General features: G+C 39.3%; 2 protein-coding genes across 2 annotated transcripts in view; both read left to right on the top strand.

The window, feature by feature from the left end:
* Positions 1-15,312, top strand: part of gabra5 (gamma-aminobutyric acid type A receptor subunit alpha5) — a 23,195-nt gene extending 7,883 nt beyond the window's left edge. The window contains exons 6-9 of the mRNA XM_054603365.1: positions 6,776-6,919; positions 10,300-10,452; positions 13,566-13,777; positions 15,022-15,312. Coding sequence (XP_054459340.1) covers positions 6,776-6,919; positions 10,300-10,452; positions 13,566-13,777; positions 15,022-15,312 — 800 coding nt within the window. The remainder of the gene's footprint in view (positions 1-6,775; positions 6,920-10,299; positions 10,453-13,565; positions 13,778-15,021) is intronic.
* An 11,455-nt stretch (positions 15,313-26,767) lies between these two features.
* LOC129094383 (gamma-aminobutyric acid receptor subunit gamma-3) lies at positions 26,768-66,800 on the top strand. Its single transcript, XM_054602534.1, has 8 exons — positions 26,768-26,915; positions 38,016-38,083; positions 53,260-53,480; positions 58,293-58,375; positions 61,167-61,304; positions 62,250-62,402; positions 65,222-65,421; positions 66,240-66,800. Exons 1-8 carry the CDS (start codon positions 26,822-26,824, stop codon positions 66,510-66,512), a joined length of 1,230 nt encoding a protein of 409 aa, XP_054458509.1. The 5' UTR covers positions 26,768-26,821; the 3' UTR covers positions 66,513-66,800.
* Positions 66,801-72,089: the final 5,289 nt, after the last annotated feature.

Genomic DNA, 72,089 nt, shown 5'->3' with positions numbered 1-72,089 from the left:
GTTTAAATACAGAGGTCTTTACCTGCTGTCCTGGAGATGCTCTGAGGTTACAGGTGGGTCAGGAGGCGTTCAAATAGGCCCTGGACCAAACAACCTGCAAAGGGGCGGTCTTACTGGTTTAACACCAATCAAACCAGTCACAGGAAGAAAACCATTCATGTGCATTTCATTGGTTAAAACTAGTGAAAACTGGTGAACTAGTTACTATCTGCACATTTCCTACCATTGGATTTGATGAATTAAATGTTTGTCAGACCACAAATGAGACAATCATTAGCTGGCTTACATTTCCTGTAAGTGTAGCATGAAAGCATGGTGGAAATAGCAAGCTAGCAAGCTAACAAAAGAGTGAAATGTAACAACTGAATGCTTCATCCACACGCAGCGTAGGAAGAATTAGAGTTTGTCTGAGGAGCCGACTGTTTGATTAAATCATTAAAAGACATTTCCACCACATGACTTTTGTTTACATACTCTGAACCTTTATGAAGGCGAACCGGACCAGTGGGACAACTGGAGCAATGAATCATCCTCACACTGGTTTCATTCAGGAGAGGAGAGTTAGGTGTGAACTTCACAACTTAAATTCAGTTCCCTTCATTTATTCCTTCAAGAGCAACTGTATGCAGCAGATGAAGACATAACACACAAAACATGTATTTTTGATCTGAGCATAAAAGACGGCAAAAAAATCCAAATATTTTAAAACTGTTTTGACATGAAGTGAAAAGGTTGATGTATTGACAAAAGCAAAATCTGGCAAAGAGCAACGATTACGGAACTTTCTGGATAAATGATAAATCATGATCATCATTGATCATTACGGATGGAAACGAGCATGAATTCACATTTTATTTAGTCAATTTTCTGGACGTTTAGTTAAAGTTTATGCTACATTTAGACGGAAACCTGAAAACAGTTAATCACAAAAAATATCAAAGGCTGTAACAAGCTCCAAACTATACATGTGATTGGTGATAGAGACATAAAATAAAAAAATGGACAAACAAAAGTACTGTTATGAGGTTTATTTTTCTATCATTATTATATATTATATACATATTAGAGAGGAATGTGCTGTGTTTTCATCTGAAGTTGTTCAGAGTATTATCTCTTAACTGCTCCGTAATCAAACTGAAACTAAAGGACACTCTATCAAGAATAAGAAATACAACTAAAAAGCTGTTTAACCCTCTGTCTCAGTAGAAATACATGAGTTCATAAGCTGTGTGTGCAGTAGATTCTGTATTCTCCATTAACCCTCTCTAATCCTCTGACCTAATGGAAGCACTCACCATGAGCTCCAGGCTCTCAGCTGCAGCAGACCCGTCCTCCTGTTAATCACCTCTCATGGTCTGAACCATCTCGTCCTCGTCCTCCTTCTACTTTATGAACGTCTCTACGTCGTCCAGCTCAACATCCTCTTAATGAGAGACCTTTCAAAGGGTTTATGTTCTCAGCAATGTTTTATTTCCCTCAGTCAAATGTGTATTGTCTGTTTCTCGGGTCAATATGTTGAAATCATATTCCATCAACTTTACAGACGGTGTTCTTGACTTTAGACAATGATTTCTCCAGATATTTAACATTCAATCTGCATCTGCCAGGACGGCCCTCATCAATCATATATAACATTTATATCCAGAGACACATGTTCTCAAAAAGTTTGGAAAAACTCAAAATAGAAGAACAGCAACGAGGAGAAAAAGCAATTCTCATTATAAGTCTGATAAAAATAGTTTTCTCTCCTGTGTTGATGATTTAAGAACCAAAGGTGAGGTGGGACGAAACAAACGTTTTGGCAGGTGATTTTTCTGTCAGGACAATTTTTTAAGTGTCTGTTGTAAAACTAATTTTGACAAGAAATGACTGAAGTTCACGACTAACTCATGTTCTAAATAGAATTAAAAGTATAAATTGCTTTATTTACATAACGTGCATGTTTATAGTTCATGGAGAAGTTAGAACTCACCTGAAACATGAGTGCTTTTCATCAGGTTTAGTAGTAACGTGAGGTAGTGCTGCACTTTAGTCTCTTGTGGCCATAATGAAGATTAAAAGAACAAACACTTGTTCTGTTGGTGTATTTGAGGACTTGTCAGCCTTTCTGTCACCGTTCAGGACTAAATTATAATCGGGTCATTTCATAGTAGAATGTTAATGTTGTTGTTTTGTTATGTTAGCTCTCTCCTTCATAGCTGAAATAATAGCTGTCATCTCACACAAACAGAGCAGAAACCTGTAAAGTACCTGAACTACAAATAGAAAACGATTTAAAACAGAGAATTGTTTCATTTCCAGACAATTTGTTGCCTCAATATGTTTAATAGCTTATTTCTTCTTTTAGATCTCCTCCTGGTGCTTATTAAAGTGCTGACGTGATGCAGATAAACCACTGTTTATGAGGACATGTTTGTAGTCCATGTGTCTGTTGGCACTTCAGGAAACAAAACAACTACAAAAGGACTCAAATCAACTACAAAGACACACAACTACTACAAAGACACAAAACCCACTATGAAGAGACAAAAGACACAAAACAACCACAAAAAGACAAAAAACCCACAAAGAGACATACAACTACCAGAAAGAGATACAAACAACTACAAAGTGTTAAAAAACACCACAAAGACACAAATCAACTATAAATAGACACAAAACAAAGAGTGCGTCCTGCTCCTCTGCAGTCGAGGCCGTTAAATGTCCGTCCTCAGACCTCCATTGTCTCATAAAGCGCCATGCGTCTGCCTTCATAAACTAAAGGTCACGTATGACTGCTGAATGCTTTGCGTTATAATTGCTGTATTTAACCACAGCTGAGGACTGGGAGGCGTCTGGAATAAGAGTCGCTAAATGTCAACGACTGAACATTATAGGAACAGAACACAGAATTCCCAGAGTTCAGAACATTTGCAACAAATGACCTTAACAAGCAGATCACAACGTTACGTAAAGTTCTTGTTTATAACTTTGAAGTCACCTCATTTGGTGTAAAACGATGATGTTATCAGGTCAAACTGCTGAAACGTATACTTAAGGACGACCTAACGTGTGCAAATATGAAAGAGCAGCGTGTGAGACTGAAGACGGAGACAAGCTGCATCCAATATCAAGGCAAGCTCTGGTTCTGCTGAGTGAAGCCAAAGCTCCATGTGTTAAAGCTGCATTCTCTCTACTGTCCATCAGGGGGCGACTCCTCTGGTTGTATAGAATTTTAGGGGAAAATGACTATTAACCAGAATAGGTACGGATGAAATACAAATACAATTTCACTGCTGCTCAAAGACACCAAACATTTGTGTCGCTCCTTTTTTAATTTCACTAAATTTAAACTACAATTCTACTGGACGGTAGAATTGTAGCCGGTCACCAGCTTTTCAAATGTACAAAATCCAATTATCAATTTGCTTTGCTGTATCCTACAGTCTTAGAGATTGAGACCATAAACTCATGTTTACAATGTTTACTGAGGGAATAAATCAAGAGAGAAGTAGAGTCATTTTCTCATAGACTTCTATACAACCAGAGGAGTCGCCCCCTGGTGGACAGTAGAGAGAATGCAGCTTTAACACAGGAAGCTTTGACTTCACTTTTTAGAACAGGATGTTTAATCCTGATATGAACAAATTGTTTCTTCTCTGGACTGTTCAAATGTGGACAAAAACATTCAGAAAATAAACAGATAATAATAAGAAGAAAAAGAGATTCACTGCTCACGTAACGCAGTTCTACAAAGACCTATTTGAGACAATGCAGAGAGTATTTGAGACGATAATCCACGGTCTGGTTGACAGTTGATCTAAATTGCTGCCTTCTAACACCACGGTTGCTGGATTAATGCAGTACTGTTAGATTGGACACTGAACTGCAGATTTAGAGCGTCTACAGTATGTGTGCGGTTTGAACTAGAACAAGAGAGCGAGTGTATTTGCATTTTAACTTTGCACTTTGACTTGTTTTAAAGATGATCTTCTGTATGAATGACATGATTTGTGTGTTTAAAATCAGTAAATCAAAGAGGGAAACAGAATCAGAAGCTTCACAAACATCTGTAAACAAGCAGCTACAATAGTGATAATAAAGCTCAAAGGTCAAACTACAACATGTGCCAACAGTCACACTTAACATCAGTAACATCTGCGTATACTGAAACACTCAAAGTGATTACATCAGATCCAAACACCAGCTCTTAACAGTGACCGAGTTAATCTCTGTGTGATGAAGCAAAGTAGGTGAAAGGTCAGGAGTTGGATCACAGCCACAACACTTTTCTTAGCTAGTGGCGTCTTAGGTTTAAGTTATCTCTGATGGTTCTAGGACGCATTAACGTAGGTCTCCAAAACCTTCCTCCTCCGTGGGAGACCTGCTGGCTGAGTCTTTATGGAAACACACGTCCTGATTCTGCTGATTCTTCGTAACAAAAGCGTTTAAATAACAAAAAATACAAATACAAATTTTAGGAATATGTGTTCCTCCACAGGTTAGCAGAGTTTTGTAAGCTGCTACTCTTCAATAAATGAGTTACTTATTCTGCTGAGAGGAAGAGGAAGCAGCAGAAATAACGAGGGACTTTTAGTGTGAAACGTTTACCGGAAATTAAATGTGTTTATCCATCGACTTGCCGGGTAATAAAAGGTGTTTTATAAAGTGTGAGTCACTGCACCCACCAGAGGTCCTTGAGTATGCAGACATGACGGGACAAACTAAATATTGTGCAGTTTGCTTCAGCAGAATGAGAGATTAGCCGTGGACAGACATAGAGATGCACACTCACTTACTCAAGCACACATGCATGGGAACGATCGCATGATCCTCCTGGTGGAGATAACAATAAATGAATCCCGTTACAAAGGTTTGTCGAATGTTCCTACCAAAGAACACCAAAACCTTGTATTCATCAAACTACACAAAGAAAACATAAACAGAAAGAGATGTGACCCAATGTTGATCATCATGGTGACATGTTTGATCTCTGTATCAGCGCAGCGTGTGATCATTTTTCTAGTTTGACGAGTCGAGAGGAATAAAGTGACATGTTAGTGTCAAAGACTGCAGAATGTCAAAGTCACAATATGTGATGAGTGGATGTGAGTTTTTCTTCTTAACGACGAGTTGACATTATGATTGATATGATACGATCGTCCACCGGAGCAGCAGGCGAATATGACAAAGAACCTAAAAACATAACTCTTACATAATCGTATTCACGTAACACGTCATTCATCAAACTCATCTTTGCTTGAGAGGAAGTAACAACAAAAGCTGAGAGAGAACATGGATGTAATAAACTAAAGATGCACCTGTTCAGCTTCAGCCGCTGTGTGTGTGTGTGTGTGTGTGTGTGTGTGTGTGTGTGTGTGTGTGTGTGTGTGTGTGTGTGCGTGCGTGCGTGCGTGTGTGTGTGTGCGTGCGTGTGTGTGTGTGTGTGTGTGTGTGTGTGTGCGTGTGTGTGTGTGTGTGTGTGCGTGTGTGCGTGTGTGTTTGTGTGTGTGTGTGAATGTTTTGTTTTGATCCACCACATGACGTGACATTAAATTCAATTGGCAGAAGCTTTTATCCAAAGTGAATTTTGGCCTCCACACATCAGGAGCTATTTGTGGATCATATCTCGTTCTTTCAGAATCAAATCTCTTTGGTTTAGAAAAAGATTGTGATTTATGTCTTTTCTATATTTGATGCACCATTTAGTCATCTTCTGATCTGATCAGACAACACTGGATCAGAATCTGAATAACCTTAATAATTAAACAGATCAGGTATCTGCAGCGTCAGTTTATAAACCTGCTAGAAGAATGTACTTCATAATAACATTAGCTGTAAATATTATTATAAATGTGTTCTTACTCTGATGGTCATGAAGTTTTCAACATTGTGATACAGTTCAACGCTTAAAACATTATAAATCCTCGAACAATTGAATAAGTTGTTTGAACGTATTTAACAATTTAGTCGTTTTATATTAAATCTACTTTTTTAATGAATATATTAAGTTATGACGTCTGACAGATTCACCAATTGATACATAATAGGATCTTTTTTTTTAATTATTTACTATAAAAGTTTTAGAGCCCCAAACTTTTTTGTTTGTTTGTTATTTTGGTTAAATACATTTAGTTTATGGTGCTGTTAGATTGCTGCTCGACCGCCCACTTAATACAGGTGCATGCCTCAGTTTGTATGTAACAAGCTGGCGAGCAAACAGGTTCGCGTGAAAAACTGAACACCAACAATTATGGATTTAAGCAGAATGTTTTACTGGATAAAAACAGGCTTTGAAGTTTGAAAAATCTATTTTTTTCCAATAAATGGTGTTTTTTTGGACATAACTACGCTCTAGAGTTATGGAAATCTTTGGATAACACAAGTATGAAACAACGTCCCATGTTGGGAACCACTGCTATAGATCTACAAGGAATCAATTAGTTAAATTAATTTGATTATATGAATATCTTTACACACAGTGATACTGACACAGTTACACACAGTGATATGGACTCATTTAAACAAACATTAAAGGTATCTAAAAAGTTTAAAATAAAAATAATTTCTTGATTTATTGTCTTGAATTTAATAGTAAAAAAATATATGTTCAATTTACCATCATCTACTCAAATCAATCCCTAAGCTTTGAGGTGCAGGAGCTAGTGTTTATCAACCCAGCTCTAGTAACTGAATAAAATCATTGAACCAAAGTTTGTTTTTTCTACTGCTCATCAAGAATGTATTATTTACGACGGATGCTAAATGAAGTCCTGTGTCTGTGCTGTTTCCTTAGATGCGTATCCGGTCTCGGAGGTGGTCTACACCTGGACTCAGGGAGCAGCAAAGTCAGTGGTGGTGGCTGAGGAAGGCTCCCGACTCAACCAATACCACCTGATCGGTCAGACTGCTGGGACAGAAGACATCTACACCAGCAGAGGTGTGGTGAAGGAACCTGACAACTGATGACCATTATTACTATTCTACCAAACACACAAGCACCTATAGTTTACTGACCATGTCATCATTACGAAGATATGCTAATAGGCTAAACTATTAGAGATAAAGAGAAATGTTGCATTTAGACTAAACTATAAGAGATAAAGAGAAATGTTGCATTTAGACTAAACTATAAGAGATAAAGAGAAATGTTGCATTTAGACTAAACTATAGAGATAAAGAGAGCATAAACTAAAGAGAAATGTTGCATTTAGACTAAACTATTAGAGATAAAGAGAAATGTTGCATTTAGACTAAACTATAAGAGATAAAGAGAAATGTTCCGCTTCTGGTCATATTCTCTTTAACCAGTGTAGCATCAAGGCATGGTGGAATTAGCGCTAACGTTACAGTAACAGTGGGCCTGTGGTTAGTAGCATCGCTAGCTCTACAGCCCCTCTGCTTAACTAGCGCTATGAGACTACTTCACAGGAAGGAGCGCTTGGGGAACCAGAGACTAGCTAGCTCCTCGCCAGCCCTCCAGATGGACGTCTCCCGCCTGCTCTCCTCCCAGGAAAAGCAGTCTGCTGGCAGCTTAGCGTTCAGCTAATATGGTCCAGTTGGTTAACGTTAACTTTCACAAGTGAGTGATTGAATAAATTAAGAGACATTTTTATTTTCTTCAGTTATAATAGAAATAACAAACAAGTCAACAGAACTTGCTAGCCAGCATTAACTAAGGTGTTAATTGAGAATGATTCTGCCTCCTCCCACTCTCCATCTCTAAAACTACATCATCATAGTTACTAACATAGTTTACCCAGAATTCATAGCTGCATTCTTCCGTTGCTTCACTCAGTGTGTTCCTTCACAATTTAATGCCACTATTTTCACACGATTTATGTTTAAAAGGGAATCTTTTTGCAGCGTTTTAACTGAAAAAGCGTAGCTATTGACGCCGTTTAAAAGCAGTCAATAACACCTATTTTCACTGTGGGTTTTTTTCGTGGTAATGAACTTCTCCTTCTGTTTTGCAAGTTACCAATCTGTCAAGAGTCAAACCAGACCAGAAGCAATGCAAGCGCTGCAAGTGTCTGCCATTGTTAGGACGTAGATCTGTGATGACTGTTAATTGCACATTATTCAGAGGATTAAATATAAATATACCAGATAATATAATCATCTTGCCTGCCTTGTTCTGTCTTGTAGAATAACCTCTTTTATTCTTTGTAGTGTAAATGTAACTATCGGGTTCTGTCTCTACAAGAGGTGGACACTCAGGCTGTGTAATGGTCTTTATTCACAGATGATTGGGATTTGTACTGTCCTCCCTCACAGCATCATCATCAAACAGTAGCTTCAGCATGTTAAGCCCCGGCCTCAACCCCCATTATTCAGCCCTGTGTTATTACAGCGTTCGCCATCCCAAAAGATGTTGTGAGAAGAACATTTTTTTTTTCAAATCAAGCAGGATAGAGACAATGAATGAATCACAAGGATTTGAGAGTGTGCCTCCCACACATCGCCAGCTGTCTCTGAGGCCAAGAGAAGAGAGGAAAATAAAAAAATCACTTATCCGCGGTCTGAGCCACCGGGTCTGACGGGTTAATCCGCACGCAGGCCCATCAGTTGTGCTTTTACCGAGTGACGTCACAGCGCAGGGATTGGCTGAGACACGTCGGGGGGTTGATGTGGGGGGTTGATGTGGGGGGGGAGCGGCATCTGCTTAACTCTGTTATGTAAAGAAGTATGATAATAGATGTGTGCTGCCTGTTGCTGGTGCGTTCATGTGTCGCTGTGCTTCATTGGTTTACCGGATAACGTTTGACAGCTAAGCGTGGTGCGTTCAGTGTGCCACGCTGCTGCTGGAGAGCCAGACTCACTTCAGATTAACACACAGGTTGCCATATCCCCCCCAGCATGCACTGCTCAGTCACACAGAGCCAGCATGGCCTTAATTAGCATTGCTAATCTGAGGTTCAAAACCCTCTTTAACAAACCCAGAATAGCTCAGCAAAGCGCTCACAGTGGGCCGGGGTGACCTTTGACCTCACAGGTTAAGCCCAAGAGGATGAATGTATAGACACAGGAATTTGATGTTGCTGATGGGCGAAAAAACCCTGGTCATGTCATGTACATCACACACACATCAGCGCCCTGAGGCCAGAAGAAGCTCAACAGATGGTTTATCTGCACTCACCAGTCCACCAGCATCGCCGCGTTGTTCTCCGCTATGAACGGCAGCTCTCCGCGGACGCTCCAGAAGCCAAACAGTAAAATCCACCACAACCACATTTTTTTTTGTGTCACGCCTCTGAGATTCCCATCCAGTTCCAGCAGGAGGTCAGATCAGAGCGGGTCGGCCCAGTCGAGCCCCCACAGAGCCGGGCTGCAGGCCGGTGGTCCTCGGAGCGAAGGCAGCACAGGTGTCTCCTTCTTTAAGGACATGATGCTCGTCGACGCATCGCACAGACCCTCCAAAACTTTATCTCCCCCCCACCGCCTCTCAACCCCCCTCTGCCTCGGTCATCTGTGCACCTGCTTGTAATCAAAGCTGATCCAAGGTCTGTTTTAGTGTCGAAGTTCTAGGATGTATATGTCCCCCAATCAAGAGTGTCCTGAACTGGATGGACTGTCTGTCCTCTCATCCTCATAGAAAGAGAGAGAGAGAGAGAGAGAGAGAGGGAGGGCGAGAGAGAGAGAGAGAGATACAGGATGCAGATTGTGACAAGGGATTAGTGGGACAGAAAAATCCGATTTTGCCAGGAGAAAGCAGCAGTCATCTGTGGATTTTCTATAGTTTATCAGACTCTGTGGCTCGACGAAGAGAAATCCTTCAAATGCAATCTTCAGTTGATTAACAGGATGTGATGTTTCCTCACAAAACCTGTTTATCAACGATTTAGTTCACCGCTTCTATATTTAGTCTGAGTTAAACTGCTACACAACTCCCACTGATTAAAGAAAATGAACACAACACACCTCGATTTCACATGACAGCAAGCTCTAAATAAAAAAATAAATAAAAAAATAAATAATATATACTAAATATATATATAACACAGCAACATGTTCACTGTTTAATAACCCCGTTTTCTGAATGTAACACAACAGAAGACAAACAGAGAGGCAGACGTCCAATGATAATGAGAAAAGAGTCTATCTCCTGACTTTAGCAGGGTTTCCTGCGTAAGAAAAATTGCATATACGTGTCAATTTTGGAGGAAAATGGTTAATGTACAAAAAGGTTTTCTTCTGTTGATTTATTACCAAATTATAAACTCCACCACCTTCTACATCCCATATATTTTCCTTCAGTATCTTTGTTATCCAGAGTAGAGATTACATCTCCTCCTCCTTTGTCCCGTTGTTTCCCTTCAGGTCAATACACCGTGATGATGGCTCACTTCTACCTGAAGAGGAAGATCGGATACTTTGTCATCCAGACCTACATGCCTTGCTTCATGACTGTCATCCTGTCGCAGGTTTCCTTTTGGCTCAACCGGGAGTCTGTGCCGGCACGGACCGTCTTTGGTGAGTCAGCCAGTAGAGACACACTGCTAATTAAACATTTTACAATCTATTAGTACAGTCAGAAGTGAAGCCGATGTAGAAGTGACTTCAAACTTGCAATATCTCTTCTGTCCATCAGGGGGCGACTCCTCTGGTTGTATAGAAGTCTATGAGAAAATGACTCTACTTCTCTCTTGATTTATTCAATTCAATTCAATTCAGTTTATTTTGTATAGCCCAGAATCACAAATTACAAATTTGCCTCAGAGGGCTTTACAACCTGTGCACATGTGACATCCTCTGTCCTTACACCCTCACATCCTCTGTCCTTAGACCCTCACATCCTCTGTCCTTCCCTCACATCCTCTGTCCTTCCCTCACATCGGCACAGGAAAAACTCCCCTAAAAACCCCTTTAACAGGGAGAAAAAAGGAAGAAACCTCTGGGAGAGACAGAGGAGGGATCCTTCTCCAGGATGGACAGAATGCAATAGATGTCATGTGTACAGAATGAACAGCATAACAGAGATACAACACATTCAATGTATATGACACAAATGATTCATATAATAAGACTACTTATAACAACAGCAGCAATTATTACAGTAGAATTATAGTTATGAAAATAGGGATAGTAATGTGATTAATAATAATGGAGGTAGCAGTGGGTGTCAGTCGGCTCACAGCAGGAGGCACGACTACGGTCCAGGTACCACAACGATTCATGGAAACCTGCAGAGCGAGAAAGCAAAAGGGCTTCAGGGTGGAAGTAAAGCTAAAATGCTTAATGGTACAGGTAATAGTAATAGTAATGTGACTAGTAATAATAATGGTGGTAGCAGTCGGTGTCAGCAGGGCCGTAGCAGGATGCACGACCACGGTCCAGGTACAGCCACGATTTATAGAAGCCTGCGAAGCGAGAAAGCACAAAGACTCCAGGGTAGAAGCAAGTCAATAAGCGTAATAGTACAGGCAATAATAATAGTAATGTGACTAATAATGATAGTGGTAGTAGTAGTGGGTGTCAGCAGGGCCTCAGTAGGTGGCACGATGACAGTCCAAATATAACCCCGATTCCTGGGAACCTGCGAGGCGAGAAAGCACAAGAACTCCGGGGAAGAAGCAAAATCAGTAATGTGCATAAATAGGAGATTAATACATAAAGATGGAGGGAGAGAAGAGGAGAGAGGAGCTCAGTGTATCCTAGGTAGTCCCCCGGCTGTCTAGGCATATAGCAGCATATCTAGGGGCTGGACCAAGGAGAACCTGAACCAGCCCTAACTATAAACCTGAACCAGTCCTAACTATAGACCTGAACCAGTCCTAACTATAAACCTGAACCAGCCCTAACTATAAACCTGAACCAGCCCTAACTATAAACCTGAACCAGCCCTAACTATAAACCTGAACCAGCCCTAGTGACTGCCCCCGGACTGAAACTGGAACCTGGTTCCACAGAAGAGGAGCCTGATAACTGAAGGCTCTGGCTCCCATCCTACTTTTATATACTCTAGGAACCACAAGTAACCCTGCATTGATGGAGCGCAGCTCTCTAGTTGGGTAATATGGAACTATAAGTTCCTTAAGATAAGATGGTGCCTGGCCAGTTAGAGCTTTGTAGGTAAGTAAAATAATTTTAAATTCTATTCTTGATTTAACAGGGAGCCAGTGCAGAGAAGCTAATACTGGAGTAATATGATCTCTTTTCTTAGTTTTTGTTAGAACACGTGCTGCAGCATTCTGGATCAACTGTAAAGATCTAAGAGACCTATTAGAGCAGCCTGATAATAAGGAGTTACAGTAATCTAGTCTAGAGGGAACAAATGCATGAACTAGTTTTTCTGCATCACTTTGAGACAGGATTTGCCTGATTTTCGCAATGTTACGTAAATGAAAAAAGGCTGTCCTTGAGATCTGTTTTATATAAGAGTTAAAAGACAGATCCTGGTCAAAGATAACTCCAAGGTTCTTAACGGTAGTGCTGGATGCTAGAGCAATGCCATCTAGAGAAACTATATCGTTAGATAATTGATTTCGAAGGTGATCTGGGCCTAGTAGGATAACTTCTGTTTTTTCAGAGTTTAACATTAAGAAGTTACAGGTCATCCAGGTTTTTATGTCCGTAAGACATGCTTGAAGTTTAGAGAACTGGTTAGTTTCGTCTGGCTTAATTGATAGATATAACTATAAATCGAAAATCCTCAAATAAACTATTGTTATGCATAAAGTCACAGAGCTGATTTGCTACTGCTTTCTCAAGGATCTTAGAGAGGAACAGAAGGTTAGATATAGGTCTATAGTTAGCCAACACCTCTGGAGAAGAGTAGGTTTCTTAAGAAGAGGTTTAATTACAGCTAGTTTGAAGGCCTGTGCTACATGGCCCGTTAGTAAAGACAGATTGATCATTTCTAATAAAGAATTGCTAATTAAAGGTAAAACTTCCTTAAGCAGCCTAGTCAGAATCGGGTCTAAGAGACAGGTGGAAGGTTTAGACTTAGAAATAGTTCAAGTCAATTGTTGAAGGTCGATGGGAGAAAAGCCATCTAAATATATTTTACAGCTGTGGATTGGTACTGGTTGAGGGCAGTAGATTATACATTTTTTCTCTAATAGTTAGAATCTTATCATTAAAGAAGTTCATGAAGTCACTACTACTGAGGTTTATAGGAATATTCCCTCAGTAAACATTGTAAACATGAGTTTATGGTCTCAATCTCTAGTTTCAAGTCTTCTTCAATACAGCATGATGTTCATTTAGTAAATGATGCTCCATTTAGAGTCAAACAGACCATAAAGCAGGGGATGCTTTAGGGCGGGGCTACACACTGATTGACAGGTCCACACCAGAGACGTATACGGCGTCTCTACGTCACTCCTCCTCAGTCCTAATATATATATATATATATATATATATATTCATATATATATTCTGTGATTCTGTATGAAAATACATCACTCAATCTGAAGTATTTATTTAGTGCTGAATACATGAAACAAAGTCAGGAATGTATAACCTGGTGTTGTTTCTGCAGGATTTGTCTGTGACCTCCTTTTACTACGACTTAATCTATCTGATTAAAAAAAGAGAACAGTGCGCCTGGTTAGTAAAAGTGACCCAGTTTTCTGCTCCACCAGGTGTGACCACCGTGCTCACCATGACCACTCTAAGCATCAGTGCTCGTAACTCGCTGCCTAAAGTGGCCTACGCCACCGCCATGGACTGGTTCATCGCCGTCTGCTACGCCTTCGTCTTCTCCGCGCTCATCGAGTTCGCCACGGTCAACTACTTCACCAAGAGGAGCTGGGCCTGGGATGGGAAGAAGGCGATGGAGGCCCAACAGCCCAAGGTGTGTACTGTGTGTTAAACACCCAGACCTGTCTGACTGGCGTTGTGGGGACCAAACAGTTTAACAGTTTATTTATATGGACTTGGAGTCTCCAGAATTATAATGTTAAATATGTCTCTTTGTGTGAATGTTTGGCTGTAATTTCTCACGACAGCTCAGATGATGGTGGCTCTCATATTGTTGTATTTTTCTATTTAGCAGTCTCAGTAATGTCCCTTGGTTGTTAATCTGAAAAAAGGATAAACTTGCAAAGTACTGTCTGCGGTTGTTTGTAGTATTTCATTTTTGGAGAAGAAGCTGCCACTTGTAATTTTAAAATAATTAAAGTAAATTCAATTAAAGTAAATTCAATCAAATCTATTTAGTTGGAAAATATGGATAGAAATTTAAATAGTATTTCAGACCCATATCAGACAAAAACAATGTCACCTCATACGAGCACATGAGGAAATCTTTTGGGGTTTCATTTTGACACTTAGTTCAGAATTCTACAAAAAGCCATACGTCGCACACACATTTTACATATGATGGTGGTGTAAAGTTGATATAGCTAACATTAAAATGTAGATTTTTAAGACTTCCTGTTTCTAAAGCATCTAAAAACCAACTGGACTATTTTTGTAGAATCCTTAGTCATGTAAATAAAGTTACAAAAATTCAGAGGTGCACTGAAAGCATTGCAACTACTTGTGGAGTCTACGCGCCCCCCTCGCTGGCCGTGATTACGTCATTATCTGGTGCACAGGCCTCATGCCAGCTTTACTACAGCAAGTATAGACTAAGCTTAATAAAGACAGAACTTGCGAACTCAGTCACACAGGCTTCTACAATCAGCCATGATCACACACACAACAGCAAATAGAATGTTTCTCCTGAAATCTGCTGTTTTCTAACTTCCATTACAAGTTAACGTCCCAACGGTTTTAAAACACTTCTGTGGGTTCAGGTCTTTATTTTCTTCTCGACTCTATTCATTCTCTCTTCTCTGTGGAAAGTGAGTAAAGGAGTCACACATGATAATAAAGTAAGAGATGAATACTGTAGGTGGATCAATGAATTCAGAGTTCATTCAGTTCATTACTGCCCGAAGACATCGATCCACACTTTCAACCCTCAGTTGTCATCTTTCATTCTTCTCTTTATGTTTTTGTGTATGTGCTGTTAACTACCTGTGTCATTATGTCCAATGAATGTGCAGCAGAATTGTGTGTTTGCTCAATCAATGCGTTTCTTTCTCCCCACAGAAGAAGGACCCTTTGGCTCTTTCTAAAAAGCCGAACAACACCTGTCCGTCCGGCGTGAATTACACGACCAACCTCACGAAGGACGCGTCCATCTCCACCATTTCCAACAGCACGGCGGTTCAGCTCAAACCCTCTGAAACCAAGGCCCCGGACCCCAAAAAGACTTACAACAGTGTGAGCAAGATCGACAAGATGTCCAGAATCGTGTTCCCGGTGCTGTTTGGGACCTTCAACCTGGTGTACTGGGCCACGTATCTCAATAGGGAACCAGTGATCAAAGGAGCTGTTTAAGCTCCTCGATCCGGATCCGTCGTCCTCCTGACAACCACTTCAGGATTTCATAACTGGAACGCAAACAAAGTCAACGCCATTGTATCATAGACCCCCTTTACATCTGGCATTAAAATGTGATTTTGATGATCGGATTGCAATCGGATAGACCTTGACCAGTTCAAAGTTCAGGTGTAAATGAACCCAACACGCATTGAGGACGGATTGTGATCTTATCGACCACCTATCTAACCGCAGTGAACACGTGTTAATACAATTACGTTTTCAATCCACATACAAAGTTTATGTGGGCGGAAATACGTAATCTTGCACGACTGCTCCAAACCATGTGGCAATCCCTGGTTCTGAAAAGTGAAGTCACTGCTTCATGTGTTAAAGCTGCATTCTCTCTGCTGTCCACCAGGGGGCGACTCCTCTGGTTGTATAGAAGTCTATGAGAAAATGACTCTACTTCTCTCTTGATTTATTCCCTCAGTAAACATTGTAAACATGAGTTTATGGTCTCAATCTCTAGTTTCAAGTCTTCTTCAATACAGCATGATGTTCATTTAGTAAATGATGCTCCATTTAGAGTCAAACAGACCATAAAGCAGGGGATGCTTTAGGGCGGGGCTACACACTGATTGACAGGTCCACACCAGAGACGTATACGGCGTCTCTACGTCACTCCTCCTCAGTCCATATATGGTAACCTTCATTTAATGGTTGCAAAAAACAACAACATAGTGACGGCCGTAATCCAAGATGACAATCTTGGACAAATTGGAGACTTCAAATGTTCAGTCCACAAACCAATGAGTGACGTCACGAAGAATAAGTCCACTTCTTATATACAGTCTTTGTTCCAAACAACGAAGAAGCAACCCTTGGCAATTAGCGAGCTAAGCTACTAGCAAGAAAGCTTGTCAAAAGGGATATTCAAGTGGATGGAGTCAAGAAGAGACCAAGTTTCTGCTTTTTATTTGGTCTGACAAAAATATACAAGTGAAACTTGGCAATTCACATAACTGAGCCAATTATGAAGCGATGGTAAAGTCAGGCGGTGGAAAACGTTTCTAGCTACAATGCAAAGAGAAGGAGGAAGTGACGTTCGGTTGTTTTAGGTAAACAGACTGATCGAAGTGTAAGAGATGAATCACATCTAGATACAATCTGGATATGAGACACATGTTAATGCCAGATGTGAAGAGTTCAATAAAAGTGTTTTGTAGGTCATTGGATAACATTGCATGTCTGTCAGCTTGAGTTACGACTTTTCCTTAAAGACTGTTTCATCTTAATTTAGAACTCCAGTCACTAGTTTCTGCCAAATTCTAATATTTTACAATTTTTAGCATTTGGCATTCATATTTTCTCCTTGAGTCTCCAGTACATGATAGTACAGCCAGGCCAAATGCTATGCAAAACTACATTTCTTATCGTGTCACCACTCTAGAGCAGCTCTCACTTTGTACAGATGGGCTGGAGGTCCGGGTGTTCGATGCCCGGCCCAGGGGAAGATTGGGGACTTTGCGTCCTTGTTAAAGCAGATGAATAGCCATGTAAATGGGTTGCCTTCAGAGTGTGATAACTACCAAGAATGCACTGAAATCTCCTGCAGTTACTTTTACCAGAAGCCACATTTAACTTTCATTGACTACGTTTACATGCACATTCATATTACACTATTATTCTGAATTTGACAATTTTGGATATTCTGTTTGGATATTCTGAATTAGTTCTTATTCTGAATGGATCATCTTCAGACGAAAACCTGTGTGATATGTTGATATTGTTCAGGTTTTAGGATCATGCTTTGGACATGTGTACAGTGACCTCAGATCATTCTTTGGACATGTGTACAGACATGTGTACAGTGACCTCAGATCATTCTTTGGACATGTGTACAGTGACCTCAGAATATGTGTCTCAATAGAGGTTTTTATGTCTCCTTCCTGTTTACCAGCAGCTCTGTGCGTTGAACACAAACCAACTAGCCAACAGTTTGTAAAGCTGGAGTAGAGATGCATGTCCAAACGAAAAGAAGGAGAAACACAAGATGAGGCATGGAGTCGTTTTACGTTAATCTTAATACAAACGGCTGAAAGTAAACAGGAATATTCAATTTTATCAGCCATGTTAACACATATTGTCTTTTTCAGAATAAGGGCAAGCATATCTGGTGCATGTAAATGTAGTCACTGAATCATGGTCTGTTTTTGTTATTTATTTTGCTACTTTCTCTCGACTTTGAATGGCCAGTTATTCATGATTATCATTTTCAAAAGGGACAGATTCTCAGCTACAGTGATGGTGACAGCTTCTGTTTCCAGGTCACCACGTTGAGAATCCTGTTTGTACGTATGTCTGGTCGTAGTTTAGGAAACATGTATATATGCCCTGCTTTTAGAAAAGCACCACTAAGCAGTACGGTTAGCTTCTATGTTATACGCATACACAGCAGCACAGTGTTCTCTAGTCTAGTGCTTCATTGGACGGATGTTCAGAAATGATCAGAATAGCTTGAGCTTTAGCAATTTCAACAAAATATACAAGGCTTTTTTTAAAATGTTATTTTTTTTTGGATCAGTTTGTTGTTTCTATGAGCTTTGATGATAACTCGCATATATTCATGATAAATATTTGGATGCTTTGAGCAGGATCACTTGTTTGTTATCATTCAGAGCAACGGCTGTAGTTAAGACACTGAAAGTCACGATGATTATTGCATTTTGATCATTATCGTTTTTAAACCATAGTTTGTTATTTTTAAGCAAAATCTATGAGGTCAAGAATGGAAACAAGTTTCATTAAATGTGTCTTTTCTTAAAGGAATACTCTGACATTTTGGAAAATTTGCTTATTTGCTTTCTTCCCAAGAATGAGATGTTCAGATTGATACAACTCTCATGTATGTGCAGTAAATATGAAGCTACCGCCAGCAACCGGTTAGCTTAGCTTATAGCATACAGACTGAAAACATTGAAGGAAAAGTCGGCTTTTTTCCCACTCATTTGCTTCTTAAATGAGTCTGTTCAATAAATATGAAGCTACAGCCAGACTAACAGTTAGCTTATCTTAGCATAAAGACATGAGCAGGTTATTACATTAAAGGAATACTTGGGCTTTTATTTTGCTTCTTAAAAGAGTCTGCATTAAAAAAAATAACAGATTGTTTTTATATTAAAAAAATGACACAAAAATGAATCATCAATCAAGTTTTATTGATATAGTAACTTTCAAACAAATCAAATTCAATGCGAAGTGCTTTACAAATGATTGACAAGATGAAAAAAATACAAGAAAATGGAGGGAAGGTGAATAAACAAATGCACAACATATTAAGTAAAAATGTAATTAATAAAATTGTAAACTTAATAAATTGGTCATGGTAAAACAGTATAAAAATTAAAGTTAGATTAGAGCAAAATGAAATAAGAAATAAAAGAAGCTTTAAAAGAAGGGTTAGTGTTAGTTGTTATTTAGTGAGCTGTAGAAATGCTGAAAGAAAGATTTTTCTACAGTGCCAGGCTAGCTGTTTCCCTCTGTTCCCAGTCTTTATGCTAAGCTAAGCTAACATCTGCTGGTTGTAGCTTCATATCTAGCGTACAGACATGAGAGTAGTATTGATCTTTTCATCTAACTCTCAGCCAGACAGTGAATACAAGTATGTAATGAAATAAAAGTTATTTATATAATGATGCTGCAGAAGCTGCATGACCCCCCCCCCTTCATCAGAGCACGGTTTACAGTCCTCACCGTTCTCCCAGAAACAAACCGGTTCTCTGTTTGGATTTAAATCTGAATGTGATCATGTGACTTCATGCCTTCTGTGTGACACACACACACACACACACACACACACACACACACACACACACACACACACACACACACACACACACACACACACACACACACAGTTGTTTTGTATTTTAGGTGCAGGCTGCTCTTTAAATGCAAATATCTGAAGCAATAAATAATGCTCATATATAAATAATGACTTCTGTTTATGGTAATAAATGTGACTTTCATTTTGTTGATGGCTTTTTATCAACATTTGATCCTTTTTGGCAATAGTCTTTTTCTATATATTGCTCTGATTCTCTTAAGCTCCGCCCCTCCGTCTCTGGAAGCACAGTGCTCTCTGACCGTGTCTCATTTATTCATTTATTTTTGTAAAATACTTGCAGATTGAAAGGTCTGGGCCACGATGAAAACCTGAACTTGTGTTTCTTTATTACTTGTTATGCTTAACTGATTCCCAATAAAGCTTCTCTGACTCCATCAGCCTCTGTTATTGGTCAAAAAGCCTGTTATTGTTATTTCTCTCCTGTTGGACTCCAGAGAGATGCAGCATGACGCCGTAGACTGATAAATAAATGTACAGTTCATATTGAGATACATTTATGTGGTGGACGTGATAAAACGCTGCCTTAATCTTTCCTGATGGAACAACGCTCTGCTCGTGCCTCCTCTCCGTTGATTATACGCAGGCATCCAGATCAGGCAGCCTCTGCGATGGTGGGCTGATAAACCCATCTTGGGGGTCTCAACATCTGGCTCACATCTGTTTGTGGAGGATTTAGCTCCATTTAAGTTGCTTTTTCCATTCAGCCGGCCTCGTGCGCTCCACCACAATTAAGCTGCAACTGATGACATCAATCACAGCGAGAAGATGGAGACGCAGAGACGGACCGTCCTCTCCATCCACCCAGACACAACACACACTCCATCAATACTCCATCAATACTCCATCAATACTCCATCAACACATACTCCATCAATACTCCATCAATACTCCATCAATACTCCATCAACACTCCATCAATACTCCATCAACACATACTCCATCAACACATACTCCATCAATACTCCATCAATACTCCATCAATACTCCATCAACACTCCATCAATACTCCATCAACACATACTCCATCAATACTCCATCAACACATACTCCATCAATACTCCATCAACACATACTCCATCAATACTCCATCAATACTCCATCAACACATACTCCATCAACACACACTCCATCAACACTCCATCAATACTCCATCAATACTCCATCAATACTCCATCAATACTCCATCAACACATACTCCATCAACACATACTCCATCAACACACACTCCATCAATACTCCATCAATACTCCATCAACACTCCATCAACACATACTCCATCAATCAACACATATACTCCATCAACATACTCCATACATCACTCCATACTCCATCAATACTCCATCAATACTCCATCAATACTCCATCAACACATACTCCATCAATACTCCATCAACACATACTCCATCAACATATACTCCATCAATACTCCATCAATACTCCATCAACACATACTCCATCAATACTCCATCAATACTCCATCAACACATACTCCATCAATACTCCATCACATACTCCATCAATACTCCATCAACACATACTCCATCAATACTCCATCAATACTCAATCAACATATACTCCATCCACACAGACACAACACACAGCACATTCTCCATCAACACTTCCTCCATCGAAATTATAATAATAATAATAATATAATAATAATAATAATAATAACTTTATTTATATAGCACCTTTAAAAACTGAGTTTACAAAGTGCTTTGACAGACAAAGCAGCAACAGCAAGGCAATAAAACAAAAGAAAACTCAACAATGGAACAAACTAAGGTAAGACTTAAATCCTGATAAAACAGTACAATAGATCAAACAATAAAAACAATCCATAGGATAAAAAAAAAAATCTAAATTGTAAAACACTTCTGTTCAGAATGCAAAGCCTTCTCACACGCTATATAACTCATTTTGACTGATTCAAATCAGTTCCATTAAAATGTTTATATAAAGACTCACAAACACAGTGAACGATAAAGTTATGTGTACACATTTGTTCCTGTTTCCAGTCTTTATGCTAAGCTAAGCTAACCAGCTGCTGGCTTTATCAATCTTCTTCCTCTCTCTTCATGTTGAGACAGATGTTTGTGGAGCCAAAAGAACAGATATCAGTTTACAGGCTGCAGCTCAGAGAGTTTTAGGTTTATCTATAATTGTAATATAAAGCAGTTTTATTATTTATTACACGTCTGAACCACAGCTCGGTCGGTCTGGATGAGAGGACTCTCTCGTTCTGCAGCTCCTTTATCAGCACATTGAACATCTGTAGCTCTCGGAAGTCATGTGACCTGTGGGTCTCTCTGTTACTGTGTGAATATACGACACACAGCTGGATAAACGTCATATGAACCCTTTAAAACACACCAGGACCAAACATTACATCACTGTGTGGACTTTAGGACACGTCCAATCACAGCTCTCTATGAGAGCCGTTTACAAGGAAAGTGTACAAAATATTACACAGGTGGATTAGGATTTATCTTTCTAAATCATTAGTTCACCTTGACGCTGTTAATAACGTTTTAATGTGATATTGCACTTTTATAGCACAGTTTTAAGAAAACATGATGAAGGGTAAAAACACTCATTTGGCAGCAAAGTAATAAAACAGGAGGTAAATTTAGAAATATTAAAATAAAGGAATGCATCATAAAGAGAGGACAAAACAAAACAAGATGATAAAAAAGTTAAAGACGTAATTTAAAAGTTAAAGCAAATCATTTCTTGTGTTTAATGCACAAAACTAAAAAACTCACGAAAGAAAAAAGGACATTTATGTTCAGTTGTTTAATCTCCGTTTTTGCAACAGCTTTAGTTTGCAAAACTATCTGCATCAAACATCATCAATCAGAGCATCACATCTGTACTGTTTATTACGTCATTTCATTTTATTAATATTAAACTGATCATTTACACTGAATGCAGCATTTGAAATGATTTGAGGAGTGATAATGACTCCAGTCAGCCTTCATTGTATTCATCAAACATGCTTAATCAGTGAAAGTGTAGAGAATTCAAACGTGAAAACTAAGAGCCAATCAGCTCTTTGATTGGGCCACAGCCAGGCGCTTCCCATCATGCCCTGCAAGATGACAGATCCAGTTGGGATCAAGTCGTGCGGTGATCGCTGGTGATCGACTCATCAGCAATCGTCTCTTTACACAGCAGCCATGTTGGATAAACACAGGTGTAATTATTAACATGAATTATGGCTCTCATATTGTGTTTGCTGACTCACTGGAATGACTGTGACACACTAAATAAAATGAGAACATTATAGACATTTATGTAGTATTTCTGCTCACATGAATGAACAGTTCCTGTTAAAACTCTCTCTCTGTATTCTGAGGAATGAACGTGAACGTGATGGACTGTTACATTCTGCATCAGGTCACATTCTCCTCCATTCTTAGACCTGGAACTCATCTTTTCAATTCTTCCTTTAACCTCTAAACATTTAACTTGTTTATTTCTGTGATTTCATTCTCTACCCGTCCACCAGGTGTCCTCAGACCGTCCTCCTGCTCCAGTCACATGACTCCCTCGTCCACATGCTCACCTGTCTCCACTTTACCTCGTCAGCCCTGCAGTATTTAACCCTTTCATTTCCTCTCATTCTCTGTCAGACCATTGAAGGTGTCATGTGCTTTTTACCTTTTCAGGAGTTTCTGGTGAACCTTCATGATCTCATCTGGTTTCTCCAGAATCCGACCCGGTGGCTCCGATGACGAGCTTTAAGAATAACTTTATAGAAACAGACGATCTTCTCTCTGATGGTCTGTTTACTGATGGAGGTCTATAGAGGATCAGGACTACACTGAGACTGGTTCAGGATCATATAGAGGATCAGGACTAAACTGAGACTGGTTCAGGATCATATAGAGGATCAGGACTAAACTGAGACTGGTTCAGGATCATATAGAGGATCAGGACTAAACAGGACTAAACTGAGACTGGTTCAGGATCATATAGAGGATCAGGACTAAACTGAGACTGGTTCAGGATCATATAGAGGATCAGGACTAAACTGAGACTGGTTCAGGATCATATAGAGGATCAGGACTAAACTGAGACTGGTTCAGGATCATATAGAGGATCAGGACTAAACTGAGACTGGTTCAGGATCATATAGAGGATCAGGACTAAACTGAGACTGGTTCAGGATCATATAGAGGATCAGGACTAAACTGAGACTGGTTCAGGATCATATAGAGGATCAGGACTAAATAGAGGATCAGGACTAAACTGAGACTGGTTCAGGATCATATAGAGGATCAGGACTAAACTGAGACTGGTTCAGGCTCATATAGAGGATCAGGACTAAACTGAGACTGGTTCAGGATCATATAGAGGATCAGGACTAAACTGAGACTGGTTCAGGACCAGATAAAGGTTCCTCACTGTAACTTTAAGGAAACTATGTGAATAAGCTCTGTTCTCTCTCCAGAGAACCAGCAGAGGGCGACATCATGCAGCTTCAGCAGCAGAGAACCAAACTGATGAACTCTGAGTCCTTGTTCTCACCAGAGTCTCACTTTAATGATGTGAACACACCATTCTCTGTTCCATACCATCAAGAACAAAGCAAACTACATGTATCATAAAGGGATTATTATCTCAGCTGTTCATTTCTAACATTCAAGAATCTTTAGTTCTGCAGGAAGAACTCCAGACAGACAGACAGACAGACAGACAGACGGTTGTTTTAAAGGTTGAGCTTCACTGAAGCTCATTAAATGTTAAATGTGTGTCGAGATGTAAAAAAAGAGCAAACTGAACTCTGATTATACTGCAGGAGCATCAACAAAATACATATTCATATTTTTAACATTTTTGTAAAAACAAGAAGAAGAAAAGTAGGACTAGATTCTTATTCTACCTTATTACATTAAAAAGACAAAATTGTAACAAATTTGAGAGAGAAAGTATAAATAGAATATATATATATATATATATATATATATATATATATATATATATATATATATATATTGATGGTTCTATTGATTATTGATGGATCTATTGATGGTTCTATTGATGGTTCTATTGATGGTTCTATTGATGGATATATTGATGGATATATTGATGGTTCTATTGATGGATATATTGATGGTTCTACTGATGGTTCTATTGATTATTGATGGTTCTATTGATGGTTCTATTGATGGATCTATTGATGGTTCTATTGATTATTGATGGTTATATTGATGGTTCTATTGATTATTGATGGTTCTATTGATGATGGTTGATTATTGATGGTTATATTGATGGATCTATTGATGGGATGGTTCTATTGATGGTTCTATTGATGGTTCTGTTGATGGTTCTATTGAGAGAGAGAGAGAGAGAGAGAGAGAGAGATTGATATTATTTATTGTCTTGTTTACTTTTCATTGTCTTTATTAATAAAATATTTCTCCAAAGTCAGAAAACAAATGTTCTGTTTCCATGTTGACACATTAATGAGGTGACATGCTGCTGTGTCGCAGGGTGCGTGTGGGTGGAGGAGAGGATGGAGGAGTGGGTGGAGGAGTGGGTGGAGGTGGGAGGGTGGAGGAGTGCCCGACCCCCGTGGAGGTTCTCCGGCGGGTTGGGGATCCAGTCAGAACGGCTCCTGCGTGAGAGCAGCCGCGTCCGCAGCCTCCAGGAGGAACACCGCCTCCAGGAGGAACACCGCCTCCAGGAGGAACACCGCCTCCAGGAGGAGCAGGAGGATGAGGAGACGTCTGAGGGACTGCGAACCACGAGGAGCTCCTCTGATCCGCACCGAGACCGAGACCCGAGACCCGAGCCCACCATGTCCCCCGGAGTCCTGGCTCCCGTCCTGCTGCTGTCGGTCCTCCTCACCTGGTGAGCCGGGCTGTGTGTTCAGGCTGCTGTGTTCAGGCTGCTGTGTTCAGACTGCTGGATGTTGTGTTTGTGTTTGCTGTGTTCAGGCTGTAGAAAGGCTGTGTGTTCTGACATGTTCCTCATGGTGTGTGTTCATGGTGCTGTTCATGATGCTGCATGATGTTCAGACTCCTCAGGCTGTGTGATGTCCTCATGTGTTCCTCTGATGTCCTCATGATGTCTGTGTGTCCTCATGGCTGTTCAGGCTCTGTCCTCATGATGTGTCCTCACTGGTGTTCATGGCTGTCCTCATGATGTCCTCATGTCCTCATGGTGTCTGTGTGTTCATGATGTCCTCATGTGTCCTCATGATGTGTGTCCTCATGTCCTCATGGTGTCCTCATGATGTCCTCATGATGTCCTCATGCTGTCCTCATGGTGTCCTCATGATGTCCTCATGATGTCTGTCCTCATGGTGTCCTCATGATGTCTGTCCTCATGATGTCCTCATGGTGTCCTCATGATGTCTGTCCTCATGATGTCCTCATGATGTCTGTCCTCATGGTGTCCTCATGATGTCCTCATGATGTCCTCATGATGTCCTCATGGTGTCCTCATGATGTCCTCATGGTGTCCTCATGATGTCCTCATGGTGTCCTCATGGTGTCCTCATGATGTCCTCATGGTGTCCTCATGATGTCCTCATGATGTCCTCATGGTGTCCTCATGATGTCTGTCCTCATGGTGTCCTCATGATGTCCTCATGATGTCCTCATGATGTCTGTCCTCATGATGTCCTCATGGTGTCCTCATGGTGTCCTCATGATGTCCTCATGATGTCCTCATGATGTCCTCATGGTGTCCTCATGATGTCTGTCCTCATGATGTCTGTCCTCATGATGTCCTCATGATGTCTGTCCTCATGATGTCCTCATGATGTCCTCATGATGTGTCCTCATGGTGTCCTCATGATGTCCTCATGATGTCCTCATGGTGTCCTCATGATGTCCTCATGATGTCTGTCCTCATGATGTCCTCATGGTGTCATGATGTCCTCATGGTGTCCTCATGATGTCTGTCCTCATGGTGTCTGTCCTCATGATGTCCTCATGGTGTCCTCATGGTGTCCTCATGATGTCCTCATGATGTCCTCATGATGTCCTCATGGTGTCCTCATGATGTCTCATGGTGTCCTCATGGTGTCATGGTGTCCTCATGATGTCCTCATGGTGTCCTCATGATGTCTGTCCTCATGGTGTCCTCATGATGTCCTCATGATGTCTGTCCTCATGATGTCCTCATGGTGTCCTCATGATGTCTGATGTCCTCATGTCCTCATGATGTCCTCATGATGTCCTCATGATGTCATGTCCTCATGATGTCCTCATGATGATGTCCTCATGATGTCCTCATGATGTCCTCATGGTGTCCTCATGATGTCCTCATGATGTCCTCATGGTGTCCTCATGATGTCCTCATGATGTCCTCATGATGTCTGTCCTCATGGTGTCCTCATGATGTCCTCATGATGTCCTCATGATGTCCTCATGGTGTCCTCATGATGTCCTCATGGTGTCCTCATGATGTCCTCATGATGTCCTCATGGTGTGTCCTCATGGTGTCCTCATGGTGATGTCCTCATGGTGTCCTCATGATGTCCTCATGGTGTCATGATGTCCTCATGGTGTCCTCATGATGTCTGTCCTCATGGTGTCTGTCCTCCACAGCTGTCTGCCTCTGGAGGACGAGGAGGGAGACGAGGACGTCACCGTCCGCCAGATGCTCGCTCCCAGAGCGCACGACCCCGACGCCACAAGCATCCTGAACAACCTGCTGGAGGACTACGACAAGAAGCTGAGACCCGACATAGGAGGTAACGAGCTCCACTGTGGTTCTACTGTGGTTCTACTGTGGTTCTACTGTGGTTCTACTGATTATTGATGGTTCTACTAATGGTTCTATTGATGGTTCTGTTGATGGATCTATTGATGGTTCTATTGATGGTTCTATTGATGGTTCTATTGATTATTGATGGTTATATTGATGGATCTATTGATGGTTCTACTGATGGTTCTACTGATGGTTCTATTGATTATTGATGGTTATATTGATGGATCTATTGATGGTTCTACTGATGGTTCTATTGATGGTTCTGTTGATGGATCTATTGATGGATATATTGATGGTTCTATTGATGGTTCTATTGATGGTTCTATTGATTATTGATGGATCTGTTGATGGTTCTATTGATGGATCTATTGATGGTTCTATTGATGGTTCTATTGATGGTTCTATTGATGGTTCTATTGATCACAGCTAAACACACTATGATTCTGTGATAATGAGCATGATGTGTGTGATTAGAGGAGAACAAACATCTAACCACTAAAAACACCAGATATATATATTAACATGAGTCATACATGTCATCATATGTTGACCTGTGGAGGTCATGAGGTGGTGACGTCATCAACGTGCACTTTATCAACACGTGTTTGTTGGTGATTAATGTAAACAATCTTCATCATTCTGAACATGTGTTTAAAAACAAAAGCTAACGTCTAATTAAAATCAAACATCACAACATTTAGGACCAAATATCTAAATATTAATATTTGCATGGTGACATTTTTTGTACTTTTCATAATATTTACATAGTGAGACTTTTGATAAACAATGATCAGAGACGTTTATATAATGACTAGTAGGTAAAGTCAGAAAATGACATCATGACTGTCATGTGACCTTTAAAACTAGGAAGACGACACTCATACAATATTAATATATCCATAATCTAAGAGGAAATCTAGCCTCACGTCTCGATATCTATATAATATCATTATATTGCCCAGCATTAGCTAAAAAACTACTAAGTTATGTTTTCAATAGCTCCTCATCCACAGAAACGTTACAGATAATTAAAGCTTCTATATTTAATATTCAGAGCATTAATGTCTCTCAAATATCATCTAAAGATCTAGAGGAGTAAAGAATCTGTGTGCCTTTTAGTAGTGCATGTTAGTGCATGCTCACGTGCCTTTTTAATACATGTAAGTGCATGTGAGTGTGCCATGTGCCATGTTAGTGCATGTGATTTTAGTGCATGTTAGTGCATGTGAGCATGCCATATTAGTGCATGTGAGCTTGGCTTTTTAGTGCATTTTAGTGCATGTGAGTATGCCATGTTAGTGCATGTGAGCTTGCCTTTTAGTGCATGTAAGTGCATGTGAGTGTGCCATGTTAGTGCATGTGAGCTTGCCTTTTAGTGCACGTGAGCTTGCCTTTTTAGTGCATGTAAGTGCACGTGAGCGTGCCCCACTGCTCTTCAGTCGGACCTGCGTCGCTGGTTGAGGCAGATGTTTAGTTGAGGTCAGACGTTGACCTCCAGTAGTGAAGGTCATGACCCCTCATTGGTCAGAGGTTAGCAGAACCTCAGAGAGCACAGGCCTCGTAGCCAATCCTACACCTTCAATGTTAAACATTACATTACATTACATTACAGTCATGTAGCAGACGCTTTTATCCAAAGCGACTTACAGGAAGTGTATTCAACATAGGTATTCAAGAGAACTACTAGTCACCAGAAGTCATCAGTGCATCTCCTTTCTTAAACAAGCATCTTAAAGCATAAACCAGAGCAAAAGTATAGTGCAGAGGCAAATTACTACGAAAACAATAATTGCAACAGACTAATCCGAATATAATAAGTGCTACAAACTACTACGAATAGGATAAGTGCAGTAAACAAATACGAATTCAATAAGTGCAGCGAACTAATACGAATGCAATAAGTGCTACGAGGAAGGCTCAGGGTAGTACTTCTTGAAGAGGTGAGTCCCACCAAGAAGAGCAGTGGGGTTCAACATAAGGCTTCACGGGTCAGCTCGTTTCCTCTGTCCTGTTAGTCACAAACCTCACTAACGTAACCTGAACACTGGTCTCCTGGGTTACAGTCTGGTCGTCTGACCCTCCCTGTGTTTGTTTCTTTGGTCTTTATCTTCCGTCTTCACTTTCCTGCTGTTTGTGGAGGAAATAGATATGATCTGAATTTCAAATAGATAACTATAAAGTGACAGCGGATTCTTTCATATAATTATCATCGTCTTCATAATTAAATGTGTTAAATGGTAAATTACCTTGCTGTGTAATTATAATAGTATTTAACCATTCATACTATCTAAGCATCAATTTGATGTAAAGTACAATAATACAAAAACTTTATTTACATTTTCTAAAAGAGGTTATTAAAGTCTGTTTGTTTCCATCGAGGAGAAAACCTGCATGTTTGCTTCTAACTGACCTGCAGCAACAAAGATGTAACTCATCTGCATATCCTCACGAATATAAATGAGCTTTAGAGGTGGAAACTTTGAGAGCAGGAGAGGGATTTATAATTCAGACTCTCATGTTTCATAGAATATGAGAATATGAGAGGATGTGTTGTGTTCTGGTCATGAAGAGGTGAATGTGTGCTGAGTAATGAGAGAATAATGGAGACGGCTGCATGTGAGAGGTTTATGTGACTTGGTTTCCTGTTGAGGTATTAGTGAAGAGATTAATGTAGAAACATAACAAGGTGGTGACGTTTTCTAACCAGCGAGCTGATGAAGCACAAATTGGTTACAGACTGGTTTGATCCACCTGAGAATCTGAATCATGTCCAGCTGATTGTTGTTCTGTAGAGTCCTGACAGAATGAATCCAATGCTTCAAAGCTGCATTCTCTCTCCTGTCCACCAGGGGGCGACTCCTCTGGTTGTATAGAAGTCTATGAGAAAATGACTCTACTTCTCTCTTGATTTATTCCCTCAGTAAACATTGTAAACATGAGTTTATGGTCTCAATCTCTAGTTTCAAGTCTTCTTCAATACAGCATGATGTTCATTTAGTAAATGATGCTCCATTTAGAGTCAAACAGACCATAAAGCAGGGGATGCTTTAGGGCGGGGCTACACACTGATTGACAGCTCTCTCGTGTAGAGTCGCTCCCGTTAATGTCGTCTTAACAAACAGTCTTTAGCATCTGGACTCTTCAGGCAGCTGTTGCAGCTGTTGCTATGGATACGGAGCTCTGTTGTTGTGGCCCTACAGAGAGGAACACATGTGATGGAACACAGGATGTCACTAAGAGGTGGAGAAAAGAGCTTTTGACGGCGTCCTGAGAGGGTTGACCTCCTCTGTGTGACTCCAGTAAATAGCTCCGTCCTCTCTCATGTAACACATCTGGAGGGTTTGTGTTCCCCGGAGCCTGTGGACACTTTATGAGGCTTTTACTGACCTCACTGTCTCTGGTAGACACAAACATGGCTCAGTGTTTATCAGCTAAACATTTGACAACAGCATGAAGTGACTTCTGGACAGAGAACCACCGAAAATGATAGAAATGAAGTGTTTGTCTGCTATGACCTAAAATAACAGAGTGACAGGAAGTAAGGTTACTTTAAAATAAACTGTTCATGTTGTTAAAAGTTTCCCGTTTCTCTCCTGGACTTTATTCTTCATTATTTTACTCATGAAAACGAGTGAGAAAGGACCACAGTGAGTATTCATTTCTGACAGGAAGAGAATAATATAATAGACAGAATCAATTCTATGTCATTTCTAAAAGCTTTGTAGAGTCTAAACTGTCTGTAGTTTTTAAACAGGTGGTCTAAAGGTTTATTTAGCTTTCATTCACATCTCATGATCTTCATCAGCAGATGGACTTTGTAATAGTAGAAAAAAAAATTCTGAGCACTTTAAACCTTCAATAACTTTAGTTTATCGACAGCATTTGAAACAGGCTGACAATACGAGCTTCCTTGTGATTGACAGGTCTCGACCACGGATTTAACTCTTTCTCAGCGTGTTTTTACTTAATGAGAGTTAATTGTAATGTTTAAGTCGCCTGAAAAATGTATTATTCAGCGTTCAGTTGAAATAAGCTCCACCCTCTCGTGTCACCTCTGGTTGCAAAAAAACAAAGATGGCTACGGCCAAAAATACAAAGAAGAAGCCTTTAAACCACAAACCAAGGAGTAAGTTAAAGGTGACGGCGTCTCTTCTTATGAACAGTCGAGGATTAGATGAAGACTTGTTTTGTTTCTGGTTCACATCTTCTTCTTCTTCTTCTCCCTTTACTGGAATGTCACAGATCACAGCAAATCACGCCTTCAGCACAAACTTATGAACAAAATACTTTTTGCACAGCCAAGTTTTTATGTATTTATTTATCGCTACATTCCAAAAGTTTGATTGAAATTGTCTTGACATTCGAAAGGAAACGTGAGTAGTGTTCAGCTGTAAAGCAACTAAATGTAATAAACACAGCGACCTTTACACAAAGCTACTAAAGCTTCTCTAGGGACCACACACACACACACACACACACACACACACACACACACACACACACACACACACACACACACACACACACACACACACACACACACACACACACACCTACACACACACTGACACACGCACACACACACACACAGACACACACACACACACACACACACACACACACACACACACACACACACACACACACACACACACACACACACACACACACACACACACACACTGACACACACACACACACACACACACACACACACACACACACTGACACACACACACACACACACAGACACAGACACACACACACACACACACACACACACTGACACACACACACACACACACACACACACACACACACACACACACACACACACACACACACACACACACACACACACACACACACACACACACACACACACACACAGTATTTGACTGCTCTGCTGTGTATCACGGTTGTGTCTGACTAGATTAACGGGATCATTTCAGAGGCGATGATGAATAGGATGTTGACAATTAGCTTTCCTTTTTTTTTATTATTCCCTGAACACAACCCTGGGATAAGTGAATGATGAGGCTTGTTGTGGTGCTGCTCCTCTGATGGCAGACGTTGCTCTGAAGTCACTTCACTTTTTAAAACGTGTGCTGGATAAACAACATTTCCTCCACTGTTTATTCACTGAGGTGAAGATGTTACATTATGATGCCTTCAGGCTCATCATGATGTGTTCACATGTAATCTGTAAAATGTAGTGTTGGTGCTAAACTAGAATAAATCCAGTAGTTTGAAGGAGATGTTTTCACATTAATATAAAATAGATATTAGAGATGAATTATGATGTTTAACTTCCTAACACTAGCTCTAAGCAGATTATAATACATCATTAACACTAATAATGACGTTTTTATCAATAAAAATATAATATATTATCTTATATAATGTTTTTTCATTCAAATATACTATAAATTACTATAACAAAGTAAAAGTATAACGTTTAGTATTTTCGATGGTTTACTGACTTCAGAGCGATGAAATGATATTCTGGATCCTTGTAGACCAGCTGCTATAATCAAACATCAAAGTGATCTGTATCTGACACCATGGATCATTAATGATCAATAATTTGTATCAGCGGCAAAAAAAACTTGATCAGGGATCTAAAAGTTATATTTGCGTCTTTTGTGCTGATCCGATCTGTGTCTGTGATCCGTGAGTTTATGATCCGTTGCATCACTTTAGGTCGGCAGGAGAACCTACAACAACCTGACACCATCGCATTTCCAAGAAGAAAACACATCTGCACACGTTCCGTCAACATAAAGTTCGATACCTCCAAAAAGGAGGTTTTATTTAATCTGTTTGTACAGTCATTACAGTTTGTTTCACTTTCTTTGACATTGAGAGGTCGGGCCTTTGTGCTGCATCTAAGTGGTTTCCAAATAATTTGAAAAATGAGTTCCCCAACAACTCAAAAACAGCCACTGTGTTGTTTAAGCCTTCTTTGCCACGTATGGTCACCTGAATGCACCATCCTCTGCACGCATTCTAGTTTTCTTATAAATTGCTTCTAGATTGTTTCCGTGTCGGTGTGTTTGTGTCTAGTACAGCATCTTCAGCTTTTTAATCCGTGTTTGCTGCCTTTACAGTTTTAGCTGTTTAGTCTTCTGCTGCAGATGTCTGATTCCAGTGCTGCAGGTGAAATGAGAATAAATCCAGAGAACAATATGAAGCGATGATGTTTGTTGTAGCAGAACCGACAAGATCTTCAGTTTACTTTCACCCCATTTTTCTTTACTTATTTATTTACCAACTCCAGACTTTGTTTTTGGTGCCTCATGTTTTTTTATTTAACGGTTGATTCGGAAGATATTCCAACATTTGGTGAAGTTTGGTCATGATCAAAGAAACAATTCATTTATGACCAAATAATCTTCACTTTAAGATCCATTTGAATCACATAGGATTTTTATGTGTCAACAGATCTACTATATAACTAGATCTAATAACAACATGTCAAACGATCTACAATTCAATTCAATTTATTCATAGCACATATACAAATCATTTGATGGACTCGTCTTGGCCTGAGGAATAATGAAGAAATATTTATTGATATATTTTAACACTTTCACTGTAGAAAAAACAACACACCACCTTCCTCTCTTTGTGATTTGTAGATGAGGAATTATTGAAAATCAAAGATGGATTATGTTCCTGTCAGAGGAGACGTTCTGTAGAGGAAGTGGTGGGAAGATCTGAGATGTAAACCCACTCAGGACCACGGTCAGAAACACTGAGGTCAGAAGAATTGACCAGTGATGAGTCATGAGAGGATTCAGTGAACAGTTACCTTCAGAGAGGACGCACTCTCTTTAGTTAAACTCTCACACAGACAACTCAATTTATGTCATTTATAATTATTTACTATTTATGTTTCCCTTTTCTTTTCCTCCTGTTTGTCTCTCTATAACGATGACGGACTAATGTGTTCTGACAAGGATTCATTTTTACAATCACCCAAAAAGACATAAATATCCAGAACAGAGAGACAGCTCCGTTCATCCGTTCATTCTGAGAGAGATTAGCTAACGTCTCTGGGGACATCTTCATCATCTTCATCATCCTCATCCACCAGAGTGACACCTAAATCTCTCCAGAGGTCACGACCTCTGTCCTCCTCCTGACTGGACGCTTTATAAACGTCTGCTGAGAGACTGGACTCTCTGTGACCCTCTTCAGATGTTTCTGACCATCAGAAATATTTCACTGATGATTCATGATAATATATAAATGTTTCTCTGATAACTCAACATATTTTAAAAAAAAAGGTCAGTTAGTTTTTAGAAGCTTTAGAAAGAGGAGGTCTTAAAAATCTAAATTTGAATAACCATTTTGCAGCCAAATGAAACAGTTAACAGGATATTCAACCTTTGTTTCTTTATAAAACATTTAATACTTGACTTCTTTCTCTACAGTTCTTGTATAAAGACAATAAAGTAGTCCATGAATACGAGATATGAGTTTATAGATGATTATAATCCCTCCTCTCTATAGTGAGGGTGGTTTATGGCGTTTTCTCGGTTGCACTCGTTGTCTTTTTGATTCTTCATAGTTCATTTTGTTTGTAGTTTTGTAGTTTCAGAGAATAATGAACAAACGTCGTCGTTGATGCTCTGAGATCAGACTACGATGCCATTCGTGAGTATGAGCGAGGCTTAATGAAGAGAGATGTGATGAACCTTCATCGCCTAAAGGGACAAATTAGTGAACAAACAAGTGAACTACTTTTATGTTTAGTCCTTTATTTTTGGTCCATCTCTTCTTCATTATTTCACATTGAGGCACAACAACATGACTTCATACTTTCTGTTGCTATACTAAACTTTTTCACACATGCAGTTTACAGTAGTAACATATTCAAATGAATATTTAAATGATGGATCCTTGATGTCAAACAGAGACAAAAGAAGCTTTTCATCCTAAAGCTGACAGTTACTTTTTTGGCTGAAATATAATCTCTCATCAGCTCCGTTACTAGACTAATAGCATCTTTGTTTGGCCTCCACATTCTGACTTTTCATTGAGTGTGAACGTCACATTATGAATTACTCTTGTTAATTAATAGTGTAATTCATAGGAAACAGGGTTACGCAGCCGTCCACCTTCATATAATGAAGAACTGGAGATCACTTTTATAATCTGAATTAGATTAAACCTCTTCTGTTGATGGTGATTTTCTCTTTTAGAAACAGTGTAATGAAGCAGTTTATCTGTTTAATAAGATCATAAAAACACAGCTTTATTATTCTTCTTTGTCTATTTTTCTGATCATATTATTACTTTCAGAGAATTCTGTGTCTACTTTTAGGAGTGACCTGATGAAACCTTTGAGATTGTGGTTTTTATTCAACTTTTAATTTGAAGTTTGAATTCAGATTAAATGTGGATGGAGTCTGATGAGGAGAGGAGTTGTAGGAACTTCTTAGTAATAATTAATATTATATGATTACCTGAGCTGAATCCTCAGAAAAGCAGTTTTGGGGGATTTCTTGTCTTCTGTCACATTTCTCTCTCTGTGTTCTTGATTTTCTCTTCAGTATAAAGTGCTGCTCCTCTAAGGAAACAGAACAATGATGACTAGAAGTAGAGAGAACTCAAACATGTCTTTAGTGCAGAATAACACAGTTATGATGACATCAATCATAAAAAAGAAAGAAAGAGTTGAATTTCTTTGATAATTTATTTTAGGAAAAAAGGAAAACAATGGAATATATATCCAACATTTTTTTCAAGTGTCCACAAGTGTTACCAATGTTGGAAAGAATGGAGGCTCTACGTTATATATTTTTATTGAACTATTCATATTTCTACATCCTCTTCTTCCAGCCTCTCCTCTCCTCTTCTCTCCTCTCTCCTCTCTCCTCCTCTCCTCTCCTCCTCTCCTCTCTCCTCTCTCCTCTCCTCTCCTCCTCCTCTCCTCTCCTCTCCTCTCCTCTCTCCTCTCTCTCTCTCTCTCCAGCCTCTCCTCTTCTCCTGTTCAGCAGACTGAAGTTCAGTCAAAGTTTCACAGATTTGTTGTCACATGACTGTTGGTCTCAGATGAATCAATCATGTCTTCATAGTTTCACTGAGGAGCTCAGAATTTAATGTTTTTTACAGAATCTGGTTAAAACAAACGGTTTATTTGTGTTGAGATTTTAAATGAGACATGTAGAATAAAATGTTTTTGATGAAATATCATACTTTTAAGCTTTGTTTTGGCTGCTTTTTCTGACAGAAGCGTTCTTTGCACATGATGTGTTGAAGGACCGTAGGAAAGATGAAAATATAATAATTATGATGGTTTTTACAGCTTCTGGCTGTGATAGACGGTGTAGTTTTGGCGATTGTTTAAATAAAACATGCTTTCCAATCCTGTCAGAGGGTTTTGGGTTTCAGAGGGTTAAACCACCTGTAAGAGGATATTTGAAGTGTTTGAAGCCGCGTCCCATTCCTAAGGTTATATGATTATTCTGGGATTTACAGAAATGTAAAAATGAGAACAAATGCAAAAAGGCCTTGGAGTTTACTCAAACATCATGAGCAGATCTTTTTTATTTGTAGAGCTTTGTGCTGTGGCTCTCTGCAGTCTGCAGGTGTGCTCATGAATAGAGCTTTAGAGAGGTGATCTCTAGTGGGCCATCTGTTAGCACCAGAACACAACGCTGCTGACGGAGAGAATCTCACGAGGACTTAATTGGCTTTGAGGTGAAGACTCTGACGACAGGTAATGTGGACTGATGTGTAAAGGAGAGTACATCACAGCTGACTCTTTAAACATTCAGACTTTAGATGACAGTTTCACTCTGAAAGCATGAAATCATTGAGAGCAGCAGAGTTATGGGGAGACCGGGGGAGGTCCAGGGGGGAGGAGTCTGAGGGAGACTAATATGGTTTTGTTTTAAAGCAAGTTTCAGCAGTGTTTTAGAATGTTTGATGATGAAGGACACAACCTCCACCTTTGTCTACTCTGTTTACTGTTAGATAACAGACGTAAAGTGAAGCCTATAGAACCAACTTCTGATCAAACTCAGCTGTAGCAGAGTTTATTTGCTCCAAACCAGTTGATGGAAACGCGCCTAATTTGCAATTCTTTTTTGTTCTATGTTTAAAAAGTTATTTTCAAAAATTGAGAAATTAGCAAATAAAGGACAGGACTGCCAAACAGGAGAGTGACACACTTTTTTAATGATCTTGTATCATCTGTTTGACTCTAAATGGAGCATCATTTACTAAATGAACATCATGCTGTATTGAAGAAGACTTGAAACTAGAGATTGAGACCATAAACTCATGTTTACAATGTTTACTGAGGGAATAAATCAAGAGAGAAGTAGAGTCATTTTCTCATAGACTTCTATACAACCAGAGGAGTCGCCCCCTGGTGGACAGGAGAGAGAATGCAGCTTTAACACATGAAGCTTTGACTTCTTTTTTCAGAACTGGATGAAGAAGCCTGGATGTGAACTGATGGTTATCTATAGGTTCCACTCTGTCACCACACACTGCTTATAAAACAATGATTCTGACACTTTGTCCATCCTGGCTTCTCCGCTCTGCTGCTGAAGAGCTTTTGACTTTTTTAATTTGTGGAATTATCTTCTTCCTTCAGGTTGGATAGAAAATAAGATTTGGGACGGACCACCACAGCGCTTCATCTCTGTCCAATCAGAGATAGAAGCTCCGGCGGTTATCAGTTAATTGCATCCATCCGGCTCCCCAGGTGTGATTCAGGTCTTAATGAGTGGGCTGGAATGAGAACCAGCAGGGATTAGTGGGATTGAGGACCAGTGGACCACCGTGCACCTCTCTGGTATTCTAGTCCAACAGCGTGAGGCTTTGTGTGGCCTGTTGCTCAGATAATTAGTGTTTTATGATGGTAGTTAATGCGATGAAGACTCCCGTTTGATCCTCCCTAAAGACGGCTTCACGCTCAGCGGTTCACTCTTCAAAGGACTCAGAACAACAAAGTGTCATCGATCCAACTTCACTCTGCCGCTCTTTGATTTCCTAAAGAGGCAGGTGTTCCAAAAAACAACAGCTTGGATCAATAAAAGTGTTTTTCTTTATTCCTCCACAGTTAAACCGACTGTTATAGACGTGGGCATATTCGTGAACAGCATCGGACCGGTGTCCTCTATAAATATGGTAAGTCATCATGTTCACACTGTTTACACAGCGCTGTCTGTCTTCATGGAGCCATGAGGCCTGGTTTAAACTCAACTATGTGATTGGTATTTTGAATGGTGCGTTGTCCATAGTTTGATTAGAGGAGTCAGAACAGAGTGAGTCTGTGCTTTTAAAGATGATGTTATGTGAGAATAGACGTCTGTTTGAAGGACAGCATCACTGACTGTAATGAGCTGAGCTTCTTAATAATATCTGTCACACACATCTGCCTTCAGATGGTAGAACAGCTTTTCACTTCAGTTGATGAAATGCTTTTAACTATCTGAATGTTATATCTTCAACTATTAACAATCTGAACTCCAAGCAGTTTTGGGTTATTTCTCTCTCTGTGTTCTTGTTTTTCCTTCAGTATAAAGTGCTGCTCCTCTATGGAAACAGAACAATGATGACTAGAAGTAGAGAGAACTCAAACATGTCTTTAGTTCAGATTAACTAAAGTTATAATAATTACATAAATCGTAAAAAAGAAATACCCAAGTGGATTTCTTTGATTTTTTTACAAAAAATTTAAAACAATAGAATCTATATATCCAACATGCTTCCAAGTGTCTGCAAGTGTTACCAATGTTGGAAAAAATGGAGCTTCCACATGTTTTATACATTGAACTTCCAGCATCTCCTCTCCTCTCTGCTCTGTGTTCAGCCTGAAGTTCAGTCAAAGTTTCACAGATTTGTTGTCACATGACTGTTGGTCTCAGATGAATCAGTCATGACTTCATAGTTTCACTGAGGAGCTCAGAATTTAATGTTTTTTACAGAATTGGGTTAAAGTAAATGGTTTATTTGTGGCGAGATTTTAAATGAGACATGTAGAAAAAATGTTTTTAATGAAATATCACTATTTTAAGCTTAGTTTGGCTGCTTTTTCTGACGGAGGAAAGTAAGATGAATAATTGGAGATAATGAGATCCTGTTTTTACATCTTCTGGCTTTGATAAACGCTGTTGTTTTGGCGACTGTTTAAAGAAAACATGCTTTTCCATCCTGCTGGCGCGTTTTGGGTTTAACAGCTTTTCCCTTCAATTAATGAAATACCTTTACCCGTCTCAAGGCAACTTTGTTTAAATCTTCATCTTAAATACTATTGAAATTACCTCCTAAATCATATACATCAAAACCAGTCAATAACTCAACATGACCTTCTTTTTACTGGATTTTGAACCTCACACAACCCTTTTGTACAAAGTGAGCTATGATAAGAGTTAACTTATCTACTTAAACCTGCAATGACGGGTTTTCTTTGGCCACTTGGGGGCAGCAGAAACAAGTAATGAGCACAACATTTACATATCGTCACCTTTTAAATCCATAAGGAGAGGTGAAGTCCCGTCCATTCAGGTGTCCCCGATGTGTCCTTATATCATGAAAAAACATGTTCAGTAGTACTCAGTGAGCAACAAATAATGATTTGATTGGGTCTGAATTGTGCCATGAATTACACGTAGGATGTTTGTACTTTTAAAAGATAATTCTGAACGTCAAGAAAGAATCATTTTATCATAAAAATGTTGGAGTAAAGGACTTGTATTTCTCAGGTCTACTCAGCATAATGAGGTGAAAACACAGGTGTTCATGTACTTTGGGTGTTTGGGTTCCTAACCTGGTCGTCATCGTTGCTCCAGAGTGGTTTTGTGTCTGCAGTTGACAAATGTTCAGACTCTTCAGGGACTTTATTTTAGAACAGAATAAAGCAGACATCAGCATTATTTTCCCTGAATGCAGCTCTGCAGCTCTCAGAACACCTGATGGTTGTGCATTCGGTTTAGATTATCTGAAGAGGGAACAAACTTTTCCTCCGCAGAGCTTTGTGACCAACAAACAAACAATAAGGCCCCATTGTTTGCTCTACAATTAACTTTTATTGTCATAAAATATGACACTTTGAGCCAAATGCTTTACCTCTAATGACACCAGATCATCGTTTGTAAATGCTTTCTTACTTGTGGTTTGGACAAACAACACTTCCTCTGTAATGTTAATCCTGTCATATATATGGAAACCATTATTAAGGATAATCATTTTTTATTTTATTTAAATTTATTTTAAATTTTATTTATTTTATTTATTAAAAATTAAAATTAAAATTAAAATTAAAAAATAAAATAAATAAAATAAATAAAATAAATATGGCATAATAAGCCATACAAAATCAGGATGTCATACTCAAACAGAGCAGGAAAATGGATCATTCTTTCAGAGGTTATAGAAAAGCATTAATGTCAGTGATAGCATTAAGTAATAAAGTCATAAGACATAATTATAGAAATGTCATAATGGACATGCACAACTGATCCTATTATAAAAATACATTATGATATGGATCGAATATTAACAGGTAGATTTATTCCAACCAGACAGAGTTTTAAACATGAAGGTGTTCTTGTCTTTTGACTTAGAGACTACAGAAACAGAAATAAAGCTTTTTAGTTTGTGCTTGTAAATGTCTCAACTTTTCTGCATCAGTCTGATTTAAGAAATGCCTCTGCTTTATATTGGTATTCCTGAAATACTCAAATGACATTCATTAAAGTGATGTATTTAAATTTTAATGAGTACAACATTTTTTAAGTACGTACTGGGAGCCAGCACAGCCAACGCTCAACACCCCCGCTGTATGACGAGCTCATTTTAATCCCCTTTGTTAGAGAAGTATTCATACACGGTATCAGATGTCATACTTGTATTGTTTCTAATTACAATGCGCTGTATAATTCTGGGTGTCATGACTTTGCCAGGAGACAGACGGTGATTAATCCGCCACTTTAGGAATGAACTCAGAAGAAATGAGGTAATTTTCACATCAAATAGAAAATCAAAGAGAAAAGTATTCTGTGTGGGGACATTTCAATTTAAAAAATTCTAAAGAAATGGGATTATTAGTGTCCATTAGCTCACTAACATATTGTCCCAGGTCTTTAGTCATAAGTTGGACTGCCCACATTCTGAAAGCTTTGAGTTGAGACGTTGCTGGAGTCCATCAGTCTTCTGATCTCTGAGATTTGTTCTGTTCAGAAAGCTGCAGCTTTCGCTCAGAGGTCCCTGCAGCCGATCCACCCGGTCACAGCTTCTTCCTGTCCTGACCCCTCAGTGGAGGAATGAACTCCCCAGTGGAGGAATGAACTCCCCACTGACCTCAGGACAGCAGAGTCACTGCCCATCTTTAACCTCACCTCTACTACCTGATAAAGAAGTACTACCCTGAGCCTTCCTCGTAGCACTTACTGTATTCGTATCAGTTCGCTGCACTTACTGAATTCGTATTCGTTTACTGCACTTATCCTATTCGTAGTAGTTTGTAGCACTTATTATATTCGTATTAGTCTGTTGCAATTATTGTTTTCGTAGTAATCTGCCTCTGCACTATACTTTTGCTCTGGTTTCTGCTTTAAGATGCTTGTTTAAGAAAGGAGATGCACTTATGACTTCTGGTGACTAGTAGTTCTCTTGAATACCTATGTTGAACACACTTCCTGTAAGTCGCTTTGGATAAAAGCGTCTGCTACATGACTGTAATGTAATGTAATGTAATGTAATGTAATGTTCTTTAACAAATGGTGACATCAACTGATACCTGAATGGATAACACAGCAAGTGAGCTACCAACACATCCACCCATCCATCATTTCATCCATCAATCATCCATCCATTGTCTATCAATCATCCATCCATCTATCATCCACCCACCCTAATATCCATCCATCCATCCATCCATCCATCCATCCATCCATCATCTATCATCCATCCATCTATCTATCTATCTATCTATCTATCTATCTATCTATCTATCTATCTATCTATCTATCTATCTATCTATCTATCTATCTATCTATCTATCTATCTATCTATCTATCTTCCTTCCATCCATCCTTGAAACACTATAACAGACACTATATCTCGTGTGATAAAAAGCAAAGTGAGGATAAGAGCTCTCATTGACTCATTTCTTCACTACATGTAAGCAAGTATCTCTCTTCCAAAAGTTCATCCTGTTCAGAATCACTTCATTGTTTGACCCGTTTCATTACTTAACTTTTAAAAGCAGACTCCTCTTTTTCTTCTTCTGACTGGCTGTTGGTGCATTAAGAAACACAGAGAGGATGTTAAACATTTGAAAAACATATTCAGTCTTCAGAGTTTTGAAGGTTATTTTTAACGGTTTGTACTTTTAGAACTTTAAGAAAAAACTATTTTCAGTATATGTATGGAATGAAGACTGATGAAGTAGAATTACATAATGATTAAAGTCTTATTTCTGTAGTTATTTAACTGACTATTCTGTAGGGTCTTATGTATTCAAGACCAAATGGATTTCCAAAGGTGCTGAGTCCCGAATCAAAGAACACAGCATGAAATTAATCAAAAGCTGGATGTGAAGGCCGAACCTCCTCCCAAAGAGAGACACCACAGGTTCTACACTGCTCTTCATCACCTTTATTAGGTCAAACATCTCCAGTGTATCACCAGGAAGTTTCCCCTGAAACACCCAAAAAAGCATGAATACATATATTTTAAGTTTTGATATAAAACATGGTGGACAACTAATGAATAGTGTACCAGGTTAACATAGGTAAAATATTCATAAAACTCTGATTATTCTAAGAAAAGCCTTTGATTAATAGATCATGCCTGCAGGAAGACAAGGTAAATAATGAAATTGTAGTTTTAGAACACCAGAGGGAAAAGCTTCTGTCTGCACAGCCTCGATGACGCCACCACACCTGTGTGTAAATGAATTAGCCGCCATCATTTGCATGGATTTTCAATTTATTTAATGGCTGGATGTTACACAACACAACCTAGGAGCACAGAACAAATTAGATTAAAGATGAGGTGACCCAAAAAAGGTGGAAGTTTTCCTCAAGAAGAATAAAGAAAGTAACAAACTGCCTAGACGGGTAGAAAACAAACCAAAATCACCGATTTGTTTACATCAACATGAAAAGTTGCTAATGTTAACTTAAACTGTACAAATCACAAAAGTAATGGGTGGAAAATGTTAATTATCTTATGGCCGGTTAGCACTGAATTAGCTATTAGCTTCATATGAGGGTAGAGTACTTGAAGGGGGACAGTTCTGCAAAGAACTCGGTGATGTGGAGTTCTACTATTGGTTTATGTAAATTCTTCAGTCTGGTAATCAGGTATATTTTGTGTAAACAGCAGGATTTATGTGCTCTTAATTTGAGCAGCAGGTTTTATTTTTAATTGCTAACGTTGTTTTTTCAATGCAAACGTTACTTTTTTTACCGCTAAAATTGCTTTTTTAAGGCTGACCATACTTTTTATCGCAAACATTACTTTTTTTATATGAACATCAATTTCTTTAAATGCTAACATTACCTTATTAATAGTAGCATTACTTTTGTAAGCTAACATTAATATATTTTAGGTTAACAGTACTTTTTAATGCAAATGTTGCTTTTTTATGCTAACGTTACTTTTTATTGCTACAATTACTTTTTCATGCTAACGTTACTTTTTATGCTAACTATACTTTTACATTTTTTTATTCTAATGTTACTTTTTAATATTAACAATACTTTTTAATGCAAACATTACTTTTTAAGTCATCACTTTTTTTAATGCCAACAACACACACAACTTTACTTTTTAATGCTTGTTTTATTTTGTTGATTTTAACTTTACTATTTTATGCTAACATTTCTTTACTTTTATGCCAACATTACTTTCTTGATAGACAAAGCTTCTGTGCTGCTAGTTGATGTTTTCATTTCTCATCACCTGTGGAGCTAACTGTGTATTCTGCCTGTTTCTCACTCAAATTCCATGTGTCAACAGGCTAAGACGGATATACTGTATGTTAAGGTTTTACAAAAATGCTGCATATAAATTTACCTTTTTAAACTATTATTTTTTTGTTTCAAGCCAGTTGCTTCTTTTCTAAATTCTGAAATTGTCCGTAGTTAAGCTCCCACGTTGTTTTTTCTACCTCCTGCTGCTCACACATCCTGGATTGTTTGCAAATGGGAAACCTGTCTATTCTTAATGTTCTCTTCAGGCATGGTGAAGCACCACGAATGACCCATTTAGATGAAAACAATAAGCTGAGCTATGTTTTAATAAGCAATGAACAATATGTTAAGTCGGAGAGAGGCATCCTCCGTGTCATTATGAAGAACCTATTTTTACACTCCTGGGTCATGTAGTGTCCAAGGCAACCTGGTAATCCAGGAATCCCTGCCAAACCAGAGGCCGGAGCCGGTGGGGCCCCCGATGCTATTCTCACCCTGTGGAGAGCTCACACACTGGGAACCCAGAGAAATACAATATTCATGCCAGTTCATTTCCCCACTGCGTTAGCGAGCTGCTGGCAGGATGACTGCAACATCTTGGTTTTTCTTCAGCTCGCAGCACAATATCCATTTGTAATAGTCCTGAAATGAACAGCTGACTGGAGGCTAATTGTTTGGCTCGTACCTGCTGTGGTAGAAAACCGCCTTGACATTTTATTGTTCACTCCATAATAAATGTTTCCTCACTAGTGGGTCAGCTGGTTCAACTTAGTAACAAGATGGCTGAGAGGCAGAAAAAAACAAGTGTGTTTTCCCTTAATAAGCCTCATTTTACTGGCTGGAAGATTCATGTAATGAATTCATCAGCATGAGGATCTTAATGAGGCTCTAATGACATAAACAGAACAGATCTCAGTGGAAGCAGCATGATTTCATTACATGCTAACACTACTTTACCTATTTTATTAGAAACATTACTTTTCCACGCAAACATTACTTTTTTTATGTAAACACAACTTATTTTATGCTAATGTTACTTTCTTATGCTAACGTTGTTTTTTAATGGTAACGTTATTTTTCATACTGAAGTAACTTTTTTTTATTGCTAGTGTCACTAATTTATGCTAACGTAACTTTTTTTAATGCTGACGGCACATTTTATGCTTTTTTTTTTAAATGCTTAACTTTTTTTGTTAATTCTAACTTTACTATTTATTCTTGTAATGCTGCTGAAATGAACAGCTGACTGGAGGCTAATTGTTTGGCTCATGCCTGCTGTGGTAGACAACATGTTCTTTATTCACTTCATAATAAATGTTGATTCATTAGGTGGGTCAGCTGGTTCAACGTAGTCACAGAATGGCTCAGATACAAAAAAGTATGTTTTCACCTCATAAGCCTCCTTATTTTACTGGCTGTAAGATTTGTGTAATGAATTCATCAGCATGAGGATCATAATGAGGCTCTGACGCTATAAACAGAACAGATCTCAGTTGAATATTAATATGCTGCTGTTGTGGTTCAATCAGCATGTAATGAACTTACAAATATATCTTTCCTGTTCTACCAGTGTTCATGTTTATGGTCCCGTTGTGTCCAGAGTACCGAGCATCCTCAGTCTGTTTCCCTGTTGTAGACAGACATTAACGGAGCCGAAGAAGCATGTTTAACGTTTTAACTGTTGGTCTTTTGATTTTTCACCAAGAGGATGTGGAGATCATGAGCTGTTGGAAGGAGAGTCGTGGACTGTGACTTCACTGAGGAGCAGGCATTGGGATTGTTTATAAGATCATACATTTCCTGCTTTTTCCCTGATGGTCTAAATAAGGACTCATTTTGTTGCTGGTTGCTCTTTAGAAAAGTGGCAACGCTGCATAAAGCAGATTCTGTGTTTGATATTTGCCAAAAAGGAATTATTCAGGGTGGAGTTTGATGGCGCTTGATGAGAATCAGAAACGGAAGTCAAAGCTTCATGTGTGTTAAACATGTGCATTCTCTCTGCTGTCCACCAGGGGGCGACTCCTCTGGTTGTATAGAAGTCTATGAGAAAATGACTCTACTTCTCTCTTGATTTATTCCCTCAGTAAACATTGTAAACATGAGTTTATGGTCTCAATCTCTAGTTTCAAGTCTTCTTCAATACAGCATGATGTTCATTTAGTAAATGATGCTCCATTTAGAGTCAAACAGACCATAAAGCAGGGGATGCTTTAGGGCGGGGCTACACACTGATTGACAGGTCCACACCAGAGACGTATACGGCGTCTCTATGTCACTCCTCCTCAGTCCATATATGGTCACTTCCTGTTCACTGGTTGCAGGGCAAAAAACATGGCGTAGGCTGTAATCCAAGATGGCGACGGCGAACTCGAGGCTTCAAAACATCAGTCCATAAACCAATGAGAGACTTTACTTTCCTTTTATTATTTACGGGTCAAAACGAAACGCTGCGCTACCAGAATGCACTGCACGGCTGCTAGAATTCACAATGAATGTGCCAAGTGGAAATATTATATATAATTATTATTATTTAAAAAGGTTTGGACCCGTTAAGTATTTCACACAGTAGAGTAGATGAAAGTTGTTTCAAAATAAAGTGAGGAACAGCACAGTGACGTCCTGTTCGTGTTCACACAGCAGCTCACACCAGGTGGACGATGAAAGTTTGTCTCCTCGTCTCCGACGACCTTTAGCTAATGAGGACACAAGGAGAGACCTGGAGCCAACGAAGGGACATGACAAGACGTCTCAGGGCCCGGGACAGAAACAGTCTGTACTGGAGGCCTTCTGCTGCATAATCATAAAGTGCCAGCCACACTTTGTCCTAGTTTACAGTATCTGGTTCAGTGACTGGTACTGGGCTTTGGGAAGTGAAATATCTACTTTAAAACACCAGGATTATGTTTATTTGGTTAGGATGTTCAAATGTGTATGTTCTCAATATTTATTATGTGTGCAAATGTGTTATTTCTACCTTGAGCTGCAGAGAACGAAGCAGAAAGATAAAAGAATTATAACAGAATAGTGTTAAAAAAGAGGTTAAGTTCTTCTCTGTTCAGTAAAAAGGTTTGCAGAGCAGAAAAAAAGTCCTTGTGTTCACATTAGAAATGCTGCAACTTCCAAATCTACTGGAGAAAGAAATACTTGAATACAGGAATACCAAATAGCATGAAGATTTAAGGTTTTTACTTAAAGTTACAACAAAGATGCTGGATCTGGGTCTGTCCACGGTGGACTGGTCTCTGCTGGATCTGGGTCTGTCCACGGTGGACTGGTCTCTGCTGGATCTGGGTCTGTCCACGGTGGACTGGTCTCTGCTGGATCTGGGTCTGTCCACGGTGGACTGGTCTCTGCTGGATCTGGGTCTGTCCACGGTGGACTGGTCTCTGCTGGATCTGGGTCTTTCCACGGTGGACTGGTCTCTGCTGGATCTGGGTCTGTCCACGGTGGACTGGTCTCTGCTGGATCTGGGTCTGTCCATGGTGGACTGGTCTCTGCTGGATCTGGGTCTGTCCACGGTGGACTGGTCTCTGAGCTGAAGGAGTTTCTGGTGAACCTTCATGATCTCATCTGGTTTCTCCAGAATCCGACCCGGTGGCTCCGATGACGAGCTTTAAGAATAACTTTATAGAAACAGACGATCTTCTCTCTGATGGTCTGGTTACTGATGGAGGTCTATAGAGGATCAGGACTACACTGAGACTGGTTCAGGACCAGATAAAAGTTCCTCACTGCCATTTAATATAAAATAAAACTAAACATAATTCCACGCAGTGTAATCATTAGAAATGGTATTTAACTAGTATATCAGTATATACAGAATGTGATGATTTGGGATATCCTACCCACACCAGAAAACATTGTGTGGACTAAGGTTCATCCATAAGATTCTCAAAAAACCATTAATAAAATCTGATATTCATGAGGAGAGATGAAGGTCAGTGGCATAATCCTCCGCTCTGTTTCCACACAAATTTAAAATCTGCATCCCTGCGTCAGCTCAGAGTGGTGGTGTCATCGTGGTAGGAGGCTTCGTAACATCGAGTAAACTGAGGCAGAATAATTCCCCACATATCAGAGCCCACATTAAGCCATGTGCAGAGTTTCAATCATGAGTAATGTTCCTTATTCGTCCGCATGATTTAAAAATCTGATGGGGAAATATTCCATTATAAGACGGAGTCTGTTCAGTGTGACCCAACTTAACTTCTTGTCGACAGGAGAGAATGATGAACGATTGAATTAAGTGTTTCACTTTCCAAACGGTATCCTTTAAAACGTAAATCCACTCTGAATCATGAGGCAGAGACATTTAAAAAAGAGAAACCCCTAAATGTACATTTCATAAAGCTAACAAGTAGTTCAGGTTGGAATAAGTGAGGTCGAGGGAGAAAACTTTTGTAAAATATGTGGAAATTAAAGGAAATCCATAAGCCTATAAACAACATTTTTTTGGTCTATAGGCACGTCGCTATTAAAGCTAAAATAGGCAATTTATTTTGGGTGCAATTTTATTATATTTGTTGAAAGTCTCTTTTCAAACAGCAATCAATAAAACAAATGCTCTGTCTGTCTCTGTAATAGAGAGCTGCAGGAATGAGTCCTAAAATCAGACTTAGTCAGCATTTCTTCACTTCCTGTCCCGTTGTCTTGAAGTCAACGTGTTTTCTGAATGTGTTTCTGGTGAGATGTCTGAAATAAGTTCAAACATCATAAAAGTGGTGTCCATTTGATGAACAAAACGTTTGTTTGACACAGAGATTATTTTCTGTAATAATCCAGAATGGAAGAATCCCATTGGCTGATTGTGGAGGGAACCAGTGATGCTAACTTCCTGTTGGAGCAGAACATCAAGTTATCCCTCAAATAATTTCATTCGGTCCGTCATGAACTTATTGGACGTCCCAACTTCCTGTAGACACTCGGCCAGAGCGACTGTTGCATGTGACTGTCGTCTTCCACGTGGCTACACGCTCCAGAGGTTGATGGCTATCCAGCAATAGTTACTGCCTCAGACTCACTTTGGAATGAAATTACTTGATGCTAACATGCTAGCTTGACATCTATGAGTAATGAACACATTTGCCCTCTTTGTTTCTTATGTTCACTTTGATAATCAAAGTCCAAATATGGTCACTTCCTGTTCACTGGTTGCAAAAAGCCAAGATGGAGACGGCCAATTCTCCAAACTCCAGGCTTCAAAACGATGAATACATCCACTTCTTATGTCCATGTCTTATGTTGTTTTCTACCCGGCTTTAAGACAATACGTTAGATTACACTAAAACAACAAAACAATTTCTAATTATTTCTCCAACACGGACATATTAACAATATAGATAATTGATGGTTCTTAAACAGACTATTCTCTAATACAATGAAAACCCCTCTGTGTTCTTCTTAACATGGTACAGTCCGAGTTCTTCTTCTATAAAATCCATCTTGAGCTCTCACTTCCTGTTAGCCAGTTTGGACCAATAACCAGCAGGTAGTATTGATGGGCGCTCAGTCATGAACACGTTGGGTACTAACACTAACCTTAACACTACTTTAAGTATTATTTAACCAATAAATGAATAAAGTGGTTAATTAATTAATAATATGAACAATGACATGACTGAAATTACTTCTGTTAAGCAAATGTAATCTTCAGCTAATCTGTTTAGCTCCACATGTAATTAACGATGCAGTTATGTTGTGTAGGAATGTCATTATAAGGAGTCAGGGATGAAAGTTTCACGTGTTTTGCAAAGTTAACTCTCCTCTGTGAGTAAATCCACCAAAAGAATCCTCATTTTGCTGATATGAACAGGCATTTTAATGTGAATGTTTCAATGTAATGCAGCGTTATTCTACAGGCTTTAACATATTGAAAACATTTCATTAGAGACCTTCAGTGTTTTCACTCTCCTGTCAATTTGTTGAGGTAAGATTTGTGCATCTTAATGTGGATCAGCCAAACGTTTGTGAACATCTGAACATTACACCCACATGTGAATATTTAATAGATCTTCTCCCATTCAGCCACAAGAGCATCAATGAGGGTGACGTTCCAGTTCCTCCTGCAGGTGTTGGGTGGAGGTTGAGGTCAGGACTCTGAGCAAGACAGTCAAGTTATTCTATCTGTCTTTGTGCACGGAGGAGTTGTCACATTGAAACAGGAAAGGGGATTCACAAAATCATTGCCACAAAGATGGAAGCTCTGCTGTTTAAAATATTATATCTGCAGCAATAAAAGTGTCCTCAACTAGAACTACAGTCAAAAGACAAAGTGCACAAACATGGACAGACTTTGGTTCCATGTCAACCAATGCGTTTTCTCTTGAGCGTATTTTTGTAGTTATTTGGAATGGGAGGGCCGCATATTTCGAGGCGATGAGCGTTGCACGTTTGCCGTTTTTTTTTAGAGAATTAAAAGAATTTCATCTTTGGTTAAAATGCTTCTCTCGTCACTTCCTATGTTTACATGCCCAAAAATTCTGTTTATGGGTTTTAATCTGAAAAAGACAACATTCCTAATAATCTTCCTAAATGACTAATGAGAATGAATATTCACTAATATTCCCGTTTACTTGCAGCAATCTATATTATGATGAACGTGAAACGACCTCATGCCTCCATCATCACCAGTGAATCCCACGTCGTCTGTGTTTTGTGACCCATCCACCATCACCTCCTCACTACGGGGACGTCTGCGGACCCTTTTCAAACATATTTCTAATCGACAGAAGCCAACGTAATCCACGAGAAAACACTCATAGTGTACTCCTCCATCTTCTGCCACTTAAACAAGATTTATTTGATACAGCTGGTGTTTCCAGGTAGTATCAAGCATCCATCAGGTCTGCATGTCTCAATAGATCATCTGTTCTGTACTTTAGTTTGTAGGATTTTATCATATGGGGGTCTTTTCCTACTGTAGAGTTTTGATTTCACTGAGAGTTTATACAGTAGCTCCAGACCTGCAGGTTTAATATAGCAGCTCCTCTGAGGCAGTTCAGGTGAAAGACCTATTTTCTTCACAGCAACGGGGAGAGGAAGAAGATCGATTCTCTTTCAGCCGGAAAGAATCTCCTCCTAATGTGAAATTAAACAAGATATAACAAAGCTGTAAACATCTGCATCTCACTGTGTCCACATGTGATGGCTTCAGCTCATGTTGGATTATTTGATTTGCACCACTTTTCCTCCACTGGTCATTAAATCCTGGATAATGTTGAGGTTTTTTTTGAGCCGCTGAGGTTCCTCACAAATTAAAGGTCATGAGAACACAGTGGTTCTCTTGATTACAGCCTTCATTCTAATTGGGGAGCTATTCAAACTGGTGCAGAGACCGGGTAAAAGGTTGAATGCATTTCAGGCGCTGGCAGCAGTTTGAAAAGGTGTTGAGGGCCGGATGAGGGCAGCGATTATTCATTTCATAATACAGAACATCTTCCTGTATCGTTGGATCCTAAGAACTGTTTGGTGAGCACATAGTTCCCCACTGAGCCTGAACAGATGCACCACCGTTTAACCAGTCAGATTACAAAGTAGAGTCAGTGAATGTCTTTCAGTCACAATTAAGAACAAATAGTAACTTACTGCTGTGTGTATATGCGATAATAGTTGTGTATATTTACCTTCCATAACAGAGGAATTAGACCTTCTTTACCCTGCTTTATGGTCTGTTTGACTCTAAATGGAGCATCATTTACTAAATGAACATCATGCTGTATTGAAGAAGACTTGAAACTAGAGATTGAGACCATAAACTCATGTTTACAATGTTTACTGAGGGAATAAATCAAGAGAGAAGTAGAGTCATTTTCTCATAGACTTCTATACAACCAGAGGAGTCGCCCCCTGGTGGACAGTTGAATCAGAAGCTGTTTATTGCCAAGTACCTTACACACACAGGGAATTTGGCTCGGTGATTGATTGCGTAACAGGAAACACAGTGCAATAACATAAGACATAACTTACATTTGAAAATGTACAATAAAATAACAAGAGTATGTTAAAACAAGTATATAAATAAAGTGTATATTACTAAAGAAAAGCAGAACGAATGATATGCTGCAGTCTGTAGAGTCAAATTTTATTACTATTGTTGCTATTTTGTTTTGCAAAGTTTCAGTATTATTACTTAATTGTTCATATTTATGTTTTGACCCCTGACTCCATTTTGATTCTTTTTTTCTTATATTTTTGTTGTAATCTTTGATCAAACTTCGGCACAATCATTTCTTCTTCAATCTTATCTGTTATCTTGGTTAGTAGTTTTTCAAAGATGGAACATAACAAGTCGACCAGGCAAAAATAAATGAACATCCAGTACATAACTCCATGTGCAATAACTGCACAGCTTTGGAGAAGAAGCTCCAGAATAAAGACTTCAGTTCTGCCTCTTAGTGAGCTAAACCTTCAGCTGGAGGCTCTGAAAAAAAGAAAGTGAGCCGGGTGGAGAGGGTCATCTGGGAACTGGATTTGCTCGTTAGACGGAGTGTTCAATGTCGGGGGATTACAGCCTGGTGATAATTTTGTCCTTTTTATATATTGTGTGTTTCCTAAGCTGCAACCTCTGGTTCTGCAGAGTGAAGCCAATGCTGAAGTGTAATGAGCTGTATACATGTCCAAAGAATGACCCTAAAACCTGAAGAATATCAACATATCCACATGTTTTCATCTGAAAATGATCCATTATAATAACAACAAATCCAGAATATCAAAAACGGAATATGATGTTTACATGGACCATATCACATGAATATTGTCATTCAGAATAACAGTGAAATATAAGTGTGATGCTCTGGATTATGGTTGTCTGACATTGGACCAGACTGTCTCAGGAAATAAAGTTTTCTCTTGAGCTTTTTGCATTTGTTGGTCGGAGTTCCCATTACAGGTTATATCTGATGTGTGCAGAGGAAACCGTAGGAGTCTGTTGTTGTAATCGTCCGGCTGTCGATGAGTAAAGGTGCTTTTATTGATCTTTTTGTTCTGAAGTCGATGATCACTTCAGTCTTTTTTCTCTTCAGGACCAGATCGTTCTGATAAATCTGCAGCCTGAAAGTGTCTTCAGTGTATTTCTAAATCAGTCCGATGATAATGGTGTCGTCCACCTTTTCAGTAGAGTTTCACTGAGAGGCAGCAGGTCTGAGCTCGCCATGTGGAGCCTGTGAACAAAAGGATAAACGTGAAAGTAAAGAATGAACGACGGTGTTCAGAGATGTGTTTCTCAAAAGCATAATCCTTCTACTGAGTGTCATCTAAAGATAAAATCAATACTCTTCAGTATCAGGTGAAGCTGCTCCTTCTCTGTGTGAGGACACTGAACATCATTATTGATGATCTGATGACTTTAAACCCACTCTCATGTCTTCTGATTCTGTCTTTCAGGAATACCAGATAGACATCATCTTCGCCCAGACGTGGACGGACAGCCGCCTCAGCTACAACAGCACCATGAAGAGACTGACTCTGAACAGCAACATGGTCGGACTCATCTGGCTGCCCGATACCATCTTCAGGAACTCCAAGAATGCAGATTCCCACTGGATCACGATGCCCAACCAGCTGCTCCGCATCTGGAACGATGGGAAGGTCCTCTACACGTTAAGGTAGACTCACTGTAATCCTGAAGCTGCTGTTTGAGGGAGAAGAAACACAACACAGAGCTTATGATCTGCACATTCAAGCTGTTTTTCAAGTGAGAATATTATATTTAAGTGATTCTTTAATGAACAGATATTACTGATTTATCAGAATGGGCTGCTGTTACCTGACTGTTTAAATGTCTAAGATCAAAATGCATGTGCTGGAATGTACACTGTTACAGTAGTTTATGTGTTAATGATTTATTATTTGGGGAGAATAGTCTGGATATGTTTTTGAATAATCTGAACTCATAGCATCATTCATTCAGAAACTAAAGGAATTTGAAGTGACTGCAGTAAAACCCTCTATTGAGACTCGTACTGTGAATGTTCTGTATCCATGTCTTTGTACAGGTCTGTATCTTAAATTAATGATACATCTGAATAGTAGGGGATTCTGAAAATACAGACAAAATATGATGTTTACATGACCTGCACCAAAATTCTGAATAATGCTGGAATATTAGTGTGCATCTAAACAAAAGCAGAAAAAACCTTCACATTTCAGAATATTGGAGCAAGAACATTGTTGGCATTTATTGATATTTTTTTTGAATAACTCAAACAGTTAATCAACTTTCACAATAGTTGCTGATTGATTTTCTGTCAACAGCTTATTGATTAACAAACTAATTGTTTCCGGTCTATTAGTTTTCACAAGTCATGTTTTTGTTTGGTTTATACTTAAATACGTGTATTTGCCGTAAACAAACCTCAGAAGCACTTTTCCATGAAGATTATATACGACTTTGTTTTAGTGTAAAGTATGCAACACACAGCTACGGGTGACAAGGTCTGGAGTTCTTGCTTCCCTCTAAGTTCCTTAACATTCACTTAAAGTAATAAGAAGTGATTTATGGGATATTATGAAGCCTTTTATCTCAAAGCTACATCAACATTTTCATTATGATTCTTATAATTACATCCTGACTCTCCTCTGTGCAGTCTGACCATTGAAACTTCTCCTTTGATAATCAACGAGGTTTTATCAAACAACCCATCCGTTTTATTGTAGCAGCCTTCAGCCGTCTGAGGAGAGAACTATTTGTGAAGCCAACATTCCCCAGAAAGAGCAGCTCAAAAGCAATTATCTGCTGTCATTACCAGTTGTAAGTGCAAATAATCTGCTTGAGCTTTAAGACCAATTTACAACGGCAGCCACCCTCGTGCCCCAGAGCTCTCTTTGTAATTAGAGCACTCCACATTAATATAAACTGCTCCTTCAGTAATAAGCTTCTCCAGACTGCCCTCCATCTTCATGACACTGTCCTTTATTGTGAGACATCTCCAGACTAAAGTCAAAGGAATGTTCTGTGTTTTAGTAACAAAGAGAGCTGCACAGATGTATTTCTGCAACCAACAGGAAGTCATCATCTCAGCCAGTTGGATTTATTTTATTATTATTACAGAAAATAATCTCTGTCACAAATAAACGGTTATGATTCTTACAGGTTTTGTTGATCAAGATAATCTTCACAAATGAACAAAACTATTATGACGTTTGAAGTGTAAAGTAAGTAAGTTTTTTTAGGACACGTAAAAGCTTCTAAATTAACCAGAGAGGTATCTACTGACCTATTTTATATCAGAGAACCAGGCGGCAACCTGGGCTTAGTGCCGTGTGAAGTCAAAGCTTCATGTGTTAAAGCTGCATTCTCTCTGCTGTCCACCAGGGGGCGACTCCTCTGGTTGTATAGAAGTCTATGAGAAAATGACTCTACTTCTCTCTTGATTTATTCCCTCAGTAAACATTGTAAACATGAGTTTATGGTCTCAATCTCTAGTTTCAAGTCTTCTTCAATACAGCATGATGTTCATTTAGTAAATGATGCTCCATTTAGAGTCAAACAGACCATAAAGCAGGGGATGCTTTAGGGCGGGGCTACACACTGATTGACAGGTCTGTTCATTGGTTGCAAAAAAAAACATGACGAAGGCCACAATCCACAATGGGGACTGCAAATTGGCCGAACTAGAGGCTTCAAAACATCAGATCACAAACCGAGAAACCAGAAAAATGAAACACTGTCTTCAAGAAGTGGTAACAGGAATTGAAAACATGCTGACTCATGTCTGGTTTTAGGACTCATTCCTGCAGAACTCTTTTGTTGAAGATCACTATAAAACTTCTTTGCTTTCAATCAATGATGTGTTGGACTCATGGAAATGTAACATTCACACAGAGCCACATTTCCAGAAGATAATAAAAGTTGTACCATTTCTACAGATGAGTGAGTCGAGTCACAAACAACAACCAGTTGGACTCTTCCTCATGCCGCTCTACTGATATTGACTGTTTTGTCCCGTGCAAACTTCGAGGAGCAATATCCGCTGATGGGCATGAGAAAGACACTGAAATGTAATTTGGTATTAATTGTGCATTGGCTTGGCCGCAGTAAACAGAGATGACATTGATGATATCCATGCCTCTCCCACATGCATCGCATTGTCCCAATTCCATGCTTTAATGAGGTTTAAAGATCACACCAGAATAACGCTACAAAGATGTTTTTCTTCCCCTTTGTTCACGTCATATGTGTCCACTGTTTAAAATTTACTAATCTATTAATTTACTTTATCTCGTCCTCTGTATCTGATCGAACAAATCCAATTTTGGATGAATATAGCCAATCATTTAACCACCACAACCCTTCTTCCAACATGCTTTCTTTCATGCTGATTGTTTTCTCAGTGAGGTGTTTTTTACTGGAAACACAGATAATGGTTCTATTGAAGCATCAGGCTTATTTCTATTCAGGCTGATGTTATTTCATCCTGTTAAAAAAAGGTCAGTGAACTCTTAACGCTTCCTGTGGCTTCGGTTCCCATTGAGATCAAAAATGTAACTTTCATTCTTTAACTGGTTCAAAATTGAAGGTCAGTAACGTACTGGCAGCATAATTACATCCACAGGTTCGTCTTAAGGGACGGCTGGCCTTTAGCTTTATTTATTACTATTAATAATTGCACTGGGCTGATTTCTAAGAAGTGTGTTGATACATCATGATTACTGTATAAGAGATTAGCAGCAGGTCCTGAGTCTATTAACTCCAATGGGAGAAGTGAACACAGATTATTTTGATTATTTTGCTCCATAGTCCATTAAGTAAATATTGGACGCATTTTCCATAATCAACATATCATCCAAACACACCATAACGATGCCCACATGGCTTTGTATCTGTACTAGAGGTCAAAAACATATCAATGGGCTGATCACTTGAGCTAAAACCTGATTGTGTGATTTGAAGAATCCGAAAAAAGGGTGAAGTTGTTGACTTAATATTTCTGTCGGTTCTGAAAAATAGACTTTTAGTTATAAATGTCTGTTGTTTTTTACAGTTTAGAGTGTCTTTTTTTATCATTTGTTGGCTACAGGTGGCCTTGAGTGGAATTCAAGTGGCAGTTTGTAGAGAATCAAGCTGTAAAGGGCAGATTCCTCCTCAACCTCTGCCTCTGTAGGACTTGTACTGTAGCTCTGTGATTAACTGTAGATGTCTCACAGTCTCCACTCAGAGCTGTCTGAGTGATTATGTTCCTTCAATCTCTATACTGAAGGTTGGCAATTAGAACACCAGGGTTGTTAACCTGCTCTTTGCTGCCAAATATAGCATGTACAGGTTAAAGAGGGGCGGGCCCAGAATTGAACCTTGAGGGACACCGCAGGTCAGGGCCTTGCATTTGGGTTCATTGTTTCCAATAGTATAATAATAATTCCTACCTTCTTGACTTCAAGTATTACTTCAGCCAATTTGAAATAATTCCAGATAAAAGCAAACCATTAACATTTGTTGGCTACAGATGGCATTGAGCGGAATTTAATAAGCAGTTTGTAGAGAATCGAGCTGTAAAGGGCAGATTCCTCCTCAACCTCTGCCTCTGTAGGACTTTGTAGCTCTGTGATTAACTGTAGACGTCTCTCAGTCACCACTCACAGCTATCTGATTATGGTCTTCAATCTCTACACTGTAGGTTGTCAATTAAAACACCAGGGTTCATGACCTGCTTTTTCACTTTAAGTGCTTTTTCCTTGAGGTGAGAAACAATCCTGAGCCTCTTCTTTGCTGCTAAATATAATGATCTCGTTTTCTTTCTTGTTTAATTGTACGACATTTTGAGACTTCTAGTTATTTATTTGCACAGAGCATTTGCATAATATCTCTATGGCCCTTAATCATTTGATGAGTGGGCTAAGTATATTTGAGTATCGTCATCATAATTATAATAAGCAAGGTTCTTGTTCTGAAAGATGTGGCCAAGTGGGAGCATGTACAGGTTAAAAAGGGGCGGGCCCAGGATTGAACCTTGAGGGACACCGCAGGTCAGGGCCATGTGTTTGGGTTTATGGTTTTAAATAGCAACTAAATCATTCCTACCCTGTTGTCTTCAACAATACCATTTACAATTGTTCCAATCATTAACATTTGTTGAATACAGACGGCCTTGAGCGGAATTCAAGAAGCACTTTGTAGAGAATCGAGCTGAAAAGGGCAGATTCCTCTCTTTACTGCTGTCTGAGTGGTTATGGTCCTTCAATCTCTACACTGTAGCTTGATGACTCCTGTTATAATTTGCTGCTCCACTCGAGGCTGAGATTGTTTTTATAACCAAAATTACACTCATGCATTCATTCTCACATTCTTGTCCCATCGCTTTTAAAATGATGACTTTACTTTAAAAGTCTAAACCAAAACAATACACTGATGTGATTTGGTTTCACATAGAATCTTTTACTACAATACTAAAACAGCTGAATCTTTTGTTGTTGTTTTTCAGACTGACAATAAACGCAGAATGCCAGCTGCAGCTGCACAACTTTCCGATGGATGAACACTCCTGTCCGCTCATCTTCTCCAGCTGTGAGTACAATCTCGTTTTCTCTGTCGGGCCAGAAGTACCCAGTGTGACAAACTATAATATTTGTTTTGGAGTACCATATTTCATCTGTCTAAGGTGATTATGTTGTTATTTGTTTCCACACAGCAAGTGCTCCGTGAATATGAGCCTATGTTAGTGTCCATCACTGCAGTCACGGCTGGCTGAGCCTCCTCTGTGAGAACAGAAGCCCTGGAGTGGCCTCTGACAAGCAAATGCGCTTTTAGAGGTTTTTTGTTTTTTGTAGCTGTGAATGAAATGGTGGAGGACATTCATGGCCCAGGGACTGAAGGACAATTTAAAAACATTCACGTATCACGCCACAGCTCCTCAGAGCTGGCTGTGACGGCTTACGAGTTACGAGATTAAAACGAACCAGCAGGGAAAGGAAGCCCCCTGAAATCTAGATATTGTATTAGTATAACAGATGAATTATTGAACTGGTTACTGGGGACAGAACTCAAAAAAAACAACTCAGTATGAAGGTATTACTAACATGTTGGAAGGTCAATCAAATGACTAAAAAGAGATTATAAAACAGCCACAAAGAGACGAAAAATGACAGAGATAAAAAAACAACAACAAGAATTACCAGTGAGTCTCTCAGAGAAATAAATTAATCGTAAAGAAAAACACAAAAAACAAAAAATCAATCACAAAGACAAGTAAAATGACCTAAATACACAAAAAATGACCACAATATAAAAGACCACAGAGGACTCAAACGACCATAAAGAAAACAAGAAAGGACCACAAAGAGATACAGACGGAAGAAAAAGGACCACACAAATGAAAACAATCACAAATAAACAAAAGAAACAACCTTAAAGAGATGCAATCGACCACAAAGAGACACCAACCAACCATGGATAAGTTAATAATGGACTACAATTTTGTGCAAAATGACCACAAAGAAATGTAAAATTACAGCAAAAGATAAAATGACTGTTGTTTTACATTTCAGTCTGAGTGTCTTGCTCATATGTTGGAGGGATGGGGGGCCTTTTACATTTCCACTTTCTCATAATAATAACTTTATAATAATATAAGCTGCTCATGGTTCCAGGCTATTTGGAATTACAAAGAGATGAGTGTTCTGCCCGTTGCCTTGTCATCAAGGAGACCAACATAATACCTCCTGTATCATGATTACTGCCAATGTGTCATACCTGCACCAACATGCATTCATCTGCAGGCCATCATAGGGACGGCATGTTGTGTCCTTAGCCCCTCACTGCTTTGTTGGTAGCCATGGCAACATTGGATTAATCTGACTCAGCAGAAGCTGGATAAAGTACAGTAAACTGAATGCATTTGAGTGCAGTGAAGTGTTCAACTGCATAATGTCCAGTGGCAAACTGCCTCCACATTACAAGTACTATTACACATAACAACAATCAACACATCTGTGTCATATACAGTACTGTGTGTGATTATAATGCGTCATAACAGATCAATGTGGATGTGAATCTGTAGTGTTCTCACCACTGCAGCTTATTAGAGCTTTAAACCTGTTCCAACACATCTGTGGACTTCCTGCTGTGACCCATTAAACCAATTTCCTCACCGAAAGATATCACCAGGTGTTACACTGGTTTCCACGACGACGTCCCTGTTTTCTGATTAGGTCCGATTTGCCTATCTTAAAAAGCCCATCATGTTTCTGGGGGAAAAGGAATAATCAACTGAGTGCAATGAAAGTATCACAGCTCTACAGTTCCCCTCAGCTCTACTGAGCATTTTAGCGTCTTTTAGCTCGCTGTTCTGTTTCTACCGTCTCAGCGATCTCATTTTGTGATTTTTAACAAACATGCTCCAAATGAAGCACCACATGGCAGACGGACACATCAGCAGCAATCTGGTGAACATAGCGAAGCATGTAGCAACTCAAAACCAGAGTTTTCCTTTTAGAAGGTGGTGGAGACCCAAAACAGAGTTTAAAGGAGAGTGAATATTAGATTAGCATTCTCCAGAGGTCAGAACAACAAAGTCCTGGTGTGATGTTAAGAGTGTAAACTTAAAATGATATCTATCTAATGCACTTCTTCCTGTTAGGCTAAAGTGTATTAAGTCTTATGAATATTGTTGAATTTTGCCTTGAGCCCGTTAGAAATGGTTTTTTCAAATGTCGTACATAATAATGCCAATCTGGTGTTGCCATTCATAAACTTTACAGTTTCCAACATAAAGCTTTTATTTTCAGGTTTGAGGTCTGAATGTTTAATTGTAACATTAATAGCAGATGAGAGAACTCAAATGTTAATGGAATTCATTCATTAAGCACGTTTGAAAACAATTAGTAGTTTGGGCAACATCTTCCCTCACAGTTAATGTTTCTGTTCATTGAAAGCCTATTACATCAAATTGCTAGCAGGCAAGATGATAATTCTGTTAGCTTTTCCTTCTTAAAATGATTGTGTCTGTTAAAGACGAGAAAAAGAGCCGGTCTAGTGCGACACCACGGCAGGAATGGAATCATTAACCCGTCATTAACTGATCGATTGTAAAAGCACTGCGAGGCTCCGTGTGCATCATGTGAAGGTCAGGCCCACCATCAAGATGGATTCAGTACATTATTGAACCAAAGCTTTCATTTAATCTGCTTTCCTTCCTGCCTCTGTCGGCGTCCCCAGACTGTCTCTTTCATTAGCCTCCAGCAGGAGACAAATGTTGCTCCGGGTGGCCCTCGGCCTGCCTGCACAGGACATCCGTCACCAGGATGCTCCATGTTAGCGCCATGGGTCACACTCACACATGTGCTCGGTGTAATTGCAGATGGATACCCACGAGATGAGATGATTTATAAGTGGAGGAAGAACTCTGTGGAGGCGACCGACCAGAAGTCCTGGCGTCTCTACCAGTTTGACTTCATGGGCCTGAGAAACACCACGGACATAATAACCACCACCGCAGGTAGGTCTACAGAGATCATGTGATTCCTTCTCTTCATTAGTTGATTGTGTTTGGCACATCAACTGCAGATTGTGACCTTTTTTAAACATTTTAAAGTTAAAGTCCAGCTAACCTGGTTGGAGGAGAAGAAACTTAGTAGGAGAAGAGGTTTCCCTGTCTGAGCCCTGCTACCTACAATAGTGACATTCAGTTTGTGAATTTAAAAAGTCCATCCAAAATAAACAAAAAAGCAAACCTTCTGTCCCATCATCACTTATTTGATGTCATGTCTTTGTTTACACTGAGCTTGCAAAAATGAGAAAGTACCAGTTCTAAAAACATCCGTTTTGCTAGCTGCTAGCTGTCCGCTCTGCTTTTTCTTTACTTTCTTTTTTCTGGATTCAGCACATCACAAAGTCTGCGGGATAAGTGTTGACTGACAGATTATCTGGTGGTAGCAATGTGCTTTTCTACACTATGACAAGACTGAAGATAAAGCATTAACTTAACTCATTAAGGCGGCTAGCTAGCTGGCTAATTCCACCATGACTTCATGCTACAGTTTCAGAACAAAGAAACCACTAAATGAACTGCTAGTCTTGGTCTAGGTTTTTTAAACATTCCTCAACACTTCACCGTTTTTAAATGACTGTATATGAAAGCTGGTACCTTTTCAATTTGCTTCTGCTAAACCCTAGGATGCTGTCCATTGTTATGAGTATGGATAGTTCTGAAAGTTCTGTAACTGGTGTGTTATGTTGAACAAATACAGTGTAAACTCTTCACAGGCTCATTGAATGGGTAATGCTACTCCTAACTAACACTTCTCTCTATAGCCCAGATGTTATTGAAGACCTGGATCAATGAAAATGTACTTCTAACATGCAGGACCTTCAGAGGTCTAGCCCTGACCCAAATTTATTTAAGATAGTTTTTATTTATTTTGTCATGTTTCTCCGCACACAGGTGACTACGTGTTGATGACGGTGTACTTTGACCTGAGCAGAAGGATGGGCTACTTCACCATCCAGACCTACATCCCCTGCATCCTCACCGTGGTCCTCTCCTGGGTGTCCTTCTGGATCAAAAAAGACGCCACGCCAGCCAGAACGGCTTTAGGTACTCCGGTCTCTCTGCACCTCGATAAGTTAGTCCAAACCAGGACACAGTGCCGGCTCATGTCTGCAACACTTCAGCTGTTAGAGATAAGAAGACGCCATGTTGAGGTCTTTCTCTGGAGGCACATTTTAATCATGTTTTCCTTTGAATATTCTCCGTCTTACTGTTTATCTATACTGCATGGATATTTGTTATCTGCTTCTCCTGTTTTGTTCTGTTTCTTCTCTTTTGTGCATGCTCTCTACTTGTTGTTGTGCAGTCCTGTGGAACGCTTTGGTGAAGGTAATTGACTTCATCCATTTGTATTTTCTTTTCTCCGTTAAAATTGAATCAGTGTTTTCACGTTTGAGTGAGGTGGTGTAGGCCCAGGCCTTATATTAAAGAATCACACACAGCTATTTCACACTTTAAGGCGGACATTACAGAAACGTAAGTGTGTGTGAAGACTCAGTTATACTTTTCCAAAAGGACGGATGAACCGACGTGAGCTGAAGCAGAACTTTGAAGAGGAAACATTTGGATATTTTATACTTTGTGCAAGTTTCTCCGTGTTGTAAACCAACATTCTCAAAGCTCTCAATGTTTTCTGCTCATCCACGTCTTCGTAGTTAGAAAATGTTGGATGTGCACGGACAGACGAGAACCTGCTGCACACAGTCTGATGGTGTGACGACACTCGCCATCCTCACTGATACTGTAATGTGCCTCTTTTGAACAGAACAAGTGCAAACTACTGAACAGTCTTTGCAAATGTTCTGAGAACTTATATATATCTTTTGAACCAAGCCATTCTAAGTAAAATCTGACATTCAGCAACCCCAAGTAGCCCGAATGGAATTATCCTTTTTATCATAACCACATTTTTACACCACAGCGACAATTGAACTGTGAGTTTGTCAGTTGAATCAGGCTCCTTTGTTCATTCGAGGTCATTCCTTCTGATTTAGTTCAGTCTCACTGCTTGTATAGGTGGAGACCAAAAACGAGAGAATATGTTAAGTGCAAACCATGTAACTGTCTCGATGATTTGAGCCCTAATAACAGATAGTTAGCACGCTGACTTAGCTCAGGTTTCAGTTAGCACTTGTACCTTTTATGTTTGACTCGTTATACACAGAAGCTCACATTTAGCTTCCTGTCAGTAAATATAAATGTCTCTCTTCGAACCTGCTGCTCATTCTTTTGTTCAGAGCAACAAAAAAAACTCTGTTTCACACAGCACACGGGCAGACGGCAGGTGAGTGTAATCACTGTGGCGAAGCAGAGGTTCGAGGAAAATTGTGAGGTGTCCGCCTGAAATAGATTGGGCCAGCTTGTTACCATGGTAACCCCAGTGAAACAGTCAGATGTTTTTGCTCTTACAGGCATCTCTGCAGTGCTCATGGAGGAGGAGATGGGAGGGAGGAAATCAGGTTTATCTGGTCACATGGAAACACGTTGGCTTCTAACTCAGCAGCTAAGTGTGAAGATAAAGATGAGCTTACTTTCACTATCAGAGAGGCAGATCATGAATACAGGAATCCTCATGAGACCCGTTACTACTTTACCACTGACTTCCTGTTTTGATGCCGGTAGATGTGGTTGAAACAGAAAAATGCAGATAAACTTGATTAACTAAGATAATCTACATTACTATTTCACCTCCTCCTCATTATAAAAGCAGAGCAAAAGCAAAAGTTCCATGTCCGCATTGAATCCATTTATTGATCACCTGTTATTGAATGCATCCCCCCGACTTCACCGGCTAATAATAATAATAATAATAATACATTTTATTTCTAGACCGCTTTTCAAAGTTCTTAAAGACGCTTTGCAGATATTTAAAATAATCATTAAAAGCTACACACTAAAAAGAACACACAGCATTCGTCACACATTAAAAGCAGTTCTGAAAAGGTGAGTTTTGATTTCTGATTTGAACATTGAAAGATCATCAGCTGTTTTCCTTGTCTCACTTTGCCACAGGGATGTTTTTGAGGCGGCTGCTCCTTTTGTCTCGATGTGATCGGGCCTGAAGCTGCACTAATCAATATCTTTATATGAAGAATTGATTAAATTACTTTGTGTAATATGAAAGAATTCAGCCGAGATATTTATCACACGACTCTGCAGACTCTGAAGTGTTTTAGCTTCTTTCAGCTCTCTGTTTTGGTTTCATGACCCATGATGCTTCTGTTTTGTTGTCATGTTCCCGACTAAGACATTTGCATAAATCTAATCTGATTAGTGAAGTCTTTTCTTTTATCGACTGAGTTTTATGACATAATGTTTCCAGGTTGTCTGTCCGTCCCGTATGTTCTCGTGAGCAGAACTTCTTCAGATTTGGTACAAACACCTTTGTTTCCTCTCAGATGCATTTAAGGTATTGAGACAAGCTTCAAGATGAGAGCTGAGATTGATTTATGGGTCAGAGGCTGGAGGACGGAGGAGACAAAGAGACACACAATAGAGAAATGAGACGAGCAGACTGTACCAATAATTTAACACAGTTTTAAGATGTTCTTCAAGATAAGAAAAAAAGTCTTTATTGACTTTCATTTTCATCTCCCACCCAATATGAAACTGGAGCGTCATCTCATTCCTGAGTTTAAAGTGATCTTTGATCCGTCAAAGCTCCGACTCAAACACTTTTTAATATTGTTAGTTCTTTGTCCACAATTTTTAATAATTCTGCATTCAGTCATGCTTCTTCAGTAAAATGAACATCAGGCGGAGTTACTAGTTAAAATAGGCCTTTAAATAAAGTTGATATGTCACAGTCAGACCTTGAGGATCTCCTGTAGAACCTTTAGATGATTCTGTCCTCTCTGTCCTCTCAGGTATAACCACGGTTCTGACCATGACGACCCTCAGCAGCGTGGCCCGGACGTCCCTCCCCAGAGTGTCCTACATCACGGCCATGGACCTGTTCGTCACCGTCTGCTTCCTGTTTGTGTTCGCCGCTCTGATGGAGTACGCGACATTGAACTACTACTCATACAGCACCAGAAGACCCAGCTACATGGAGCCAAAGCGATCCGTGAGTTAGCCGTCATATGTTTTGTCATTTTCAACAACACAGGACATTCCCTGACAAAGGACTCTTATAAATAAAAAATAAAACGTATTATCCGTCTTTCGTCAAATTCAGATTGATAGTATTCTACATTTAGCTACAATCGGCTTCATTTATTTATTTATATAAGATGTAAACATACAAGAATTTGTCTTAAAGTCTTATCTTATCTCTGATGTAATTGATTTCTCCCAACTTTATCAAAGTTTTTGGGTAAACATGACTATGATTACTAAAATAAAACTGTGTCTACAAACAAAACAGATGGATGCAAAGATTAGATTTCCATGGTTCACTAACAACACAAAGGTGACTTAAACTCTGTTTAACATCTCTTCTTCTTCTTCTTCTTCTTCTTCTTCTTCTTCTTCTTCTTCTTCTTTTTCTTCTTCTTCTTCTTCCTCTTCTTCTTCTACACCTCTTTCTTCATCTTCTCCTTCTCCTCTTTCTTCTTCTACTCTTTCTTCATCTTCTCCTTCTCCTCTTTCTTCCTCTTCTTCTCCTCTTTTTTCTTCTTCTTCTTCTTTTCCTCTTTATTCCTCTTTTTTCTTCTTCTTCTTCTCCTCTTCTTTTTCTTCTTCTTCTCCTTCTCCTCTTTCTTCTTCTCCTCTTCTTCTTCTTCTTCCCCTTCTTCTCCTACTCTATCTTTTTCTTCTTCTTCTTCTTCTTTTCCTCTTTCTTTTCTTCTTCTTCTTCTCTTCTTCTTCTTCTTCTTCTTCTTCTCCCCTTTTTTTTCTTCTCCTTCTTCTTCTTCTTCCTCTTCTTCTTCTCTTCCTCCTCAGAACTACTCGGTCCTGGATGTGAGGCCTCCTCACACCGTCATCGCTCTGAATAACTCCCTGTACTGGCAGGACTTTGAGGACGTCTACGAGTGTCTGGACGGTAAAGACTGCCAGAGCTTCTTCTGCTGCTTCGAGGAGTGTAAAGGAGGCGGCTGGAGGAGAGGACGCGTCCACGTGGACTTGTTGGACCTGGACGCTTACTCACGCGTCTTCTTCCCGACGTCCTTCCTGCTGTTCAACATCGTGTACTGGGTGGGATACCTCTACCTTTAGCACACGGCGAGGAGGACGGCACGGTTTGACAAAAGAGGTAACGCCAAATAAAACTCTTTCCTGTGCTACCTGAAGAAGTTACCTGGATGAGCAGAGGTCTTCAGGTCTGATCATCCTGAGACACAGTGAGGAGGACGGGATGGACTGTGTGTCAACGGCTGGTGTTGTAGGGAATGTACCGTTATTATACAGCCATCAGTCAAATCCAGTTGAAGAAAAAACCCGAGGACGTTCAAACCACTCATAGTGCCTTCCTCTGGAGGGGGTGGATACAGATCTGCTACAATAATCAGGGAATATTGATTTATAATAATAAAAACGAAGCCTGGCTTTGACTGATTATGGCTGTTCTCATTCAGAGCTTTGAGGTTACGTTTGTTGCGACGACCACATCGCAACAAACATCTTTTGGTTTGACTAAGAGCCATTAGACACGACTCATTGCTCCTGCTTGCCACACTATCAGTAGTAGTTTACGATGTGATGAATAAATCGGTAGACAGAATAATGATATGTGATATCTAAGTTTTTTACTTTAGAAGTAAAAGGTTTGAATGGTTATTTAATGTACTGCTTTGGTTGTAAAAGTCAATTCAACACAGAGCAACAATAGCTCCAACAACAGCTTTCTTTTTAAATAACTTTCCTTTAAAGGAGCTGTTTTGGGAAATTATAAGAAATACGTTTATTGGCTTTTCTTTCCAAGAGAATATTGATATCACTCTCATGCCTTTACGCTAAATATGTGAAGTGAAAGTCGTGACCGTGACATGACTAGTTGCTTTGTTGACTGCTGTCCTTAATTTTGACATTTGGCCGTCGCCATGTTGTTTTTTCTGGATCCTGAAGTCAGTCCCAGCAGGCCAGCTAGCGTTAGCTTAGCAAAAATTTATGCTTGTGCTAGCTAGCTAGTTAGCTTGGTTAGCAAGGTGTACCCTTGATTCCCCTTAACTGTGATGTTTATTGGGATGCAAATTGTTGCTATCAAAAACATGCTTAAACAAAAAGTATTTCCTAGAAAATTTACCGGACCAACAGAAAGCTTAAAAATATATTTTTTCGAGACCAAATTCTTACAATAACTTTCATGAAGTGAAGAAGACTTGAAACTAGAGATTGAGACCATAAACTCATGTTTACAATGTTTACTGAGGGAATAAATCAAGAGAGAAGTAGAGTCATTTTCTCATAGACTTCTATACAACCAGAGGAGTCGCCCCCTGGTGGACAGCAGAGAGAATGCAGCTTTAACACAGGAAGAACTGGAGGTTTGCCCTTTAAAACAGCAACCGTTAGCTTAGCATAAAGATTTTAAAAAATGGGCTAACTGCAAACTACGGGTGACATCCGGCATTTTAGCTTCAGTAAACGTTGAACAAACAATATTTGTTGGGTAATTGGGTTTCTGATATTACCTTTGAAAAGAGCTATGCTAGCTGTTAGCTTAAGTGATGCTAAGCTAAACTAACAGGCTGCTGGCTTCATATTTAGCAGACAAACATGAGTGGTATCAATCTTTTCATCTAACTGTCACCAAAAATTCTAACCACTGTTTTTCCCCAAATGTCCAACTATTCCTTTAAAATAATCATTAGTAATAATTGATTTATTGATTGATATGAGCTGTTATTGAACCTGTATTTTTTCCACATTTTTCTGAGGAGGTTTTAAAAATAACAACTCTTGGTTTGAATATAATATAATATAATACAGACAGCAGACATAACAGAGCAGTTCTCATATCTACCGGCCGCATTCTCACAGATTGGAGGTTGAAAAGCTCCGAAGGGAACAAAGGCAGCCGAGCGTATAATCCAAGTGTTATTCCTCTACACGTTACACGTATTCTCACCATGTATTTCAGAGCTCTTAACACACACTAGATGAAGTGAATAGACGAATAATTGTGTTTCTTCTTTCAGCCGTTAAACTAACAACGACCTTTCATTTCTTTTCCGAACACGGTTGGTGTTTCAGGATGCAACATTAAATATAATGGGAGTCATTTGTACGTGACTGTAGGCACAAATACGATAATCCCACTCGTCAGGGTCACTCATCTCTGTTTGGCTCGTGTTTGCATGCAATAGACATTTAAATTATAGTTTTAATATGGACTGTTGTGTTTAGATTTGGCATTAGCAACCGTTGAACTGCCTTAGTGTAGCACCGCCCACAAATACATATTTACCTCTGATAATAACCGCCACGGGAGGAAGACGTCAGTTCAGCGAAGGCTACTTCTTTGGGCAGTTTACTTAAGTGGAACTTTTATATATTTTTTAGCTGTTTTCTTTCTTTTTTTATAGTTGCTATATATGTGCCAAATATTTCACGTATGTGCCCAGTCATTTATGTTCAAACAACCCTATAATGGTTACGCTAATATGTTTTATTACTAAACATACCGTTTAGTAAGTATAGGTGGGGAAAAAACCTTAAAGGAATATTTCACCCACATAATGACCATCTGTATATCAATTATTCTCCCAACTCTTTCTTTTTCGCTACTGCCTCGATGCCTGGTGAACGAAGAATTAAAATAAATGGAGAAAAGGTTATTTAACAACAGCAAAACTATCTGTTAACTCTGTGTGCAACTGGTGCAGAATGATCCAAGTAGGGATGGATATCGTTAGGATTTTACCGATACTAGTACTCTCATTAATACTGCTTATTGGTTCGGTTCCTTATTGATATTCTTATCGGCTCTTTTTGATATTTTGTGAGTAAAAAATACAATTCATTATAAAATAATCAACATTTCTTTAATATTCTTGTACATAAACAAATAGTCTTTGTTGAGCAGCAAAACAAGAAGTTACTGAATCTTTAAAATCTATTCTCAGCTAATCAATGATCTCAGTGATGATCTTTGATTGATGATCCTGTTCTTCTGATCAGACTGACGTTCCCTGCAGTGGACGAGGATGGACGGCTGATCTCCAAACAGTAGAACACTGATCATGTCTGCAGACTGAGTGTAAACACATGCATCTTCACTAAGACATAACTATTTAAAACACTTCTGACGAGTTCTGCACAGAAGGGTTTTGTTAATCCATCAAGACTTTCCTCTGTTATTTCATTCTCTGTTCACCGTGGAAGCATGAGAGAAAAACAAGGTAACACAGGAAGAGTAACTGATATACAGATTAGTAGTTTGAAGTTTTCCTTCGAGGAGTAAAAAATATATATTATATATAAGTTTGCTTTTGGATTGTGCCGTATTTAGTGATATCCAGGGTGGATCACATCGTGGCAGTAGAGGTGAAGCTGGACGGTCATTATTTCTAACAAAAGAATAATAATAAACTCCTTCAGCACCGATGTGAAGGACCTTCTGTGCCTGCAGACAAATAAGATGCTGAATCTGACAAAGTTCATGTTTTCATCACGTCAAACACAGAAAGCAGTTCTTCTCACCGTCTTCTGTTTGTAGTCAATCATACTTTATAATAAACTTTAAACTGCCACATCTACATTCTATTTGCCATGATGTGATTGCAAAGTAAGAATTGTTTGAAATCATATCCATGCAGAGTGCTCATTGGTTCATTTCTCCGTGGAGCTCTGATGTCACAGTGTTCTGACCCGTCAGCTGACAGATGAAGGGCGATGCAATAAGTATCCTGAGTGGTGCTAAACTTAACAATAACTCATTGACATGTGAAGATAAAACAGTTCAAACATACACTTTAGTGTTTTATTGAACAGCTGACTGATAGAGGGCGGAGACGTGTGACAGAGAGACGTTTGTATGTTTGTTTCTGACAGAACAAACTTAGAACACGGTCCTGACTGTTAAAATCACACCGACCGTCATCTGAACTCACTATCATCAGGCAATAGTTAAAACACACAGCAGCTACAGACTGAGACACTTCTATCATTTCACTTTGTGATTGTTTTCTTGAGTAAGAATATTAATGTAAAAGGTCAAGAGTTATTGTGAAAAAACGGTGTGAAATGTTGTTGAAAGTTCATTATATTCACATTTTCTGTAGTAAATTACTGATGCCATGGAAGTTAAGGGATTTATCAGAAAAAAAAAAGGTTGGAAATGTTGGTTTCTGCAAATACGGATATGTTGAATGTCGACGTTTCTTTCATTCTATCCGAGCTAATGGAAGGGATGGTGGATGGGTCAAAAAAACACAGGATTTTCAGCAGTTTTTGTGTCGTGTGTGAAACACACTTATGCAGGCTGTTAAAATACAGCGTTCGTAGTTAAAACTGTGAAAATGAATGGGCTGTTATTCATAGGTATCCAACAAAATCAACTTGTTTGTAACCCACGTAATGATGAGACTGCAAAAACCCAAACAGGGTCGATGGATTAAACCAGAAACGGTCTTTACCCCAGGAGAGCGTTAATGTCCATTGTGAAGTGAGAAGTCAACGTTGGTTTATTTTTCATGTAACTTTCTTATTTAAGTAACGCCACTTCCGTAGTTATTTTAACCCAAAGCACAATGTTTTCAGAAACTTAACTAAGTGTTTTCAAGATCTTTTCCTAAACCTGAACCCTGTATGATCTGATGAAGGTCCTTCAGACCGAAAGATCAAATAAAGTGTTCTCTGCATAGATTTAAGTGTGCGGATATCTACCACCATTTTTTACTAAACCTAACTAAGTATTTCACCATCTTTTCTTAACTTAACTAAGTTGTTTCCTGTGAATACTGTTGACACGTGTTGCTGGACTTTTGTAGTAAAACAGGTAAAATCAGACGAACCGTTTCATGCGGATACTTGGCTTTATGTCATGTTTTTATTTTATGATTGTTACGCTCGCTATGTTCACTTATTATTTGAACACAAACCATGGTCTCTTTCTAACTGTGAAGTTAACCTCATGCCGTTGTGCGTTTCTACGAAGGCTGATATGAAACATATTTTAAAAAACTGTGTCTTTGGTTCAGAAACATCAACATTCAATTTATCTGTTTGCAGAAACGTACAATGCAGAATGTTTTTCTGGTGGCTGTGTTTTTGATTTACAAGGATAATAATAATATGGTTGTTATGGTAATATGGTTGAATAAAATCTGTAGTTTGGAGTTTGTGTGCAGGTGTTCCCTTTGATTCACAGGGTTTAAACAGAACATTCATGAATCCCTATGATGCTTTATTTACCGTAGCAACAACGTATGACGGAGAGGAAGCTCGCTGTCATATTTGCTGTTGATTTGGCATCATGTGATTTCCAACTGGATGGCCCACAGTTTTGGGTATTATCTTTGCAGACACTGGGGAAGCCAAAGGGGGTAAACACGGGGGGTTTATGCTGGGATTTGAGCCCGGGCCAGTACAGAAACCAGTGAACCGGCTCTGGGCACCGTGTCATCTGATGCTCTGTGGAGCCGTGGTGAAGGAGAGCTGGTTTATCTAGTCGCTGACGTGAAGCACAAACACTGCAGCGATTCAAAGCCACATCCAGTGAGTTTTATTGTGATGAATAAACCAAAGACATTTCTGTTTCAGTTTATTCTCTCATAGTTTGACTCATGTTGGGAGGAAACTTGTGTTTGGGGTCACAGCTTCAGTTTCCATACATTCTCTCTGCAGAACAGT

This window comes from Anoplopoma fimbria, chromosome 8, assembly GCF_027596085.1.
Source record: "Anoplopoma fimbria isolate UVic2021 breed Golden Eagle Sablefish chromosome 8, Afim_UVic_2022, whole genome shotgun sequence".
Lineage (NCBI taxonomy): Eukaryota > Metazoa > Chordata > Actinopteri > Perciformes > Anoplopomatidae > Anoplopoma > Anoplopoma fimbria.
This window is presented reverse-complemented; position numbering and strand designations above follow the sequence as displayed.

What these genes read in the sequence shown, in the direction of transcription:
- LOC129094383 (XM_054602534.1), top strand. Translation starts at nt 26,822, where the DNA reads ATGCTCGCTCCCAGAGCGCACGACCCCGACGCCACAAGCATCCTGAAC. An exon ending in CATAATAACCACCACCGCAG is followed by an intron (nt 61,305 to 62,249) that starts GTAGGTCTACAG and finishes CTCCGCACACAG; the next exon opens with GTGACTACGTGTTGATGACG. An exon ending in GCCAGCCAGAACGGCTTTAG is followed by an intron (nt 62,403 to 65,221) that starts GTACTCCGGTCT and finishes CTGTCCTCTCAG; the next exon opens with GTATAACCACGGTTCTGACC.